General features: G+C 45.1%; 2 protein-coding genes across 3 annotated transcripts; both read left to right on the top strand.

Annotated features, from left to right (window-relative positions):
- The first annotated feature begins 497 nt into the window (after positions 1 to 497).
- Positions 498 to 4,200, top strand: LOC133044750 (protein PET117 homolog, mitochondrial). The gene is made up of 2 exons (XM_061126416.1): positions 498 to 676; positions 4,049 to 4,200. The coding sequence occupies exons 1-2, from the start codon at positions 581 to 583 to the stop codon at positions 4,196 to 4,198; spliced, it is 246 nt and encodes an 81-aa protein (XP_060982399.1). The 5' UTR covers positions 498 to 580; the 3' UTR covers positions 4,199 to 4,200.
- Positions 4,201 to 4,470: 270 nt separating this feature from the next.
- Positions 4,471 to 28,915, top strand: KAT14 (lysine acetyltransferase 14). 2 transcript variants are annotated; one of them, XM_061126413.1, is made up of 10 exons: positions 4,471 to 4,746; positions 7,058 to 7,176; positions 9,477 to 9,598; positions 13,922 to 14,103; positions 15,810 to 16,229; positions 16,343 to 16,911; positions 23,236 to 23,372; positions 24,241 to 24,416; positions 25,615 to 25,805; positions 27,820 to 28,915. In XM_061126413.1, exons 1-10 carry the CDS (start codon positions 4,488 to 4,490, stop codon positions 27,991 to 27,993), a joined length of 2,349 nt encoding a protein of 782 aa, XP_060982396.1. In that variant the 5' UTR covers positions 4,471 to 4,487; the 3' UTR covers positions 27,994 to 28,915. The 2 variants fall into 2 exon arrangements, with proteins under 2 accessions (XP_060982396.1, XP_060982397.1); XM_061126414.1 differs by having other exon boundaries at positions 15,813 to 16,229.
- Positions 28,916 to 71,339: the final 42,424 nt, after the last annotated feature.

The raw sequence follows: 71,339 nt of genomic DNA on the forward strand, positions 1-71,339 counted from the left end.
CTCGCTCTCCCACAGCGTCAATGTGGAAGCAGGGGGACGTCTGCCACGTCTCACCAGGAAAATTCCCTCTCCTGGTGCCCTCCCCCGCCAAGGGCAACGAGTGCTGAGTTTTGGGACGGTGGCGTGGCAGCGCCCAGCGCTCCGACGGGACATGCGCGGCTGAGGGTCCGCAAGGTACTCAAGCCGGGGATCCTGCTTCCCGACACTCCCGCCGCAGAGGACGGCGGATGAGAGGAAGGGGCTCAGGCCTCCAAACCCCGTCCCGGGTGGTGATGCCGGGGCCAGCTCTGGGCGGGGGCTCTTGGAAGTGGCCCCTTTCCAGCCCGCAGGGCAAGGAGACGATCTGGTCAGTCGGGTCCTCCCCAGGCCCCGCCAGAAGTCACGCTCTCTGGCGGAGTAAGGGCGGCGCTCGGCGCTCGACTCCCCGTGCCTGGCAGCGGCCGGGCTCTGCGCTCGAGGCATCGCGCCTGGCCCCGCCCCGGGCGGCGACGCGCACTCGGCGGCGGCGGCGGCGGCGGCGGCCCCGGGACTCAAGCGCTGCGAGCGGAGGCCGCGACCGACCGGCAGGCAGGCGCGGGGGATGTCGAGGCGCTCCAAGGTGGTGTTGGGCCTTTCGGTGCTGCTGACGGCGGCCACCGTGGCGGGCGTGCATCTGAAGCAGCGCCAGGACCAGCAGGTCGGTGTCCCGGGCCCGCGCGGTTCGGGCCTGGGGCCTGGCTCCGTGTGGCGCCTCTTTTCCTCTCCTTTCCTCCCTCCTCCGGGGCCGGGGACCCCCTCCCCCGCCCTTGGGAGGAACGGTCCTGGGGGTGAGGGGGTAGTCCCCGGGTACACTGGGCTCAGAGACGCCCCCCACCCCGGCCCCCGGGCCGCCGGGGTCGGAGCGCGGGAGGCGGACTGTTCGCGCTGTGTCTCTCAGCTCTCGCGTCTTCCTTTTCCCAATCGGTCAGCGTGACTCCCGGGAGCAAGCCTTGGCCGCGAGCTCGTAGGGAAGAAAGAAGAGGAAGCGCAGCTCTTCGTGGGCCTGAGGGTCGAGCGCCGGGAGGGGCGGGGGGCGGCGGAACCCGGGTCTCCGGGTGTGGGCGCAGGCAGCGGTGGGAGGGGGAGGTCGGTGCGTGTGCTGGTGGTGCGGAGATGCTGCCGGCGAGGCCTCTGTCCTGTTCCACGCTCTGGAAATCAGGAGACGAAGCCGACGGTGGTATTGGGATTTAGCGGAGGGAATGGAATGATTAACGATGATAGGACACCGAGGAGATGAGAGATTTGGGCTTAAAATAGGGCTCTAAGGGACTTCCCTGGTGGCTCGGAGGGTAAAGAATGTGTCTGCAATGCGGGAGTCGTGGGTTCCATCCCTGGGTGGGCAAGATCCCCTGGAGGAGGGCATGGCAACTCACTCCGGTATTCTGGCCTGGAGAATTTCCATGGACAGAGGAGCCTGGGGGGCTACAGTCCGTGGGGTCGCAGAGAGAGTCCTGCACGACTGAGCAACTAAGACAGCTAAGGGGTAGCTTTCCGAACATAGGCAGGAGGCTTCCTTCTCTAAGAAGGAAAAGGTGGTGATGGGAGGAAATTTGACAAGGGGGTAGAGGATGCTGTATTGAATGTAGCTCTGAGGTCAGGGAGCAGGGGTTTTTTCCGAGTATAGAGTAAGGCTGGGCGCAAGCTTGGTTCTGATCTCCAGCTACACGTGCCAATGTTCCTGGGAAATTTGTTGTTTTTTTTTTTAATACCGTGAAACCGCCTGGGTCCTGCTCCAGACCTGTCAAATCAGAATCTCTTGTGGGTGTGGATCGCGCTGAAGTATGTTTTAAAAGCGATTCAGGGGTTCTAACATGCAGCCAGGGTTGAGAACTGATGTTGGAATGTGAAAAGTGGAAGATTTAGCTATTTGGAAGTTAGAGGTGAAGGTTGACCAGAATAACTTGTGTTTGTTGTACCTCCAGTCATTCATGTGGCTTACTTCCTGGGAAACAGGACATGTGATTTGACATAGTTAGGTGTGTTGGAAGGTTCAGGGAAGCAAGAAATAAACCAGTGGTTGGCGTGGTCCCCCATTGTTTCCTGACTGTATACCACATACCAGGCGCTGTAGGGAGCACTCATCCTCACAGGAAGCCAGCAAAACTGGCAGTACTACCCGAGGAGTAAAAACTGCACCAGGAGCCAACTTCCAGCTGTAATTTATGGTAATGAAGAGGTCTGGGTGGTCAGCACAGTTGTCAACCGGAATTCCCAGGAAGGGTGTGCCAGGCAGTTGGCACAGATCTTGAAACTTGGGGGGAAAACTAGCAAATGATGGATGGAGAACAAGAACTCAAGCTACGTGCCAAAGTCTGAGAAAGGAAGGGAGGACCTCAGAGTAGGTATGGAAGGTGTGGGCTTCAGGAGTTGGGTGCGGTGTGTAAGTGTGTCCTGACGGAAGGCACACAGGACAGGAGCTGGGGAAGGAAGATAGAATGAGAGCTTCCGATTCTATCTGGAGATCTGGCCCAGAGCGCAGGGTTCAAGACAAGTGGGTTTCAGTTGTGTTATCAGTCCCAGGACTCTTAAATTTCCCAGCTCCCTGATAATGGGAACTGAGGCTCCAGGCCTGGAGGAGGGCCAGCACCAAGGTATCTGGTGAGTTGTTAAGGTAGACATAATAGTAAATTGAAAAACCAAAGACAAGCAGATCTGTAACTTGGTGCTTGTTGATGAATTGCAAGCTGGCCTTGCAGATGGAGATACTTCTCTGGTAGTTTATTTGAAAGAGGTCTGGTTTAAAATTAAAAAAACAAAAACAAAAAAACATACCCAGGTCCTGTGCCCTGCCCCTGTTATTCTGCCTCACAGGCCACTGTTATGAGAGTATTTAATGACCTGTAAACTATAAAATGTTAGTTATTAGTAATGACTGGATTGATGCTTTAGAAAGTCATCTTAGATGCCACATTCATATTCTGGAATCTTCTGTCATTAGTGTTTGTGAAAGTAACTGCCATTGCTGGCCCTTTGTTTTTCCTCTGGTGATAGCTTTCTTTTTTTCCCCTTCTCTGCCCATTAGGTAGTTGATGGTAATTCTGTGTAATTTTTACTTATTCTCTTTACGTAATAGAACAAGTCAGGTTCTTTACTTTCTCGCATCCTTACACTTTGTTCAAATATTAGTACTTTTTTTCTATGATATTTATTATTCAGCTAAGACAGTTGCTAACAGGAATGTAGTTCACAGTTACTTTAACTCTCATCAAGGTTTTTTTTGAGGGGGCGGGGGACATAGGTGGCCTCTGTGGGGTCTTTGTTCCCCAGCCAGTGGAAGTGCAGATTCTTAACTACTGGACCACCAGGGAATTCGCTCCTCAAATTTTTATTTAGCTCTCTTTCTTTTTTTCTCTTCTGTTTTTGTTTGTTTTTCACTTTTTTGTTTTATTTATTTTTTCCATTGCTCTCAAATTTTAAAGTGTCATATATCAACTAAACTGAAATTCAGTACAGTGGCAGTTTTTCTTTTTTTTTAAGGAGATTTAATTTTGGCTGTGCTGGGTCATTGTTGCTGTGCTCGGGCTTTCTCTGATTTCGGGGCATGGAGGCTACTCTTCATTACAGGTTGCAGTCCTCAGGCTTTTCACTGCGATGGAGTACAGACTCTAGGGCGTTGAGGCTCATCTGCTAAATAGTGGTACACAGGCTTAGTGTTGCCCTGAAGCATGGGGAATCTTCCCAGCAGAAGCAGGGATCAAATCTGTGTCCCCTGCATTGGCAGGAGGATTCTTACCCACTAGACCACCAACGGAAGCCCCAGTTTTTAATTTTTAATTGTTATTTACCATATTTGTATCAAACAATGTGGAATTTCCTAAAAGACCATAAGAAGTCTGTAATAATACTATGGCACTCTTCCAAGTTAATTTTATAGTTTCTTTATTACATTTATACAGTAAATTAAAATAGTAATTGGGTAGTTGGAATCTAAAAATTTTAAGTGTATCTAAACAGTGTTTTAGATTTGAATGATGCAGGGATGGGAACTGCCTGTTCCAGTTTTACTGAAATCTCTTTCTTACATTTTTAGAGGCTTCGTGATGGAGTGATCAGAGACATTGAAAGGCAAAATCGGAAAAAAGAAAATATTCGTCTTTTGGGAGAACAGATTCTTCTGACTGAGCAGCTTGAAGCAGAAAGAGAGAAAATGGTGTTGGCAAAGGGATCTCAAGAAACGTGACTTGAAGTGTGTGTGAAGTATTGATGAAAGAGACAGCATTCAATGTGTATGTTGATGGAGAACAGCTTAGTGAAAGCTTTTTTGCTTACTGACCTTTTAAACTTGGTCAGAAAAAGGACAATGGCTCATATATTCTAAGTACTGTCTTTAGAGCCCCTTGTGTCTGTGTAGGGGTGGGCAGACACCCTTGTGAGAGTTTCTGTTTGTGTGGTCAGCGAGGAGCCCTTCAAGCTTGGTGTCCAGGGATTGGGGTTGTACCTGAGAACCCTGACCCTGTGAGCCGGGAGGGATGGAGGGTAGCATCCACCTGAGCGGTTTGATCAGTCGGCACGACGATGAAGCCACGAGAACATCAACGTCGGAGGGGCTGGAGGAGGGGGAGGTGGAGGGGGAGACCCTGCTGATCGTGGAGTCGGAGGACCAGGCATCCGTGGACTTGTCTCACGACCAGAGCGGGGACTCCCTCAACAGTGATGAAGGGGACGTGTCGTGGATGGAGGAGCAGCTGTCCTACTTCTGCGACAAGTGCCAGAAGTGGATCCCGGCCAGTAAGGAGCTTCTCCTTTCCTTTGCTCTGTCAGTTCCTATGGGAAGATGTGTTTTCCTAACCTGTGAAAGAAGCAGGAATGTGAAGTAGATCTAAATAAAAAGATAACTCTTACATTTATTACTAGGTTAGTTGCTTAACTGAAGGTTTATATAAAACATACACACATTTGTCCTAATAAATATGACTGCTAACCTCTATCACGTTGTTAAATTAACGTTCTTGATTGCCACCCAATAAAAATTAGAAATTCTGTTTAAAGAATCAGCTGCATTTTTCTATCAGGGTCACATTACTGTGGATTTGCAGACAAATTCTAGGCCCAGCATAGAGCTGAAGTTCAGACTTATAACTCGGGTAATATTTAACTTACATGGAAAACAGCTGCGATAGTTTGCTGATATAAGGAATTAGCAGATTAGAAATGTGTTGCGCCTGTTTCTAGTGTTTTCTACTTGCTGGCCTCCTTGATCTGCTGGCAGTAGACACACACACACAGACACACACACACAGACACACACACACACACACTTGCTGGCCTCCTTGATCTGCTGGCAGTAGATACACACACACACACACACACACACACACACACACACACACACACACACACACACACCAGGAGGTCCTTTGCACACACACACACACACACACACACACACACACACACACACACACACACACACACACACACACACACACACACACACACACACACACCAGGAGGTCCTTTGCCAGGCATCAGGGCTGTTACCAAAGCAGGGCTTTTCCATTAGATGGAGACTGTAAAGACACATGTATTAGAGGAGTACTCTCTGTGTAATGGAACCTGTAACCAGGTCAGAGAAATTTAAATATGTGAGAAATTTAGATATGTGTGTGTATGTTTATTTTTTGCTGTGAACTGGGTTATTTTCTGGTATGTGGAGATGTTTTTAAGATGGATTCAGCTATTCAGATTCCTAATTACTATTTAATAAAGTGACACCATTTTCACAGAAAGCAAACCTAAAATTTACTACCTATAAGCTAGTTTTGGGGGCTTCCCAGGTGGCTCAGGAGTAAAGAATCCACCTGCCAGTGCAGGAGACATGGGTTCAATCCCTAGGTCAAGTAGATCCCCTGGAGTAGGAAATGGCAGCCCATTCTAGTTATCTTGCCTGGAAAATACCATGGACAGAGGAGCCTGATGGGCTACAGTCCGTGAAGTCACAAAGAGTCGGACACGACTGAGTACATACGAGCGCGCGTGAGCACACACACACACACGCACGCTTGCACGCACTAGCTAGTTTTTGCTCTTGAGCTGTCTCTGCTTATAGACCCAGGGTTCTGGATGGCTGGGTGCCCTGGGTGGCTCTCCCCTGTCCTCACAGCCTACACTGTAAACTGCCCTTCCTGCTGGGCACCTGCAAATGCTCCAGCCTCTCCTTCATGTTCCTCCTCTCCCCACAGATAATCCCTGCAGAGCTCTGTAGCCAGGGTGAGCTTTTCATTCTCCACAAGCGGGTCTTCTCCCTGGGACTTTGCACATATAAATTTCCTTTGTGGAACATGTGTCTTTGCAACCTCTATCCTCTTCACACCCCCAGCACCTTTTTTCACCTGCCAATTCTAACCATCCTTCAGTCCCCAGTGCCCCTACTTTTTCCAGCTTTCCTGTCTTCCTAATGTAGGTTGGCATTTCTTTTAAGTGCCCTCATGTTGCCCTACTGAGCCCATCACATTCCACTCCAGGGGTCTTCATGTCTCCCAGAGCTTCAGCATCCCCTGGGGAACTTCAGAAAATGCACTGCATCTAGAGGTTGATTAACTGTGTGGGACAAGTCCAGGCATGTTAAAACAAACAGCTTCTTGGGTGGTTCTGATACACAGGATGGAGAGCTGCTGTGATGCTATGTTACCTGCTTGCACCCCTGTGCCCCTCGCAGCAGCTGTAAGCCTCTGAGGGCGCTCAGCACGTCTGCCCTGGGCATCCTGTTCCCAGTTCCTAGCCCAGTGGCACAGTGGGAGCTCAGATATTTCTTGCAGGATATGTGAGGAGACCTCCTGTAGGAGTCAGGAATGTTAACAGTTGGAACAGCCAATGAGGACAACCCTACCTGTCTTCCCAGTGTCTTTCTTCTGAAAGTCAGGGAACCACGGATCTATCTTACTGGGCATGCACTTGATGTTAGAAGAATAACCTGCTGACTTGGGTTGGCTGAAAGAAAAATGGAAGACAGCCTGGGAAACTTGGGAAATGGTTGGTAAACTGATTAAACCTTTGGTTACCTCTGTTCTAGTGATGTACCTTTTTGTTTTCCTCCTAGGTCAGCTGAGGGAACAGCTCAGTTACCTTAAGGGCGATAATTTTTTTAGGTTTACCTGTTCCGATTGCTCAGAAGATGGCAAGGAGCAGTATGAGAGGCTGAAGCTGACATGGCAGCAAGTGAGTAAAAGCTCTTTTCCCTAGAGTTTGTGAGGTTGGTCTCCCCCAGATTTATTGGAGTTAGTGTCTAGAGAATGAGGACCTTATATATGAGCTTTTGAGTTGTTTTGAGGGTCACTTTATTTCACAATGAAAATCATACTGAATATGTGGAGAAAAGAGTTCTTAGTAAAATTACTCACTGCTGACTTAGCACACTGGGTTTGAGATTGTTGAAACTCTCACCCACACCATTTATATATTAATACCAAATTCTGATTTTAATTGAAGAGGTTCACATTTTTCTGGCAGCTGTTCTTAGAAAAATAAAACCATTCTAAAAAATGTGAAGATGGTGAATCACTACACTGTACACCTGAAAACAACACGATATTGTAAAGCAACTGTGCTTCAATTAAAAAAAAGTTGGCCAACCTAACCCTGCCCAGCTACAGCCTGAATAGTATCTTTTAACTGATCTCCAGGTTGCGTTAATTTTGGGGGGGTTGTTTTTATATTAATATGTTTATAGCAAGACACCAATGGTATATGCAGCCTTTTAAGTTCTAAAAAGAATGAGTTAGACATCACTTACTCATGGCTCAGCTGATAAAGAATCCGCCCGCAATGCGGGAGATCTGGATTTGATCCCTGGGTTGGGAAGATCCCCTGGAGGAGTGAAAGGCTACCTACTCCAGTATTCTGGCCTGGAGAATTCCATGGACGGTATAGTCTATGGGATTGCAAAGAGTCAGACAGGACAGAGTGACTTCCACTTTCACTCAGTTGTTACATTTATTCTTTTAACAAATACTGAGTGCGTACAATGCACCAGGCACTGTTCTAGGCCTGGAGAGCAGAGTTTAGTCAAGACCAGCTAATTCTCATCCAGCTCTTTCTTTTCTGTGGTGAATGAGACAGCCAAGAAGACCCCAGCCCCAGGCAGCTGACTTTCTGGACATTTGTTTTAGATGATAAGCAGACAAATACATAGGTTAATTATCCCTAGCACTTTTTACTATGAGGGGAAATAAACGGGATAATGAGAAGGTGATTTTATGTTATACCCTCTAAGTCACTTACGGTGGCCTTAAAGATTGTAGTTGTGTTTGTAGCTTGGGGCTGTCATCTTAATTATCATTGCTTTTATTAGGACATCTAATGAAATCTGTCAGTGGTGGTTTTAGGGAGGCTTTTTCGACTTGCCCGACAATATGTGAGTAGAAAATGAAGCTTGTACTGAGGATGTTTACAGTCTAATGAATATTCTAACTGGGATTTTTTTTTTTCAAAGCATACATGGACTACTTTGTCTTGGCAAGATCAGATTAATATTAGCATTATTCTGATGTGTGCACACATAGGCAGATTTGGAATTATGGAAGGATTCTCATCTTAGATTCTCTGTCCGCTTTTCAGTTTCATTGGCCCAAACTTAATCATTATTTTTATAAGGATGAAAACATGGTTTTGAATAGCATGTATAGCTTCTTGTCCATATATGACTATAAAACTTTCTTTAGATGAGAAGAGAAATGTCTGAAAGGACAGTCACTGAAAATGTTAAAAAGGATTATTTCTTCATGGTGGATTTAAAATTATTTTTATCTCTTTGTTCTTTTTTATGCAGTGTGTTATTTATATTTCTGGAACGTACTTTCCCATTTGGGGCTGTGAATGCAATACCTGTGAAATACACGGTTGGGCCTGATGTGGTGGAGCTGGGGGTGTCGTGCTTTCTGAGGATAAGCGGGGCAGCCAGGCCTGTCAGGTCTCTGCCCCTTGTCCATGCCAGTTTCATCTCAGGAGGAGTTGGCCATGGCTGAGAAAGGCTAAACCCAGAGTAGATGGTCCTTCACTTTGTCTTCAGCTCTGAAATTCTGATAGTCTCTTATTTCTGCCTCTGAAGGGCTTAGAAAGTATATGTGCAGGGGTGATGCTCAGAATATTTAGTAAAGGTCAGCATTATTCATCAGCAACGCCAGCTGGAGCAGGCCCTGGGGCCTCCTGATGCCTGTGGTTAACACGGTATTTAGTGCTGCCTTTGAGTGATGGAGAGGGTGGGGATGGGGGTGCTTAGGACAGTCCTTACCCGTCACCAGCTCAGCCACACAGCAGCCTCATTGTGGTGACATGTGAGGAGCAAGTGCACATGATTACAAGGCTCAGTGATGCTCATCTGTGGAAGGCAAACAGGAAGTAGAATTCTGTACTGAAGACGCTGCAGGGTATTATCCTTCCCCTCCCCTGATGCCCACTCAGACAGCAAACGTTCCTCCTGTTGGTGTTTTTTTCTCCCAACCTGTGCACTCATGTTCTAGGTGGTCGTGCTGGCGATGTACAACTTGTCCCTGGAAGGCAGCGGGAGGCAGGGCTATTTCCGGTGGAAGGAAGATATCTGCGCCTTTATCGAGAAACACTGGACTTTTCTACTAGGAAATAGGTAATGTGACTTTTAAAAGTCTTATCCTTGAATGAAGATGTAAAGAACAAAATACATGCAACTTAAGACAGTTTAATGCAAGCCTTTAGAGCTTTAGCGTATACACTTGCGGCAGTTCCTAAGAATTTTTCAATCCAGAGATGATTTCACTTTAAGTTAACAATCTCAGCAGAGGTGGGTATAATTACCAGCATAGATATAAGTGTAGGTTTCCATACTTCTTACCCTACATCCGGGGGAAACTGCTGGTTTCTACTGAGCAGAAAGATGTTTGAACAGATTCTTAGACTGTTGAAAAACAGAGTTTGATTAAATGAGGCTGTTTAATAGCTGGGTAGGTGACTAATTTGAGGACAGAGGACTATTATATCCTTTTAGAATCAGTGCCTTATAGGAGGTCAGAAGAAGAGTAATAATGTCTGTTATTGACTGGACTCATTGAAGTTGCTCTTGGTTAATTACTAGTGTTTGTCTTTATTACCTCTGGAAGGTAGAAACCATTGTGTCCTTTTTGGCATTCATAACACTTTGCCAGGTCTGGGAAGATTCACATGCATGTGGTTTATTCATTTGTTACTCTTTTTTTTTAAATTGTACTTATTTATTTATTATTTTTGGCTATGCTGGGTCTTTGTTGCTTCATAGACTTTCTCTAGTGAGAAGGTCCCCTTGCAGTGAGCAGGGGCTATTCTCTAGTTTCAATGCCTGGGCTTCTCATTGTGGTGGCTTCTCTTGCTGCAAAGCACAGGCTCTAGGGCACACAGGCTTCAGTAGTTGTGGTTCCTGGATTCTAGAGCATAGGCTCAGTAGTCCTGGCACATGAGTTTAGTTGCTTTGTTAGGGGGAACCTTCCTGGACCAGAGATGGAACCCGTACCTCCTGCATTGGCAGTTGGATTCCTCATCACTGAGCTATCAGGGAAGCTCCATATTGCTATTTTTAAAATGGATAAGTGATAAGGACCTACTGCTGTATAGCACAGGAAACTGCTCGATATTCTATAACAACCTAGTTGGGAAAATAATTTGAAAAAGAATAGATACATGTATATGCATAACTGAATCACTTACTGTATACCTGAAATTTATACAACATTGTTAATCAACTGTACTCAGATATAAAATAAAAAGTTAAAAAAATAGATTCAGACACTTTGGAAATCTGACTTAATATGAAGTATATTGCATTCCCTGCAAGATGGTACCTATATGTTCTAAGCAATATGTTTTGGATGCTCAGTTGCTCAGTCATGTCTGACTCTCTGTGACCCGATGGACTGTAGCCAGCCAGGCTCTGTCCATGGAATTTTCCAGGGGAGAATACTGGAGTGGATTTCCATTTCTTATTCCACATTCGTTACTTTTTCATCATGATGCTTTGAGTTTGCTTCTCCTCTGTGACCCGCTCCTTGGGTCATCAGATATAGGGATGCTGGGCCACAGACATCCAGACCAGACATTGAAGCTGAAGGTACATGTGCATCAAGCAAGATTTTCATTGCTATCGGGTTTAGCAAGTTGGCAGTTGCATTGGCGGATTGTTTGAGACTGTGATTGTTAGCTGCCTTCTGAAGTCCTGGGTGAGATGCATGAAACCTGCAGAATTGGACCTATATGGACACGATAAAAGGTGGGCACGGGGAGTTTGTGCCTGTCCTCGCCTGTGTCCTCAGGTGCTGAGAAGTCATAGCTATGCCATAGTTGCTGCAGAATCGGGGAGGGGTGACCGTCTGCAGGCTGCCATGAGGAGAAATAGATTCGGTGCCTTTTTACAAAAGGAGCTATTTTTGTTCTGGAGATATTTAGTGGCATAAGAAAAGAATTGACAGTTTAACTGGTTTTTTCTTAAGGAAAGGAAATCTGTTGTCTTAGTTTAATGATTTAGGTCTATTTATGGAACTTAATACACCCCATTTATAAGAGGCAAGGAAGGGGAAAAAACTGATAAAATTAGATCTTGGCAGGTTTTCATGGTCAGTGCTGTTCTACTTGGTGGATTATCCTCTGGAAGAAGCTGAACCATAAATTACAGTCCATTTGGTCAGTTTTAGCTCTGATTACGGTAGTGTCTAATGACCTCACACCCTTCAGCCCCATGACAGACACCCACACACACCTTCCGGGAGCAGCTTGGCACAGTGTGGGGTCTGGGTAGACACATAGGACCGTGTCCTCCAATCATATTTGTGCTCTGATCTCCGCTGCTGCTTCTGATCACAGAAGTGCTGACAAAGGGATAGGCAGCCTTTGTCATTGCACCTCCCCACACTGTTGCAGGCCCTGCCCCTCTGGCTGGATTGACTTTAAAGGAACTTAAGGGCTGGCACCTTCTTCCCCACCTTCACTTTCCTCTTTGTCCCTCTTTTGGAGCCAGACATTGAAGACTGCAGATGTTCGAAAGCAACCGCCTATACAGGGGCGATTAGTCTCCATGCATGCCCGGGGGAAGTCACAGGCTTAGACGTGAGCCAAGAGGACCTTGAGTTTTTGGTCCAGCTGATCCCTGGCACAGAGACAGCCTGCAGCCATCATGTCCAGTGAACCCTGGGGAAAGAGGAAAGACTGACATCCAAATGTCCCATGTTTGTTTTCAACAGACAAACCCCAAGGAATACAGAGAACCAGAAAGTATGACCCATTTGAAGGGAGAAAATAAACTAACCTGAAACTGTCCCTGAAGAAGGACCTAATAATGGATTTACTAGTCAAAGACTTTAGAACAGCTTAGAGATGCCCAGAGAGCTAAAGGAAGAGGTGGGAAACATCAGGCAGCAAGGTATGAATGAAACAGAAATATCATCAAAGAGATAGAAGACCTAAGTAAATAAAAAAGAAGTTCTGGAGCTGAGAAGTACAATAACTGAAATGGGAAATTCACTAGAGGGATTTGTAGCCAAATAGGACAATGGGAAGAAAAGTGAACAGAGCTCCAGAGACCTGTTGGAGTGGGTTCCCCTGGTCAGACCTCTGGGCTGAGGGGCCAGGGGTCTGGAAGATTCAAAACCAGGTGAGATGGTGGCAGAAGAGAGGTACTCTGGGGCCAGAGGCTGGGGGTCATTCTCCCATCTCAGGGCTTAGGCCCTTTACAGTCTTTTTGTTTTTTGTGAGGTTCTGGTTTGTATTTGTCTAGTATATCTCTGTTCTTAAGGATACCTTTCTCCTTTGCTTTTTCAGCAGTATTTTCCATCTGTTAGACTGGCCTTTGTATGAAAGACGATTCTCCAGGATTTCTGGTCATGGGTTTATGTTTTCGAGGTGGAGATAGAACACTTTCCTTAAATAATAGACCAGTTTTTTACAGGAACCTGAATAGTTGACATTTTGTGTGCTGTGCATGCTCAGTCATGTCCGATTCTATGTGACCCCACAGACTGTAGCCCACCAGGATTTCCCAGCAAGAATGCTGGGGTGGGTTGCCATTTCCTACTCCAGGGGGTGTTCCTGACCCAGGGATCCAGTCTGTGTCTGCTGCATTGGCAGGCAGATTCTTCTCCCATGCATGCATGCATGCTAAGTTGCCTCAGTCGTGTCTGACTCTCTGCGACGCCATGGACAGCAGCCCACCAGGTTCCTCTGTCCACGGAATGCTCCAGGCAAGAATACTGGAGTGGGTTGCCATTTCCCCCTGGTGGCTCAGAGGTTAAAGTGTCTGCCTGCAATGTGGGAGACCTGGGTTCAATTCCTGGGTCCAATCCCTGGGTCGGGAAGATCCCCTGGAGAAGGAAATAGCAACCCATTCCAATATTCTTGCCTGGAGAATCCCATGGACGGAGGAGCCTGGTGGGCTACAGTCCACGGGGTTGCAAAGAGTTGGACACGACTGAGCGACTTCACTTTCACTTTTCGCTTTCTCCCCATACATAAAAGCAGCTCAACTTAAATAAAATTAGCCTGTTGTTGTTGTCTAGTCGTTAAGTTGTGTGAGGCTCCATGGACTGTAGCCTGCCAGGATTTCCCAGGCAAGAATGCTGGAGTGGGTTGCCATTCCCTGCTCTAGGGGATCTTCCCAACTGGAACTCTGTAATCATGTGGATTCTGATAAGAAGTGTTTTATGAGCTCTGTTTTATGGCATTAATCCCCTCATCAGCCTTGCAAGTTTTATGATCCTGATTTTAAAGATGAGGAACCTGAGGCAGCTATTAATAGAAGGGGTGGTGGAGACGGGATTTGAAGCCATACAGCCCCCTGTGCCTCTCCCTTACCTGAGGAGCTCTGTTCCTTCGAAGAGGCAGGCTCCATAGCCCATCCCAGACCTGGAGGCAGAGACTCTGTAGTAAGGAGAGAGCTGTAAAACCAGTAATTTTTAAATCCCTGGGCTGTCAGGAAGAAGACCTCCACCTGGTGGAGCACGGTCGCCGGCTGCCTCAGCGTGGGGAGCCCCATGTACTTCCGCTCGGGAGCTCAGGAGTTCGGAGAACCAGGATGGTGGAAGCTCGTCCACAACAGGCCCCCGACCCTGAAACCCGAGGGAGAGAAGCTGTCCGCCTCCGCTCTGAAAGTGAAAGGTACTGTCGTAAGCCCGGAAATGCCAGTGTAGATGACCCACTTGTACCAGGCACGGCACCGTGGCCTCCCTGGAGCTGCTCTGATCCCCAGTTTTCTTGTAACACAGGTTTTTATGCCATAAATACTGTACAAAAATATTTTGTAACTTCCTAATAAGGAATCCCCTAAACAGGAGCCTGGTGCGGTATAGGCCGTGGAGTCGCAAAAGAGTCAGACATGACTTAGCAACTTTATAAATTTGCTTTGGTGTCTGAAAGGTTGTCTGTTTTCAGTCAGATTTTTATGTTTTTAACCTTTTTAGTATGTAAAATGTTAAATATATGGATGTGAAGAGAGTCATGTAGTGAATCCCTTCATACCTTTGTCTTCACTTTAGCTGTTAATCCTGGAAATCTACTTTTGTCTCATTTATCTGGGCCCTTGGGTGCTTCCTCCCAGCCCCCGACCCATCCACACCCTTGGATTATTTAGAAGGAACTTCCAGGTATCAGCAGTTCCTTCTTAAATATTTCATTATTAGCCATAAGGATTCTTTCCTGTAGCCTCACCATAATGGCATTTTCTCAGTTATAAAAAACTAATAGTAGCTCCTTACTATCACATATTGATCTTAGTGATCAATGAACTATGAATGATCAATGTGATCAATGAATCTATGAACTTAGATTTTTTTTAATCTAAAATTGTTTTAATAATGAACTTCTAACTTTTTAACAATATAACTGGGAATAAATCACATAGTATTGAAGCTATAAAGTCTGAAAGTCCCTCTCCCACCTCCCACAGCTTAACTTCAGCAGAGCCACTGTTGTCTCTTGTGAGTGCTTTTAGAAGTCTTCTTTGTATATTTAAGCATTTTCTTTAAAAAAACAAACAAACTGGTTCATACTGTATTACCTCTTCTCCATTTTTTCCACACTTACCAGTATATCTTGGCCATCTTTCCATAGCAGTACATGTAGGTCTATCCTGTTTCTTTTATTTCATTGCATTTCACTGAGTAGCTGCGTGATAACTTAACTAAACCGTTACCTTGTTGATGCACATTTTGGTTATTTCTATCGTTTTTGTTATTTAAACAATACTGTAATTATATACATTTGCCAATATTTTGTGATAAATTGCTAGAAATAGGTTGTTGTATCAAAAAGCATATATTTATTCAAAATTTTAGTCATATTACCAAATTACCCTCCAAAAAGATATGATAAACTTTTGCTCTACCAAAAGACATGAAAATACCCGTTTCCCCTTGTGCTGTCTGAGATTATCAAACTTTTAGTGTTAGTCACTCAGTCGTGTCCAACTCTTTGTGACCCCATGGACTGTAGCCTGCCAGGCTCCTCTGTCCATGGAATTCTCCAGGCAAGAATACTGGAGTGAGTTGCCATTCCCTTCTCCAGGGGATCTTCCCGACACAGGGATTGAACCCAGGGCTCTTGCATTGCAGATTCTTTATCATCCCTGAGCCACCCCAGTTTCTAAACTTTTAACTTTTACCAGTTCCAGTAAGTGAAAGACCGTGTGGAAGTGTTTGTATTTGCATTATAATTCCTTTTTCCTGGTTAAGAGAAATTTTAATCTTAGTTCAGGGCACTCATTGAACATTTCTCTTTCTATAGTAGTAGTAGATTCACAATAAGCTATTAAAAGTAGCTAACGCTGAATTGGTATTTAAAAATTTAGATCTTTTGTTCTTCACCAGCAGCCTCCAAACCAACTTTAGATCCCATCATCACTGTCGAGGGACTTAGAAAGCGAGCGAGTCGGAATCCTGTGGAATCTGCCATGGAACTGAAAGAGAAAAGGTCTCGGACTCAGGAAGCCAAGGACATCAGGAGAGCCCAGAAGGAGGCAGCTGGCTTTGCTGACCGGAGCAGCTCTTCCACGCCTGTAAAGTTCATCAGCCGAGGCCGCAGGCCGGATGTGATTCTGGAGAAGGGAGAAGTCATCGACTTTTCGTCCCTGAGCTCCTCGGACCGCACCCCGCTCACGAGCCCATCACCCTCGCCATCCCTGGACTTCTCTGCCCCAGGGACCCCGGCCTCTCACTCAGCCACGCCCAGCCTGCTTTCGGAAGCCGACCTCATTCCAGACGTGATGCCACCACAGGCCTTGTTTCACGGTGAGCCATTGTGCTGGGGCCTCAGGGCCTGTGTGGCCCTGGGCGGGAGTGGGTGTGCTCTCCCTGGGGGGCGGTGGGGCCACATTTCCTTACCTGCTTTCTGCTCCTCACAGATGACGATGAGATGGAAGGGGACGGTGTCATAGACCCTGGGATGGAGTATGTCCCGCCCCCTGTCAGCGCGGCTGCCTCAGGGACAGGGCTCGGGGGCAGAAAGAAGGTCAGGGCCCCTGAGCAGATCAAGCAGGAGGTGGAGAGTGAGGAAGAGAAGCCCGACAGGATGGACATCGACAGTGAGGACACAGACTCCAACACGTCTTTGCAGACAAGGGCGCGAGAGAAGAGGAAACCTGTGCTGGAGAAGGACCGGAAGCCCAAGGGGCCCAAGTTCACCCCCGTGAGCATCTATGAGGAGAAGCTGCTCCTCAGGCGGCTGGAGGCCTGTCCTGGGGCCGTGGCCATGACCCCCGAGGCCCGGCGGCTGAAGCGGAAGCTGATCGTCCGGCAGGCAAAGAGGGACCGGGGGCTGCCGCTCTTTGACCTGGACCAGGTCGTGAACGCTGCACTCCTGTTAGTGGACGGAATTTACGGGGCCAAAGACGGAGGAGTTTCCAGGCTTCCAGCTGGACAGGCCACATACAGGACGACCTGTCAGGACTTTAGAATCCTTGACCGGTACCAGGTGGGTGTTGTCTCGCTGTCCAACTCCTGGGACTGCGGCTCCCTGGTGCATTCAGGAGAGTGGAAGAACAGTGAGGGAAGAAGTGCAAAGACGGCTGGGCAGTGTTTAATTGTCCAACGTGAACATTCCTGAATACATCTGAGTTTGGGTTTCTGTTTTCCTTCTGGGTATTCCAGACAGAACCTAGACATTCTCTTCATGTCTCTTAAGTCTCCGAGGGCGGCTGCTCGTGGTCTGGGTTGTAGCTTTGATTGGCAGGTTTGTTGAGGATGTACAGTGTGCCAGTGTACCGGACACTGAGCTGAGCAGGAGTGAAGGCGTGGTTTTGTCAGTGTAGTTAGGAGACACCCTGTAGGAAGAGCAGCAGGTCAGCATGGTGTCCACGTGGCCGGAGGACACTGGTGTGTGAGCGCTCCAGGGACAGGTGATTCCACCACAAGTGCCGGACTCCGCCTTCCCACGGCAGGAGCCAGCCAGCCTCTCTCCCTGTGTCTTGCTGGCATTGCTGCTGACCATTCCTTAACTAGTTTTGCTATTCTGATGGCTATAAAATGAAGTCTTGTGTTTTTTTTGTTTGTTTTTTGGATGCATTTCTTTGATTACGAGAGAAGTTAGAACATTCTCCTGTTTCCTGGTTGGTTGTGCATTGTGTGTCTGGACTGTTTGGACTCTTTCCTGTCTTCTTCTGTGGTGGTCTGGCCTTTTACCTGTCTTCTCTGGACACTGGTGGGGTGTGGACTTCGCTGCTGGTATTCTGGTTACCCAGCACTGCACTGCATGTGGGGCTGTTCTTCCCAGTGCTAGGCCTTTGCCTATGGGCCTTTCTATTTGAAATGCTCTTTGTTGAGTTCTGGAATTTCCTGGCATCTATTTCTGTTTGTTTGGAGCACTCCTGTTATTTGGCTATTGAACCCTCTTGACCAGAGGTTTGCAAGCCTTTTCTGTGAAGGGTCAGAGAGTAAGTAGCTGTAGCTTCGCTAGCCAGCTCTGCTGTGTAGTATGAGGGCAGCATACATGACATGTGATGAAAGGGCGTCACTGTGTGCCAAAACAGTATGGACGAAAACAGGCTGGATTCGGTCTCTGGGTTCTGTGGTTTCCAAAGACCTTCACTCCAGCTCGATCCCTGTAATTCTTTTCCCTGTTTCTCCTTCCGGGAAGCCGTAACCTGCCTGCCTGCATCTTTGGAACCTTGTCGGGAGAGCCAGGGGCTGACCATACAGTTGTTAAACTTTCCCTGGGCCTCCCTGTTTTCTGGACAGAACTTCCACCCTTGGTTGCATCAGAATCTCTCATTGGAGCCTCCAGAGAGTCTGGTCTGCCCTGAAGGGAGAGGTTGTTTCTGTATGTGGATGGCAGAAGTGTCATTGGAGCTTTAATACCTCTTGACCCAAGAGACCCTCAGTCCATGGCCCCCTGCCCGCCCTCAGCTTCAGTTGGACCTGATGTCCCTGTTGCCTTGCTGACCTGAGGCACTGGGTCTGGCCTGTCCTCACGGCCACCTTAGGTTTGGGCTCTCCTGGTCTTAGTCAATTGCCACTTATTCATATGCTTTTGTTGCTGTCATCTGCTCACCTGTTCTTTGTTCCTTTTAATCCCTATACTTAACTGTTGAAATTATGAAAGGCATCATACCCATACAAGAACACATATGGGTATAGTTTAGAGGTTAATTAGATCAATAACTATGAATCTAGCTCCTGGGTTAAGAAAAAGGGCATTAAAACCACCTTAATTCTGCAGACTGCCTGCTCCCCCAGAGGAAGTGAGTCTCACTTTTAGTGTTAACCATTCCCTCTGCCTTTTTAAATTCTTTATCCATAAACAGTGTAGGAAGCATGGATGGAGCCATGTGAGGACATTGCTGCTGTTAGATGAAGGCTTCTGGAAGAAGACAGGCTTAATGGGTTTTGCGGGTCACTGATGCAGACTGAATTGTGTACCCAAAAGTGTGTATTGTCCTGACTCCTGGTGCCTGTGCATGTGACCTCACGTGGAAATAGGGCCTTTGCAGATATAAGTAGTTAAGCTGAGGTTGCATGGGGCAAAGTGGGCCCTTAGCCCAGCATGACTGGTGTCCTTCCAAGAACAGGAGAGACACACAGGAGAGACGCCCTGTGGCGGCCCAGGCAGCAGTTCGAGCAGTGTGTCTGCAGAGCTGAGGGGCACAGGCCTTGCAGCCACATCAGAAGCCGAGAGAAGGGCCTGGCATAGGTTGTCCCTTGGAGCCTCAGAGAGCACAGCCCTGCTGAGGGGTCTTACTGCTCTGCACACAGCTTTAACCTGCACCTTAGTTCTCTGCCTGCCTTATTCCTGGTTCCAGACGAAACTTGTGCTGCCACTTGCATTGTAAGAGGATTCTGCAGTACAGGTTGGGCTGGTTCTCACTTCACCCAAAGCCAGCTCCAGATTCTGGCTTGAAATCTCTTAATTTGTATCTGTTTGCTCCCCAATTATTGTGGTTTCTTTTGATCTTTTTGTTCTTGTGTGTTTGTCTTTTATTTATGTATTTTTAAAGTCTATTTCTATAGCTGTGGTGGAGTTTTGGGAAGAAGTAAAATTAAATGTTTGTGTATCATCCCCCATCCTAACCTGGAATATTAGTATCACTTTAATACGGTTACATAGGGGAGCAGCCGTAAATGTGTTTGTTCAGTCCACTTGCCTTCTCATCCTGTGATCAGTATATTCATAGCTGTAACTGTCCCTGTGATATTTTAGCCATTAGTCATGACTTTTGAAATGATGTGACTTTTTTTATAGTTCAGTATTTAGTGTTTTGCAATTTTTGTTAGCCTTTCCTCTTTAACCCGAGAGTTATTTAGTGCTAAATAACTTAGTTTTCAGATACGTGAGAATTTTTATACTAACTTTTAGTAATTGATTTAATTTCTGATCAGATTATATTGTAGTCGGAGAAAATAGTCTATGTGACGTTGATTCTTTTCTATAGAGAAAATCGTATGTTCCATTTTTATTCTTTTTATAGGTCCTAACTTAAGACGTGTATTTCTTTTTCTGTATTTTTTTTTTAGTATTACCATGTGATCCTCGCCCTGCAAACAAAAAGCTACCTCTGCCTGCTCTCATTTTTTTTTTTTTCCATTGTGTTGCTTATTTAGTTGACAGTAAACCTCACTAAACTTAAACTGTTCATTTAGCCTCACTTCCCATCATTTCTTCCAGGTTAATTTCTTGCTGAAGCATTTTTTGTAACAGTTCTTAAAATGTGGTCTTTTTGAGGTTCAGAACATCCTCACTCTCGCATTTCAATGATAGTATAGCTGGATATAAAATTGTCTTTTTTTTTTTTTCCTTTTGACATTTAGCATCACCATTTAGCATCATCATCTCACTATCAGCTTGTTCCTGGAGCTGCATTGTCATTCTTAATGCTTGCTTCTTTATAGGTGGTCTTCTCTTATTCTCCTATGCCCTGATAGCTTTCAGAGTTTTCTCTTTGTTTTTGATATTTATTTGTATTCACACACTGTAAGTGCTTTTGCTCACATTTATCTTGCCTGGCACTTCTGCCCTTTTGTTACAGGTGACTGATAGGCTTCTTAGCATTTATCCTCCTCATTCTGTGAGCCCCTTGGATCTGTGGTTTTGGTTTGGTGTCTGATTAACTTGGGGACATTCTCAGCTGTTACCATTTCAGGTATTTCTTGTGTCCTATGTGCTCCTCCTGCTATTCCCATTATGCATATATTACACTTTTAGTAGTTACGCCACAGTTTTTAGATATTCTGTTCCTTTTTGGGGGTGAGGGGGGGGAGGTTGGCCTTTTTTTTCCTCTCTGCTTTTCAGTTTTGGCAGTGAGTCTCAGCAGTGGGCTTAAAGTATTCAGAAAACCATGTTGAAAACAGATGTGCTGTCATCCAGGCTCTGTTGTTCCATTTACAGAGCACAGGCTGTGTAGACGGAGCATAAATCAGATGGTGAGTGAGCACTGGCTTCAGCTTACCACCACCAGCTGCAGTAGCCCCTCCTCATAAGAGAGTCAGCCTAAGAGAAAAAAAAAAAAAAGAGTCAGCCTGTCCTTTGAAGCTTTGAAGCCTGAAGCCAGGCACTGACTTCTCCTCTCTAGGTATTAAAGCCCTGGATGGCAGCTTCTTCCAGTGGATGGCTGTTCTATCTATACTGACAATCTGTTGTTTAGTGCAGCCACCTTCTGTCACTTAATCTCACCTAAGTATTCTGTGTGACTTGCCACAGCTTCTGCATCAGCGCTTGCACTTCTGTCGTGGAAACAGATGTCTTCTTGCCTTAAACCTCATGAACCTTAAACCTCCAGAAGCCTCAGACTTTTTTTCTGCAGCTTCCTCACCTCTCAGCCTTCATGGAATTGAAAGGAGTTAGGGCCTGGCTGTGGATTAGACAGTGACTTCAGACAGAGGATATCTCTGACACCAGGAGCAGGGAGATGACAGTACTCAACCAGCAGGGACGTTTCCTCCAAGTGAGTGCCATGGGGAGCGGGGGTGGGGGGTGGACTGCACCTTTTGTGGGAGTGATGCTCGAACCATGTCCTGATCCGCAGGAGGAGCCCATCCAGGAAGGTTCAGGGCAGGAAGGCCCCGAGGCAGGATTTCATTTGGCACGTGGGGTGGGAATGTCTTAATGGTGGTGGACCGTGGACCTGGTCGATGGGGTTGTGGATCCTGCAGGGCGTGGGACAGGAGTCTGCGTCGTATTCTGAATGCACAGCTGGAAGCCACTTAGGAGTTTCAGACCAGGAAGGTGACTTTTATTCGTTTTTAAAAGTAGGCTCTGGCCTTATGTGGAGATGGATGGGGTGGCGTGAGTGTGGTAGGGAGGAGCCTGGTAGGGGGCAGGGGTAGTTCATGGACCAGGCAGAAGCTAAGGATAGTTAAACTGGTGTGGAAGCTGGGGAGACAGACAGGGTGAGGACTGTGCATATCTGGGGGTCTCACAGACCTCACCTCCACATGCTGACTTGATGCTGTTCATAGGCTTGGTGGCTGGTGTTACCTGTTCTCACGTTGCACATCACCCCAAAACTTAGTAGCTTAAAACAATAACTAATTCTTCTGAGTCTGTGGGTTGACTGGGTTCAGTTGGGTATTTCTTCTGCTTCATGAGCTGAAGGAAGGGGTATCTTGTGGCTCCACTTAGCTGGAGCTTGGTCCGCTAGAGCCTGTTTACATGTGGCCACCAGCCCTTCAGTGTCCCACCTGGGCACCGCAGCAGCTGGACTCAAGGAGGAAGGAATCAGAAGCCACCAGCTCCCTTACAGCCTGGGCTCAGAGGTCCCAGAATGTTATTACTTCTGCCATGTTCTGACCAGTCAGGCTTACCTCAGGCCTGCCAGGTTCCAGAGGAGGGGACATTGACTTCGCCTTTTGATACAGGAGATGAGTATGCCTTCAGGCTCAGGAGGAAACATGGGCTATACTTGGAAACTGTGTACCCCAAGTTTGAATTTCACTTGAAAACTCAAAGTCCTGGCAGAATTTCAGAGTTGGTTGGCCTCTGAAAGTTTTGGTGTCCAGTTTGGGAAAGTAATCAAAACAAAATTATTAAGGAGGGAATTCATGCTCTTCTCCCAACAAAGTTATTTTCTAGGCCAAGAGCAAGCTGATTCTACAAAAACAACTCAGGTTTCTAAACTTCATCCAACCCCTGGCAGACCGCTTTGTAAATGCACTTTTTAATCTTCTGTCTGAGCTCTTTGCTGTGAAACCTAATTGTCCGTGTTCTGTTACGACGTGACTGAGGGCCCTTAAGCAGCCCTATGTGGAGAGCAGGCGTCTGCAGGCCTGTGGGGAGCAGGGACCATGTCCCCTGGATCCTATGGTCAGTCCTCTCCACTCGCACTGTGTTGTAGGGATAATAATCTATGTCAGTCCTACTTTTGTGAGATTTACTCAGTAGAGACATACTGTAATAAATCCATATACACATGCAGCAGTGATTTCTGCCGTGGTAACAGAGATCCTTCATGAGACAGGAGCCTCTGTGTGTGTGTGTGTGTGACCCACTTGATTCTTGGGCTGACTGATATTTGATGAATGGATTCAAGGTGCCTTATAGACAACATGAAACTTGGAGAAGCTATATGTAACTTAATATTTTTAATTATTTTGCCTTTAAACTATTAAACTGGAATTAGGTTTTCATATCCAGTTTTATGCAAAGGTACCTATGAAGTTTTTATGAACCTTAAATTTTCCAGTTAAGTCCTATGGAAAGACCTACTTTCTGACACATAAAAATGTCCTAAGTACTACTCATCTGTAGAAATGAAACCAGCCCTTTGAGTAATTTTATTTTGGTATAACTGGCCTGTCTTTCTCATAGACTGCCTTGCCATCCAGGAAAGGATTCCGGCACCAGAGCACAAAGTTTCTGTACCGTTTGGTGGGATCAGAAGATATGGCTGTGGACCAGAGCATCGTCAGCCCGTACACGTCTCGGATCCTGAAACCCTACATCAGGTACACAGAGGAGAAATGTGACACTGGGTGTGGCACGAGCAGTGATGCTTGTGGGTTCTGAGCCAGCCCCATCCCCCCCAGATCTGTGAACTGGCATCGGCAAGGACCAGGCCTCTGCTCTGTGTCTAGTCTCCTTCTGAAACAATATACAGCTTGTTTCAACTGTACATTATTGCAGAAAAGTTGGTCCCTTTGAAAGAAATATACAAGGCAAGGATAAGTCAACTCTGTGAGATTTCATTCTGATTATCATACTCATTGTTTTATGTTAAATTTCAAATTGTACATAGTTGTCTGCAAAAGGAAACAGTGGGACAGTGGGACCTTTCCGTGGACTGATGATGAATTTCACATGTAGGCAGCACCTGGACAGCGAGCTGGCCAGAGAGTTCCCACCCCCACCCGCACTGGGCTGTGCATGACTGACAGTTATCTCTGCCACCTGTCACGTGTCCTCCTGGCCCAGCCCCCTATCGTCCCCCCGGGCAGACCCATGCGTCAGCATACGAGCCTGCTCCTTGCCCCGGGGCCCCCAGCTGTCCAGGCGTGGTTGGGCCTTCCTCCCCAGGCTCTGTCCTGGGTCAGAGGGTGGAATTAGGAAGCCATTTCTGTTTCCGCAGTCCATACTAAGGCTCACCGGCACTAGTGGACTTCCTGGCAGGTTCCAACAGGTCTGGTCTGACGAATGTTAGTAGAGATCATTTTAAGTGTCATACCAGAAGAATGCTGTAGCTCTTAAGTTGGCTGACTTAGAAAGTAGTGAGAATTAATTTAAAATTTTGAGCAGATCAAGGAGCTTTGTGAATCAGATGACTGGGAGTAATGGGTATTTTCCTTGTCTTCCATGTTTCTTTTCTGGATTCTGGAGGCGTGATTACGAAACAAAGCCACCCAAACTGCAGCTGCTCTCCCAGATCCGCTCCCACCGACACAGTGGGGACCCGCACTGGACGCCGGAGCCAGATGCCCCTCTCGATTACTGCTATGTCCGGCCAAATCACATCCCAACCATAAACTCCATGTGTCAGGAGTTCTTCTGGCCTGGTATGTTCTCCCTATCCAAGCTCAGCAGATCCACCTTCCGTATTGTTCACTTCAGCAGTTTTTAAAACTAGTGTGTGTCATGTGACCCCAAAACCTTTACTCATATGGTTTCACTCAGTTTGTCTCTGCTTATATAGACAGTTTAAAATATGAACATCTCTTTCTTTCCTAAGATCGGGAAGAAGCAAGCAGTTAAAGCAATAAACAGTGCTGTTTGTTTCTCTTCCCTGTTTGTCTCTGGTTTCAGAAGAAACGGTTTACCCTGTTTTCTCCCGCATGTGTCAAGATCCCAGGTTATACCCATTAGCACCACGGGCTGGTGGCTTGGGTGTGTCTGGACACTTTTGATGTTTGCTTAATAATTTCTGTGCTTTGTTTACTTAACTGGTCCCTAGTGTTAGTACAGCCAAAAGTTGTTTTTAAAAAGCCAAAAACCCCAATCACAGACTTTGAAAATAATAGACCCAGTGAGATTTGTCATTTTATCAGCCTTACCATATTATATATAGTCTCTGAATTCACTGATTAAAGGAACACTCCCTCATTGCTAAATATAAGTATGTTCTTTGTGGCTGTGCTTTGAAATGTAAAGGAAACAATACGTCTTCTAGGGGATAAAATTTTGTTAGGATGTCAGTGCATTTGGTGGGGGGTGGGATGGGGCTGAAAGGAACATTCTGGGAGTGTCTGCTTCTTCCTGCCCCTGTGCGAGGTGGCTTCCAAACAATAAGCATGGAATTATATGATATTTAACTCCTTTATTGTAAAAAGTGGCATTTGTACCAAAGAGCTTGTCAGTGGTCTGTATATGAGGTAAAGACCACAACGATTTGGGCGGTCTTGGATCTTCCCTTCAGGTCTGGGTATCTCTCATCTCACCTGAGGCAGATTCCCAGGTCAGGGTGTTGGGGTAAGTGCCAGCTGGCGCACATGGCCCAGAGGCCAAGCGCAAAGCCAGGTGTGTCCAGTTCCAGCCTGCGTGCTCTCTCCTACCCACCCTGTCCTGCTTCCCTTCTTTTAACATATGTACACAGACCACACAGTGCTAATTTTGGTATTTATGTGTGGCATCTGCAGTGGTGTCTCTGTCTGCAGCCTGGGTCTTTTTAGCAGGCAGGTGCAGCTGAAGCACAGACTGAACAGCCTGCCGCTCACTCATCCCAGAGCCTGCGCTGACTCTGATCGCCTCTCTCTGTAGGCGTCGACCTGTCCGAGTGCCTGCAGTACCCTGACTTCAGCGTCGTCGTCCTCTATAAGAAAGTCATCATAGCCTTCGGCTTCATGGTCCCCGACGTGAAGTACAACGAAGCTTATATTTCGTTTCTGTTTGTCCATCCTGACTGGAGAAGAGCGGGGATCGCGACTTTCATGATTTATCATCTGATTCAGGTATGTTGTCTCTGCTTACTGTCTGCCCACCTGCCTTGAGCTGCCCTGAAAGGCTTGGAGTGGGGACAGGGCCAGAGCCAGGCAATACCAGGTGAAGGGGAGCCGGCTCTGTTGTCTACAAGGTTATTTACGCCCAGACAGAAGCCTCACCCCCAAAGAGGTCACTCCTTAAACCCAAGTTTCAAAGAAATCAGTTTGTGGACATGTGTAATAAATAAAATGAGACAAGTACAGAGGTGAGAGCCTGCAACACTCAGACTATCTTTTTTTTAAATTAGTTTTTATTTGGCTACACCAGTTGTTACTTGCAGCACGTGGGATCTTTGATCTTCATTGCAGCAAACTTTTAGTTGCAGCACATGGGAATCAAATTCCTGGTCATTCCCTGACCAGGAATCGAACCCGGGCCCCCTGCATTGGTTGCATGCAGTCTTAGCCACTGGACCACCCGGGAAGTCCCGGACCATCCATCTTGTAACTGCTTCTGGTCTTGGGAGTCACCACTGTGGTGACTCTGAGAAGTGGGGGTGAACCTGTAATTTTTAGTTCTTAGGTATTGTTAAACATTTTAACAAAACCATTTATCAGTGACTTCCCTGGTAGTCTAGTGATTAAGATTGCACTCCCAATGCAGGGGGTGCAGGTTCCATCCCTGGTGGGAGAACTAGATCCCGTATGCCACCTAGCATGACCAAAACAAAAAAAAAAAACTCATGCTATCAGTAGTAGGTACATTCTGTTATTGTTGCTTGTTTTTAGTTTTACTGTCACTGTGTAAGCTGCTGTGAACCATCTAAGTAATCCATCCTTTGATGTATCTGTATCACCTTTGAGGAAGATAGACCATATGTATATATATATATATATATACATATATATATATATACACTAACACCAGAAACACAGGCAAGGTTTTTTTTTACCCCAGAGTTCATCTGGTGACTTACTTAGAAGCCATTCAGTATGGAGCATTGTGTGTCATGTGGGCAAGATTCTTTTTAAATAGGAGATGGTGATTGAATGTTTTTTTCCCAGTTTTTAATGAAACTTGCTCAATAACTCCCACATGTTGGTGTCTGTCCACCTTTGATGAGTCTTCTTAGTATAGGAAGCCTGGAGGACCCTGGGGTTGTAAAACCTCCAGCATTCATGAAGTCCACAATCTTAGCATCTCCTCACTAAAGAGCCAATTCTGAGTTTATGAAACTTCCGGTGCTATCTTCTGTGTGGCTAATTAGAGTCTGAGAATCTGCCTAGCTGCAGTAGAACAGACACCCCTCTTCTTCCCCACGGGATAAGGCTGGTGCTGCATGAAGAAACCTCAGTTCTGAGAAGTCTGGGAGTGCTGAGGGGGTCTTTGGGATTCAGAATGTCCCTAGGGGGTACCCAGCTTGTATAATTAAACAGGAGTCTTGAGGTTTCATACCCGGTCACATAACTTGACATCTTTCCTAGTAGGTCCAGGCAGGGAGCATTTATGACTGTCTTGCAGGATGACATCTAGTTTTTAAAAACAGAACGTCTGGTCTCGTCCCTTGTTTCTTCAAGATTGTCATAGTGTCTGGTATTGTTACGCTGGATATACTTAAATGTAACTGAATTATAAAACAGTTGGCAATGGAATATCCCCGGTGGCTGTTTGCTCCAGAGAGAAAAAACTGGAGGTTTTACAACCCCAGGGTCCTTAAAGCTTCCTAAACTAAGAGGCCTCATCAAAGGTGGACAGACACCAACATGTGGGAATTACTGAGCAAGTTTCATTAAAAACTGGAAAAAAACATTCAATCAGCTTACCGTCCACCTCCTCAGTCTGGAACGTTTCAGCGAGGGTTTTGGCCACGGCCGAGCGGGCCTGGGTCCCCGCACTGGCGCTGGCTGGTGGTTGCGCGCCCCAGCCTCAGGCCAGACTCCTCCAACCTCCGTACCTGACTGCCTGCACGTCAGGGACTCTCTCCATCCACTCCTTTTCCCCGAGGCCCTCTCATTCTCACTGTGTGCTTCTCCATTCTTGCAGACGTGCATGGGCAAGGACGTGACCCTGCATGTCTCCGCCAGCAACCCTGCCATGCTGCTCTACCAGAAGTTCGGGTTCAAGACGGAAGAGTACGTCTTAGACTTTTATGACAAGTATTACCCCCTGGACAGCACGGAGTGTAAGCACGCGTTCTTTCTGCGTCTACGACGCTGACGTGAGCGCGGCTCCTCATAGCGCACACGCTTGAAGGAGAGGGCTGACGTGAGTGCGGCTCCTCACGGGGTGCATGTACTTGGAGGAGAGGGCTGACTGGGCTGACGTGAGTACTGCTCCTCACGGCTCACGCGCTTGGAGGAGAGGGCTGACGTGAGCGCGGCTCTTCACGGTACAGGCGCTTGGAGGAAAGGGCCAACAGGAGGCCCGGCGGCAGGTGCTCACCCACTGCAGGTTCTGAGCTCCGCGGAGCTGAGGGGCTTGGGTGGCGGCGTAAGTGGTGAGCACCTTTTCAACACAGTCACTGGACAGGCTTTCGCCCGCACCTTGGACTCCCAAGGTCTGCCAAGACTGACAGGTGTGCAGATCTTCAGCCGACAGCCCATTGAGCCAGAAAGGCCTGAGCTGATGTTCCTGAGGAGAGAAGTTCTATCCCATTTAAAGTGAGCAGGGTGATTGTGGTCCAGGGTCCCTGCTGTGTCCGCGAGGCCCTGTGCTGTCCTGGTGACGACCACACGCTGGCCCAGCCGGTCCCAACCTGGCTGTGCTGTCCCCAGAGCAGGGCACGCGCTGACTTTGGTCACAGTGTCGGTGTGTGACTTCGCCTCACCTTTCTCCTGTGAGCATGTCCGGCTGAGGCCCCGGCCTGGGAGGTGGGAGCTGTTCCCTTGTCCTGTGAAGTGAGGTCAGTTTGGGGCTGGAGGAGCTGGGCAGCCTGCTGTTTGATTGTGCCCCCGACAGAGGTGTGCGGTGGTGGGAGGGGTCAGCCGTGGACAGACACACTTCGCATCTGCCAGCCGAGGCTGTTGGTGGGCTTGTGGGGAGTGGAAGTGGACCATCAGTCGGGTGCTTTTGGATTTAGTAGAAATGCTTCCCATAGTATCAAATGTTCTCAAATAAAATATTTTCTTGTGACAACCTATGGCCAGTCTAACCAGTTTGCTTTCCAACTCTCTTAAGAGCTAGTTCTTATTTTGGGGGGTGGTGGGACACAAATCCCTTTGAGAATGCAAAGAAAGCTCTGCACGTGTAAAATTTTGCATCTGTGATCCTTGTACACCAGGACCTCTGTTCTCGAATCTGTGCTTAGAGGGAACTGGAATCCCTTCATTCAAGGGAAATGTGTGTGTCTTCCCCAAGTGGAAATCTGAGGCTGTCCTGTTGCTTGTTTCTGATAAGTGGGATGGGCTCAGGGCTCCCAGGGAGCCAGTCCCTTTCCCCTCCCCCCACGAGACACAGGCTGGACACATGGGGTCACTCAGGTACCAGGTTTCCCAGGGCAACAATGATCAGCCTTCAAGAAGGGGGTCTTCTGGAAGGAGGTTCAAGAGGGAGGGGACATATGTATACCTGTGGCTGATTCATGTTGAGGTTTGACAGAAAACAACAAAATTCTGTAGAGCAATTACCCTTCAATTAAAAAAATAAAAAAGGGGTCTTCTGGGCTGTTTTCACCCTCTTCCCTTTCAGAGAGTCAGCACCAGCATTTCCCCAGCCTGGTCTTCCAGGGACCCCCAGCAGACTGGGAGGGGCCAGCTGTCATCTGCTGTACACTTGGCCTTAAGGTTTAGGTTTTTAACATTACAGGTGTGTCATATCCTGCTCTCTGAGTGTATCTGTTTTAACGCTTAAGTGACCCCCTCAGTCAGTCTCTCCCATTAGGAATCTTGCATAAATGTATTATCTTTATCCATCAGAGGGCAGACAGAATGAAAACCACAATCACAGAAAACTAATCAAACTGATCACATGGACTGCAGCCTTGTCTAACTCAATGAAATTATGAGCCATGCTGTGTAGGGTCACCCAAGACAGACAGGTCATGATGTAGAATTCTGACAAAACATAGTCCACTGGAAAAGGGAATGGCAAACCACTTCAATATTCTTGCCTTGAGAACTCCATGAACAGCATGAAAAGGCACAAAGATAGAACACTGAAAGATGAACTCCCCAAGTTGGTAGGTGCCCAGTATGCTACTGGAGTTCGGTGGAGAACTAACTCCAGAAAGGATGAAAAGACAGAGCCAAAGCAAAAATAACACCCAGTTGTGGATGTGACTGGTGATGGAAGTAAAGTCTGATGCTGTAAAGAGCAATATTGCATAGGAACCTGGAATGTTAGGTCCTTGAATCAAGGTAAATTAGTAGTGGTCAAGCAGAAGATGGCAAGACTGAACATCAATATTTTAGGAATCAGTGAACTAAAATGGACTGGAATGGGCGAATTTAACTCAGATGACCATTATATATACCACTGTGGGAGGAGAAGGGCACAACTGAGGATTAGATGGTTGGATGACATCACTGACTCTATGGACATGAGTTTGAGGAAGCTCCGGGAGTTGGTGGTGGACAGGAAGCCTGGCATGCTGCAGCCCATGGGGTCACAAAGAGTTGAACACGACTGAACTGAACTGAACTAATGGGTTTTTCCAACCCAGCTCTTCAACCCGGCTCTTCAAGGGAGAGCCGACAGCTGTACATACAAGCCCTGGGTGTGTGTGTGTCCCCACGGGTGGACCTGTTGTCTCATTCCTCTGCAATGAAATGTCAGGGATTCCAGACAGACTGATCTGCGCTCTGAGTGACACCTGCTAATTCGTGTCATCTTGAGTTTTGAGTTGAGGATAAGTGGTGGCTGAAAAGCAAATATACTGCTTGTATCTTTGTGTATGTGTGTGTGTCTGTGTGCACATGCATGCTCAGTCGTGTCTGACTCTTTGCGATCCCATGGACTGTAGCCCACCAGGTTCCTCTCTCCATGAAATTTTCTAGGCAAGACTACTGGAGTGGGTAGCCATTCCCTTCTCCAAGGGATCTTTCCAGCCCAGGGATCACTCATATGTTTACATTTCACCAAAATGTCAAGCCTTGGTCAGGAACCGGCACATTCTCACTCGGCCCCCTTTCCTTCAGCTCAAGCAAATCATGCTTCCCATCCTCGGTTCAGTTAGAGCGGGGGAGATAAATTGTGCTCACGCCAGTTGGTCTTACAGTAGTGTCAAATCACATGCAAAGGACATGAAGAATTATACGAGTGTAATCGGTGGATTAGGTCAAAGATTGTATTCATACTGTTAAATTCATACTGTTCTCTCATTTCTCTCATGATTTCTTCTTTGACTCCTGGATTATTTAGAAGCAAGTTTTTTAGTTTCCATATCTTGGGGGAATGTTTTCATCTGTCTTTCTGTTACTGATTTCTAGTTTAATTCTCATGATCAGAGAACATACTTTGTATCAGTGTTTAATTCCTTAAGCCAAAGGCTGTGCTGTGGTGATGTAATAGAACCTCTTTGTTCTTAGGAAATACATTCTGGAGTCTAGGGGTGAATGACCATGATGTATGTAACTAACCCTCACATGGATCAGCAAAAAAAAAAAATGTGTATGTGTGTGTGTGTGTGTAGAAATTGCAAGTAAGTGAAGGGTGGGCAGGAAACATGTATAAATCATAAAGCTAAAGGATAAAATGTTAACAGCAGATGAATCTTGACAATAGATATGTAAGGGTTCTTTGTACCACTTTTAATTTTGGCAACTTTTCTGTAAATTTGAAATCTCCAAATAAAAAAAAATGAAGAGAAAGGAAAAGCTAATAATCTCTCCCTACTCCTTCAGTTGTGTATCCTTCCATACCCCTTCCACCCCTGCACAAACATATGTGAATGTTTATACACTTAGATGGGCTTTTATCCTTTTATTAAAATGGGATTATTCTCAGTGCATTAAACACTGTGCAACTTGATTTTCTCTCTTAACAAGACATTGTAAAACTCCTTCTAGGTCAAAAGACACAGGTTTAATTTATTTTTAAACAGAGGTGTGTATCAGTTTCTTCAACCATGCCCCTAATATTAGACATTCTGGTGGTTTCCAGTTTTTTTGGTCACTACAAACAAGGCAGCATGACTCACTTCTGAAATTAGAAATTTCAGTCAGATCAGCTCGTACAACACATAACTTCACAATCCACTGTGTTTGAGGCTTTTGGGCTGTGGGAGTGAGGCCTGTCTCCAGAGGCCATCTGCTCATAACCTCGTGTCCAGTTGCACACAAGCCCAGCATTTTCAGAGGTGGCTGGAACAGCCCTCCCATGTTTCTCTTTGGACACAAGAGACTGTTAGAACCCGTCTTGCTGTCTGCAGCGGGGCCTCATATTGATATTGTAGGGAGTTCAGCCTCTCCATGTGTTAGCCAGACTTGGAACATCCCTCTTCAGCTAGTTCACACATCTGTTCATTATATAACTTTATCAAGGTTTTGATTGACATTTCAGGCAGAGCCCAGGCTTCCAGAGGTGGGGCCACAGATGGCACCTGAACAGCTGGTTGGATGCTCTAGTGGAGACGTCTGGCACAGTCGATCTGGCTGAGGTCATAGCCGTGACCTTCACGTGGGACAGCCCCTCTCCAAGGATGGCAGTTAACATCCATGCAGTGTTGCCTCTTGCCTGGCAGTGGGCTGAGCACTTCTACACAGAGCATCTTGTTTGACTCCTCCGTGACTCTGAGGTCATATAATCCTATTACATCACGTGCCTATGGCATGGCCACAGTTCTGCCTAAAACCAGTGCCAGGGCGTGGGCAGGTCATTTCCCAAGTCTCTGTGCAAGGCACCAGATTCCCAAGAGGATTCCTGTCTGCAAGGAGTTGACAGTCTGAGCCCACCCCACAGGGCCCTGAGTAAGGTCAGGGACACAGTCCTGGCTGATGGCCAAAAGAGGCCCTCTCCCTCTCTGTGGGGCCCCTGGGTGAGTGTGTTGTGGATCCTACATCTGTACCCAGGCTTCATGGCAAGTATCACAGTCCATCCCAAAGGGGTCTGTGGGAAAGGCCTTGACTCCGGTCTGGAAGCAGCTCCCAGCCGTCTGCCTGCTGAGGAGGGAGGTCAGTGTTGCCCCCAGAGGCACTCATTCAGAGTTCATGTCACTGTCCATGACTCCATCTCCTCTGGGAGATGACCTCCACTGGGGCCAAAGGACCCTCCAGTACCTGGCTGAGACCTTGGAGAGCAACAGCTTGGACAGCTGCCTCACCACCTGCCAGCTTCCACCCAACACCCCCAGGTCTGTTTCCTTTCAAATGTGTGTAATTTACTGGGTCAGCTTGACAATTTTTTAACCCAAATATATGGGATGCCTAGTTGAAGACGCCCCTTCCAGCACTGCAGAATGTCTCTGTGTCCTCCATTGTCCTTTTTAAGGCCACCAGTTTTCTGACCTTTATCCCTGAAGGTGAGTTTTGCAACTTTGCTTTCTTAGAAGTAGAGTCATCCTGCATCTTAAGCTTTTCCTTGTTGATCTGCACAGTTCCCACAGAGTTCCTTGAGGGTAGGAATGTTACAGAACTCAGGTCCAGCTGCTCACTGCTCCAGAGCTAATACCTGAGAGGCAGGTGTTGGTGGAAAGGAAAGTTTGCTTTATTCCAGAGACCAGCAACCAGGGGAGAAGGCAGACTCCTATCCAAAGGCCAGCTCCCCCCACCGTCAGTGGGCAAAAGCTCTTATGGGAGGGGCTACATACAGAAGCGGCACAGTCAGCTCTGACAGTCATCTTGAAATTGGTCGTTGGTGGTCTGACCAGCATCATCTTGATGGTTATAGGTATGGTTAATCTTCAGTTCCAAGGTCAATTTGTTCCCATTTCTTTGAAGCCAATTCCTGGAATTGTGGCAGCTTATGTCATGGCTACAGTCTGGTCATCAAGTAGTTAACTTCTTGCATCTGGTGGGGGTTTCAGTATCTACAAGACAGCTCACAGGATATGGCTCAATATTATCTGCAGCTTTTGAGAAGGAACTAAAGACAGTTTATGAGAGTTTGCTTCGTGACAAAACTATTATTATTTGGTCTTGGACTGCTTTCCTTTGTTTCTATATTTTCTCATCTCTCTGATGAAATTTATTCTTTGGCTAAATATTTTGTACAGACAAGAGGGAGGTGGAAGACTTCAGAAGTCGGGGGTAGTCTGTCCTGAGAAGGCCCCATAAGGATCCTGCCCATCTCAGAACTGGGTCTTCATCACCTCAGTCCCTGTCCCCTCCCTCTAGGCCAACACAGACCAGGGTGCCCAGTGTGTTCCTTCCATGAATGCCAGCCTGCCTCTGCACAGCACAGGATGATGGGAAAGAACACAGGCTGCTTGCATTCAAACCCTGATGCTCCCATTTACTGCTGTGTGTCTTGGGCAAGTTACCTAACCTCTCTGTACCAAACCAGGGAGAATAATAGTAAATACTTGCCTAATATTAATAGGATCATTGTGATAATTAAGTGCATCGATATTTATAAAGTTCTTCCCAATGTCTGGGCCTCCCTTGTGGCTCAGCTGGTAAAGAATCCACCTGCAGTGCAGGAGACCTGGGTTCGATCCCTGGGTTGAGAAAATCCCCTGGAGAAGGGAAATGGCCTGGAGAATTCCATGGACTATACCGTCCATGGTGTCGCAAAGAGTCGGACCGGCCGAGCAACTTTCACTTTTCACTTTCCAAACGTCTGTGGCCTAATGTGGCTGTTTAAGTGTTTGTTAAATGAAGACATGAAAAAAAAAAAAAAAGAAATTTTCCATCTGAACAGCTGAGGGCAAGGCCCAGCCCTGTTTTTTGACCACCATCTCCTGAGTCAGGAGTCAGCAAATTACAGCCTCCCCACCACCAGGTCTTGTAGGTAAAGTGAAGCACAGCCACGCCCCTGGTTTGTGTGTTGTCTAGGGCTCCTTCCACACTGTAGGGGCAGAGTTGAGTGGTGACCATACAGACGATTTACTCTCTGGCCTTTCCTGGGTCCTTATGGACCCTACCCTGAGTTTTCTAAACTCACCATCCACAAGGGTCTGCCACAGCTGCCAAGCAGACCGCTCTGACCTGGCAAAAAGTGGCTTCTGTGGATGTCACCCATTTAACTGCCTCAGCTGTCCTCTCTGCGAAAACACCTTGCCTCCCAGGGGTTTCCTTGGCCTTCTTCATGGTCCTGGAGAGCTCTGGGAGAGGTCAGGCCAGGCAGGTTGAAACAAGACTGTCTCACTGAGCCGTGGAACAGTCTGGGCCTACAGGGTCTGTTCCTTCCTCCATCTGATCATTCATCACAAGTTTTCTGAGAGGCGACCATAGGCAGGGCCAACATGCAGCAGTAAAGTGGAAACACAAACAAAAGCATGAACACAAAGGAAACATTAATTAATTGGACTTTATTAAGAGGCTATTTCATGTAACTTGATGATTTTCCAACTTTGCTGGTGGGGCACAGGGATTCTGAGTTATTTCAGAAGACAAAGAGGAATTCCTTGGTGGTCCAGTGGTTGGGACTCAGTACTTTCACTGCCAAGGGCATGGGTTCTATCCCAAGTTGGGAAACTAAGATCCTGCAAGCTGTACATGCGTGCTAAGTCACTTCAGTCATGTCTGACTCTTTGTGACCCTATGGAGTGTAGCCCGCCAGACTCCTCTGTCCATGGAGATTCTCCAGGCAAGAGTACTGGAGTGGGTTGCCATGCCCTCCTCCAGGGGATCTTAACAGCCCAGGGGTTGAACCCAAGTCTCCTGCATTGGCAGGAGAGGGTTCTTTACCACTAGCACCACCTGGGAAGCTGTGCTTGCAGCCAAAAAAAAGGAAAATGAAGAAACAGAGATGGGGACTTCCCTGGTGGTTCAGTGGCTAAGACTCTCTGCTTCCAATGCAGGGGGCCCGGGTTCAAACCCTGCTCAGGGAACAAGATCCCATGTGCTGTAACTAATTCTCTGTAACTAAGACCTCATGCAGTCAAATAAATAAATAAATATATATTTAAAAAAAAAAAAAAAAGAAACAGAGAGAGCCCGCTTGAGAAAAATTAACAAGGACATCCTGGTAAAACCCTGGTTCTGTTACTTACTGGTCCTTTACTGCCATGTGCCGCTGGAGAATTATCTCACTGGGCACACAGGGGCAATTGGACACAGAGGGCAGGAAGGGGTGCCAAGCAGCCATGTGAGCACAGCCCTATGTGCCATCTGTTCACTTCCGCCAGCAGAAGACTTGATGGACTCCACCACCCAGAGGCAGAGACAACCATCCGAAAATGCAGGGAGTCAAACGATGCAACCTGCAAATGCTTTACTCAAAGCACAAGCCATGCCAAATAGGAATGTTAATTCAAAGGAACAAAAAGAAAAGCTTAACCTTTATGTACTTATTTAGACCCTTCTAGCAATATAGGTCTGCTGTCTACTGGAGAGACAATTGGAGGTTTTTTTTTAAATGTTTATTTATTTTATTTTTATTTATTTTTAATTTTTATTTATTTTATTTTAATGTTTATGTGTCAGGCCTTTATTTTTTAATTTCAATGTTTATGCATCAGGTCTTATTTGCAGCATAACAAGATCTTTGTTGCATCATGTGGGATCTTTTGCTGCAGCACAGGGACCCTCTTGTGGCTCACGGGCTCCAGAGTGGGCTCAGTAGTTGTGGTCCATGGGCTTAGTTGCTCCTTGGCATGTAGGATCTTAATTCCCTGGCCAGAGATCGAACCTGTATCCCTCGCATTGCAAGGCAGATTCTTAACCCCTGGACCACCAGGGAAGTCCCCGACAATTGAAGTTTAATCAGTCTGTGTGGCTGGATGTCCTCACCTGGGAAAGAAAAACCTATGGTGGCTGGGTCTTGGCAACTGAAGACCAAGTTGTCAAGATGGAGCAGGTTTGTCTAGAAGTAGCAGGATTCAAGGCAAGGGACAAAGCTCTTAATAGTCAAAGACTGGTGGCCATTAAAAAAAAAAAAACTGCCATGAAAGGTAAAACTACCTATTGTATGGGCTGGTGGTTGGGACTGGAGTTGAACATCCTTCAGATATTAGGCATGTGAATGTGTGGTCACTAGTATGATTATTACCGCTGTTACGAAGTGAATGATTTGAATGTCCCATCTAGTCAGTTCTTTTAGCTCTGATAGTCAGAACTTCAGTATCATGTAGCTTTTAAACCTGGGGCTTCTGGTCAACTCTAAGCCTGGCCTGATCCTAGGAATTCCTATTGTTGCTACAGGACTTGCTATCAGTCAATAGGACCCCCCCAAAAAAAATCATTTTCAAGAACCTAGAAAGTAGGTGGTATCTTTGCATCAGCCTGGTTTTATTCCCTCTCTGAGCCCAAGGCTGACTGATGGGGGGGAGGTTCTTGAACCTCAATCTTCTGTTTTTTAATTCACTTTGCTTTTTCTTAAACACCACCCGGCTTTTCTGCTGGATCCCACGGAAAGAGTGCCCAGCGGTACCCTGTATCATGCTTGGGACAAGCTGACGTGTAAGACAGAGCCACCAGCCAAGGGGCCTCGGGACTGGGATTAAACCAGACTCACTTCTTTACCACTGCCTGCAAAATAAGAAAACCTCTGAGCTGAAGGGTGGCAGGTCCCAGTTGGAGGGTGGCGATTCTTGGATCATCTATGTTTTTCTTGGCTGGAGGCCAGAGCCAACATACCCAGGCAACATTTGCAGAGAAAAGTCCTTATGTTTGCTTACTTTGCTTTCTTGCCCTTTCTCCTCAAGATTTAAACAGTGCCAAGCCTGAGAATGAGCAGATTTAGGGAAAAACAACAATAACAACCTGGAAACTGAGCTGGGGAGCCCTGTTGACTGGGGACTGACAGGCTCAGAGGCCCTCTGGAGGTGGTGACTTTTACTTTGAATTGAATCCCTGCTGTGTCCCTCTTTTCCCTTACCTTTTCCATCCTGGGCTCTGGAATTAAGGGCCAGAATTGAGGGCTGTTCTGAGCATGAGGTGAACAGAGATGTGATGTACCCATTTTCTCCAATGTCCTAAGGAAGAGAAACCTGAATTTAGCCAAGAGGATAATTTTTCTGAGGCTAAGAAAGAAAAATGCCTGTGTGGAACACGCATTCTCAGAGATGTTATCTTATGACCAGCTATGTGTCCTGTGGGCTTCCCCTGTGGCTCAGATGGCAAAGAATCCGCCTGCAATGTGAGAGACCCAGATTCAATCCCTGGGTTGGGAAGACCCCCTGGAGGAGGGCACGGCAACCCACTCCAGTATTCTTGCCTGGAGAATCCCATGGACAGAAGAGCCTGGTGGGGTATGTATGGTCCATGGGGTCACAGAGAGTCGGACACAACTTAGCGACTGAGCATGCAGCATACATGTGTCCTGCACTGTTCTAGAAAGTACCTAAAATGAATGAAACCATGGTACTTAAGCTAGTTGCAGAGGCTCTGAATGGAGGTGATATGGAGGTCTAGGGTATTATTTTAATCCTATCACACCACTGTCAATAAATATATTTACTTTTATTCATGATTAATTAGATAGCAATATTGCTTGTGCTTCTTTTCTTGCAGCGAGATGGGGAAAATACAAGGTGAGCCAGAAGCATAAATTTTTTTCAAACTGGGGTATACTTGATTTACAATATTTTGTAAGTTTCAGGTATACAACATAGTGATTCACAATTTTTAAAGGTTATACTCCATTTACAGTTATTATAAAATGTTGGCTGTAATCTCTGTGCTGTACAATGTATCCCTATACCTATTTATTTAATATATAGTAGTTTGTATCTTTTAATCCCTTATCCCTATTTTGCTGCTTCCTCCTTCCTTCCCTCCCCGCTCCCAGTAACCACTAATTTATTCTCTATGTCTGTGAGTCTGTTTCTTTTTTGTTATATTCACTAGCTTGTTTTATTTTTTAGATTCCACATTTTAAAAGTATTTATTTGGCTGTACCAGATCTTTATTTATTTGGCTGCACACAGTTGTGGTGTGTGAGACCTTTTAATTGAGGCCTTTGAACTCTTAGTTGTGGGCATGTTTAGTTCTTCAACCAGGGATCAAACCCTGGGCTCCCTGCATTGGAAACACAGGAGTCTTAGCCACTGGACCACCAGTGAAGTCCCCTAGATTCAACATTTAAGTGAATCATGTAGTATTTCCTTCTCTTATTTCACTAAGCATAATACCCTGAAAGTTCAACCATATTGCTGCAAATGGCAAAATGTCACTCTTTTTTAAGGCAGAGTAATATTCCATTGTATATATGTGCCACATCTTCTTTATCCACTCCTCTGCTCATGGTCACTTAGGTGGCTTCTGGATCTTGGCTGTCGAAATAGTGCTGCTATGAAGAGCCTGAAGCATCTTGTCGGACCAGTAAGGAAGGAAGTACTTGAAAAGAACGGGGATGTGGCAGATGGTTCAGGAACAACGTGACAGAACTTCTCATGGCTAAAGTTGGAGCAATGGAAACAATAAAATAAATAACAATGTTGAACTATAACCCATAGAATAAAATAAATATTCATAAGCACATATTGATATAAGTAAATGAAGTTTTCAAAATTAACAAGTAAATAAGGGAGAAATGCCAGCTCTTCCATATAAAAGATTTCTAATTAGTAAATGTAGAAAGAAAGAGGGGAACAGAAAATCTCCTGGAGAAAACCAATCTAATAGTTCTCGGATCCACAAATGAATGTTCAAGTTGTCAGCAAAAGTTTGTGGGCAAACAAGATATTTACAGTCTCAAGTGTCCCCACCCACAAGATATTTATTACTTACAAAGAGGAAAACAGTAATCTTATGGTCAGGAGATAGCACCATAACCAAGTGATCAAAGACAATACCACTGTAAAAAGATGTCAACATGCTGCTCCCCTGATAGGATACATGAAGTGAGACAAACCCAAATGGAGGACCTCCTGCTAAATAAGCGGCCAGTGCTTTTCATAATGCCCACGTCATGAAAGACAAGGGAAGACAGGGAAAGTCGCAGATCTAAGGAGATTAAGGATATATGACAGCCAAATGCAGATGTGGGAAAACTGTTCAAGTCCAAATAAAGTCTGCAGATGGGTTAATAATACTGTACCCATGACTACTTCTTAACTTTTAAATGATTATGCTAGATAGTAACATTAGGGGGATCTGGGTAAAGTGTAAGTAATCAACTTTTCTCTAAGTTGAAAAATATTTTTAAAGGACAGAATACATTTGAAAGTAGGTCTTTTTTATGTTTAATAGGAAGAGAGTTACCTTTAGGTTCAGAACAGTCTGGTTTTACAAAGCACCTGCTTATCATGGTCTTAGGGTCATCGAGATTCACAAACATGTGTATCTAAGGAGAAAGGGCCAAAACCAGCAGTCAGTGTAGCTGAGACCTTCCTTCTTGCTTGGCCACTTCAGTTCAGTTCAGTTCAGTTCAGTCACTCAGTCATGTCCGACTCTTTGCGACCCCATGAACTGTGGCACACCAGGCCTCCCTGTCCATCACCAACTCCCGGAGTCCACCCAAACTCATGTCCATTGAGTCGGTGATGCCATCCAACTATCTCATCCTATCGTCCCCTTCTCCTCCTGCCCTCAATCTTTCCCAGCATCAGGGTCTTTTCCAATGAGTCAGCTCTTTGCATCAGGTGGCCAAAGTATTGGAGTTTCAGCTTCAACATCAGACCTTCCAATGAACACCCAGGACTGATCTCCTTTAGGATGGACTAGTTGGATCTCCTTGCAGTCCAAGGGACTCTCAAGAGTCTTCTTCAACACCACAGTTCAAAAGCATCAATTCTTTGGCACTCAGCTTTCTTTATAGTCCAACTCTCACATCCATACATGACCACTGGAAAACCATAGCCTTGACCAAATGGACCTTTGTTGGCAATGTCTCTGCTTTTTAATATGCTGTCTAGGTTGGTCATAACTTTCCTTCCAAGGAGTAAGTGTCTTTTAATTTCATGGCTGCTGACTCAGTATTTCCAGGTCATTTTCATTTTCCAGATTTGTAATGAATCTGTGGTGCATAAGTATGACAAATAATCACAGTTCTTTGCATGGGGTCATAAGGCTTGTACCAAACATTCTTCTTAAAAAAAAAAAAGGCAATACAGAAACCACTTGGTGTGCATTTTGTTTATCTGAAATCAGACATCACACTGACCCTATAACTTCTGGCCTCACAGTGGTGCATCAAAGTCCTCAGACCACATCCAGATAGACCACATCACTCAACACAGCTGGTTATAGGGATCCAACTGATAGAAATAAAAATAAAGAACAAGAGAGTTTTCCCTAGTAACTAAACAATTAGGACTTTCTGAGAGAAAAATTAAAATTTCAAGTAACCAGAAAGTTTCACACATCACGTGGTTATGAATATGACTGTAATCAACAATTAACAGAAAATCTGGATGGTGCTTTTTGTACTGTATCAACTGAAAAGAGTGGACTACTCCCCTTATCTTTTGTAAGCTTTTCAAAGAAACTTTTTTTTTAAGGAAATTGTATTTTTAACAAAGGTGCTATGTATTCTTTCTTGGTCTATGAAAAATAACATTGGTCAAGTAGGGAAAAATTGGCCCCAGGCAGAAACACCATGAACAGCTGTACATGTTGCACACTGCAAAAATGGCACCCCAATGAAGGGCTAGTGGGCCTGAAACCCGTCCTTCTTTCTGCCCTCCAGGCTGCATGACTGAGAGTCATATCCACCCAGAGGAGTGGTTGCCTTATTCTAACTACACAAAGGTGCTGAGTAGGCTGATGTTGACTTTAGCAGTAGGTGTGGTGTGACTAGTGTGGGAAGTGGATTGGGAATTATAAGTTTGGTGTGGCAGAAGGGATTTTGATGATCTATGACTGTTGAAAACAGTTTACTATTTTATGGCAAATATTTCTTTCTAAATCCAGAGTTTTTATTGAAAGAGTAAGGCTCTCTGTTGGGCTTCTTTAGTGACTCAGTGGTAAAGAACCTGCCTGCCAATGCAGGAGACGCAGGTTCATTCCCTGGGTCAGGAAGATTCCCCTGGAGAAGAAAATGGCAACTCACTCCAGTATTCTTGCCTGGGAAATACCATGGATGGAAGTGCCTGGTGGGCTACAGTCCATAGGATCGCAAGAGAGTTGCTGACATGACTTAGTGACTAAACAACAAGGCTCTCTGCCATCCCAGAAACCCACCATATTTCTCACATGTCATTCAGAAATTTCCTATATACACATATATATGCACATAAATTTGTATAATTGGCAGCTTATTATTACATCCTTTGCTTTCTAAAAATGTTAAATAATATTCTTTTATTAATCTGATAAAATATATATAATATAAAACTTGCCATTTTAACCATTTTTAAGTGTACAATTCAATGACCTTAAGTATATTCATGTTATTGTACAGCCATAACTACTTTTTATGTTCCGAATTCTTTCATCACCCCAAACTGAAATCTTTTCCCAGTAAACAATAACTCCCTATACCCACCTGCCCCCAGCCCATGGTGATTGCCATTCTACTTTCTGTCTCTACAAATTTGACTGTTTCAGGTACCTCATGTAAGTGAATTTTCATACAATATTTGTCCTTTTGTGTCTTTCTTATTTCACTTCAAATAATGTCTTCAAGTTCCATTCAAATAATGTCATCTATGTGGTAGTGTATACTAGAATGTCATTTCTTTTTCAGGCTGAATAATATTTCAGTGTGTGTGTGTGTGTGTGTGTGTGTGTGTATGAGTGTATCTCATATCTTGTTTATCCATTCATCTATCAATGGATACTTGGGTTGCTTCAGCCTTTTTGGCTACTATGGATAATACTACTACAAACATGGGTGTACAGATCTCTCTTCAAGAAACCCTGCTTTTTTATAGATCCTGTATATAAACCCAAAAGTGGAATTGTTGGATCACATAGTAATTTTATTTTTTAGTTTTCAAGGAATAACCAAGCTGTTTTCCAGAACAGTTGCAACATTTTACATTCCCACCAACAGTGAATAGGTGTTCCAATCTCTCCACATCCTTGCCAACACTTGTTCTTTTCTGGGTTTTTGATAAAAGCCATCCTTATTGCTGTAAGCTTGTAGATCACTGTAGTTTTGATTTACATTTCCTTAATGATGAGTGACGTTTGAGCATTGTTTCATGTGTTTATTGGCCATCTGTGTAGAGTTGAATGTTTTCCCTGCACCATTTGTTGAAAAGATTGTCCTTTCCTCATCAATAGTGTTAGTACCCTCGCCAATAATCATTTGGCCCTGTATGTGAGGTTTATTTCCAAGCTCTGTATTCTGTTCCAGTGGTCTGTATGTCTGTCTTTATGCCAGTACCATACTGAAAGTATGAGTTCTCCAACTCTGTTTTTTTTAAAGATTGCTTTAGCTATTTGCAGTCTCTTGAGAGTCTATATGAATTTAAGAATGAAATTTTCTATTTCTGCAAAAATATCTTTGAGGTTTTGATAGGGATTATATTTGACTCTATAGATCAGTTTGGGTAATAGTAACATCTTGATGATATTAAGTCTTCCAATCCATGAACACAAAATGCCTTTCATTTATTTGTGTCTTTAGTTTCTTTTAGCAATGTTTTATACTTTTCAGTATGTAAGTCTTTCACCTCCTTGGTTAAATTAATTCCTAAGTATTTCATTCTTTTTGTGCTACTGTAAATGAGATTATTTTCTTAATTTCCTTTTTGCACTGTTCATTGTTAGTGTATAGAAACACAACTGATATTTGTGTGTTGATTGCATATCTTGCAGTCCATGGGGATGCAAGGAGTCAGACACAACCAAGCAACTTAACTGAACTGACTACCTCTTCCTTTTTAAAACGTATGTCTTGGGGCTTTTTCACACAATAAATATTTGGACATGCCTTGTCATACTCTGGATAGCATTTCATTGTGCAGATATCCTAGACCTGAGACCAGAGACATCTGTTTTCATATTTGACTGAGAATAGTTTTAAAGAAGTGCCTACATAATAAACTCTGTGCTGCTTCTTCGCCCCAGAAGCCTAAAATACTATGTGACCCTTTAAGAAACAGCTTGTCAGTCCCAATTCTAGAGCACACTTGGCCAGGCCTTACTGAAAGGCCATTTGAATTGTTTCCAGTTTAGTGCTATTATAAACAATTTTCAGTTATGGAATTCTGCCCTCAGAATCTGTAGAGGAAGAAGTGCCGGATGCAGAGGTACACGCGTCCAGTTTTTGACACTGAACCAATGAGCCCTGGAGAACACAGAATCTTTGGCCTCTCACCAGCACCGCCTATGGTGGTGTCCAATGTGGTTTATCCGTCGTTTCAATTTTTATTGTCTGGTTGGAATTTCCATTTTGCTTTTATTGTGAATTAGGTTGAGCACCTTTTCATATATAAACTACCTGCTCTTGTCTTTTGTTCACTTTTCCTTTGGATGTTGGATTACGGATATTAACCAGCTCTTTCTGTTTTTTAAATAACAGTTCTTTCAGTATTAAGGCAGTTAGACCTTTGTTGTTTTAGTAGCAAATGTTTTTTTCCAAGTCTGTCGTTTCAAAAAACTTTTAGAAATAACTATTTTTCCCTAAATAAACTTTTTTCCTTAGAAAATTAATCTACTGTAAAAAAGTATAGTTGATGTACAGTATTATATAAATTACAGGTATACAATATAGTGAATCACAATTTTTAAAGGTTATACTCCATTTATAGGCATTATAAAATATTGGCTGTAGTCTGCATACTGTATAATATATTCTTATAGCTTATTTTATACATAATAGTTTGTACCTCTTAATCGTCTATAAAACCTTTATGGGTATGTAAACGTAGCAGCCTTTTCCTTTATGGCTTCTGGGTTTTATGTCTTATTTAGAAAAATCTTCCCTATTTGGAGATGATTTTTTAAAAAAACAAAACAACCCTCAAGCTTCTTTCCGTGCTTTTATGTTTTTAAAGTACTTTTCTCCATCTGGAATTTTCTTCAGTGTAAGGAGCAAGCCATGGCTCCAGCTGGCACTCAGCTGTCCTGGAGTCATTTATTGAATAATCTTTTTTTCATTGCTTTGAAATGTCATCTTTCCATATGTGTTGGGGTCTATTTCTTGGCTCTCTTATTTGTCCCATTGATCTCACTGTACATTCATATGCTGTTTCAAGCACCTTTAAGTTAGTACAGTTTTATGCGTGCTTAGTCACTCAGTCATGTCCAACTCTTTGCGACCCCATGGACTGTAGCCCGCCAGGCTCCTCTATCCATGGGATTCTCCAGGCAAGAATACTGGGGTGGTTTGCCATGTTCTCCTCCAGGTGATCTTCCCAAGCCAGGGATCAAACCCAAGTCTCCCGCATTGCAGGTGGATTCTTTACCAACTGAGCCACCAGGGAAGCCTAAGAATACTGAAATGAGTAGCCTATCCCTTCTCCGGGGGATCTTCTGACCCAGGAATCAAACTGGGGCCTCCTGCATTGCAGGCAGATTCCTTACCAGCTTAGCTACCAGGGAAGCCCTAGTTATTATTATTTAGAAGGGCAGTCTCACCTATTAGCTTTCTTTTATAGCATTTTCTTGGCTAGTTTTGCATGATATGAACTTTATTTTTTTAATGTCTAAATTTTTTCATAGATTCTTTGTGTAAATCTTATACTTCTACTTATTTATTTTTGGCTGCACTGGGTCTTCTTTGCATTGTGCAAGCTTTCTCCAATTTCAATGAGTGGGGGCTGCTCTAGTTGCAGTGTGCTGGCTATTCATCGAGGTGGCTTCTTTTGTTGCAGAGCACAGGTTTTATGCACACAGGCTTCAGTAGTTGCGGCATATGGGCTTAGGTGCTCCACAGCATGTGGGATCTTCCTGGACCTGGGACTGAACTCATGTCCCCTGCACAGGCAGGTGGATTTTTAACAACTCTACCACCAGGAAAGTCCTCATATGAACTTTAGAATCAGCTTGTCTAATTAAGAAATAGATATTTTTAATTGAGATTGCATTAAATTTTTAGATAAGCATGGCAACCCACTCCGGGATTCTTACCGGGAGAATCCCATGGACAGAGGAGCCTTGCAGGCTATAGTCCATAAGGTCACAAAGAGTTGGACATGACTGAAGTGACTGAGCATAGGGAGGAAAAAGCATAATGTCAGTTCTTGTTATTAATAAATAGGGTGTATCTTGCTATTTGTTCAATATTTTTTAAGTTTTACTGGAGCTATAAAGTTTTGGTTCCTTTAAATTCATCTTAATTGAGTTTATTCCTAGATATTCTGTCGTTTGTGGGCATTGCAAGTGAATTTTCCTTCCGTTATATTTTCTAACAGGTTCCTTGCACATCAGAAAGCCATTGCTTATTGAATGTTAAATTTGTAATTAGTCACATTACTGAATTTTCTTATTATTTCTATTCATCTTTCAGTTAAATCTCCCAGATACACAATCATATCACCCACAAGTAGCTATTCTTTCACCTAAAATTTAACTTATACATTTACTTTTACTGTAAGATTTCATTACAGGGCCATGCAAGGATTTTCCGATTTGTTATCTTCTAAGGCTGAGTCTATAGCTGGGACAGGCAGGATCCAGGTACTCTGCTTTCCACCTTGGAAGCCCGTGGAGGATTCCCCTGAGCATAAAACTTAACAGAGAGGAGCTCTAAGCAGAGGGTCATACCTGGAGGTGAGAAAACCACTGGGAATCTCCCAAAATGACCTTCCTTTCTGTATCCTTGAGCAATATTTTCCATATTTCTGTTGAAATGAAGATGGTTCAGATCACTCAAGTCATACCAGGCCTCAACTGAGTGGTTCAAATATTGAAATTATTTTAATATTTGAAGGCATGTTCCCAGCTCTTAAAGCTACTAATCCCAGGCAGGAATAAATTGGCACAATCACCTTGGAAACCTGTTTGGCATCATTTCCTAAGTCTTAACTCACCTCTAGTCTCTGATCCAGCAATTTCACTCCTAAATTTTTATGCTCAAGAGAAATGAAATGCTCACACCTAGAGTCAATTACTCTATGACAAAGGAGGAAAGGATATACAATAGAGAAAATACAGTCTGTTCAGCAAAGCTGGGAAAGCTGGACAGCCTCATGTAAGTCAGTGACGTTAGAACCCACTCACACCATATACAAAAATAAACTCAAAGTGACTTAAAGACTTAAACGTAAGACATGATACCATAAAACCCCCAGAAGAGATCATAGGCAAAATGTTCTCTGACATAAATCGCACCAGTGTCATCTTAGGTCAATCTCCCAAGGCAACACTAATAAAAACAAAAATAAAACAAACGGGACCTAATCAGACTTACAAGCTTCTGCACAGCAAAGGAAATAATAAACAAAAGGAAAAGACAACCTACAGAATGGGAGAAAACATTTGCAAACAATGTGACCAACAAGGACTTAATCTCCAAAATATACAAACAGCTCATATAACCCAGCAAAAAAAAAAAGCAAATAACCCAATCGAAAAATGGGCAGAAGACCTATTCTCCAAAGAAGAAATACAGAAAGTCAACAAGCAAGTGAAAAGATGCTCAGCATCACTAATTATTAGAGAAATGCAAATCAAAACCACAATGAGGTATCACCTCACACTGGTCAGAATGGCCATCATTAAAAATTCTACAAATAATTAATACTGGAGAGGGTATGGAGAAAAGGGAACCCTCCTACACTGATGGTGGAAATGTAAATTCGTGCAGCCACTATGGAGGACAGTATAGAGGTTGCTCAGAAAACTAAAAATAGAACTACCTTATGACCCAGCAATCCCACTCCTGAGCATATATCCAGAGAAAACTGTAATTCAAAATATAAACATGCGCCCCGATGTTCATAGCAGCACTATTCGGAATAGGCAAGACATGGAAACAATGTGAATGTCCATTGACAGATGAATGGATAAAGATGTGGTACATATATACAGTGGAATACTACTCAGCCATAAATAATGAGATGCCATTTAAAATAAAATGGAAGGACTTAGCGATTATCATGGAGAAGGCCATGGCAACCCACTCCAGTACTCTTGCCTGGAAAATCCCATGGACAGAGGAGCCTGATAGGCTGCAGTCCATGGGGTCTCGAAGAGTCGGACATGACCGAGTGATTTCACTTTCACTTTTCACTTTCATGTATTGGAGAAGGAAATGGCAACCCACTCCAGTGTTCTTGCCTGGAGAATCTCAGGGACGGGGGAGTCTGGTGGGCTGCCGTCTGTGGGGTCACACAGAGTCGGACACGACTGAAGCAACTTAGCAGCAGCAATTATCATACCGAGTAAAGTAAGTCAGAGAAAGACAAATACAATCACTTATATGTGAAATCTAAAATATGACACAAATGAACATATCTATGAAATACAAACAGACTCACTGACATAGAGAACAGACTTGTGGTTGCCAAGGGGAGGTATGGTGGGGGACAGATGGGTTGGGAGTTTGGGATTAGCAGATACAAACTATTATATACAGAATGGATAAACAATAAGGTCCTACTGTATAGCACATAGAAATATATTCAATATCCTGTGACAAACCATAATGGAAAAGAATATTAAAAAGAATGCACATATGCATGTAACTGAATCACTTTGCTGTACAGTAGAAATTAACCCAATTATAAATCAACTATACTTAAATAAAAAGTAAGAAGAGCAAGAAGTGAGCGTACAGAGTCTCCAGTGTCACAGGCAGGACCATTTTCAGTATTTCTGCTGGCTCCATCTTCCAATCAAAACCAACTCAAATGTCCATCAGCAGAAGGACAGATAAACTGTGATCTATTCACTCAACATAATCTTTCGTAGCAGTGCAAATACCTGGCAGAGACATTCACCATGATAATGACCATATTCCTGCTACACTCACAGCGTGATTGGTTCCATAGATGTGATGTGAGCCCAGAGGCCAGACCTGGCAGAGGGTACACTGCGGGTTTCTAGTATGAACTACTTTTGAGTATCTTCAAAATTCTCCATAATAAAGTTTTTTTTCAAGCTGCCCTGAAAGAAAAATGTAAAGAAACATGTAAAGCCACTTAGAAAATTTTCCATCAAAATTGCTAAAATTAAGTCTGACAGTAGAAGAAGAAAAAATGCAAGGAAAAGAGTAAATTTTACAAAAACATTAACACAAAATATTATTTAAGAAGTTTTTGCTGTATGGAGGAGTGGGGTGGCGTCATCTGTGACCTGAATCGGACAGCCTGGAAGAACTGGCCATGCTTATTCACTCACTGTGCGTGGACCACAGGGACCCAAGCTCTAGGGCAGAGGGACAGTGTGCCCTGTGTCTGCCACTCACCTGTGCCCACACTGCTCACCTCTCCTGGTTCTAGACCAGCACCCACTTCAGCGTGTCGTGAGGAATGAGAATCACGGATACAGATGCTCTCACTTCTTGCAGGAAACCAAAAGCCATGGAGTGTAGGGGGGCAGATTGCTTTTGGAATGATGCTCTGAGTAGGCAGGGCAAGCAGATGGCAGTTCATTTAGAGAAGCACACAGAGCCCTGCGGTCGGAGTGGTTGGAAGATTAGTTCCGCAGGATGACTGGCAGCACAGCCCCTGGAGCCAAAGCCTGGAGATTTGTCTGTGCCTCGATTCCCTGAATTCAGTATGACCTCGAAGACCAAGGGGACAGAGTATGTGGGAAGGTTTAGCAGCCTACTTGGCCTGAAGGATGTTTAATGCTGGTGCTCAATGAACCTACTCTCTGTTATTACAATCATAACAGAGCTGCCCCTTTGTTCTGACACAGGCTTCCCTGGTGGCTCAGCTGGTAAAGAATCTGCCTGCAATGCGGGAGACCTGGGTTTGATCCCTGGGTTGGGAAGATCCCTGGAGAAAGGAAAGGCTACCCACTCCAGTGTTCTGGCCTGGAGAATTCCATGGACATATAGTCCATGGGGTTGCAAAGAGTCAGACATGACTGAGCGACTTTCACTTTCACTTTTGTTCTGATGCGTCATGGGCCCCTTAAGGATTTCTGGGGCCAGCCTACATTTGCAGAATGACCAGACTTCACTATGGGTAGCTTGAGCATCTTTTTGCTAAAGCTTTCATTGATTCAGGCTGCACCTAATCAACTTAGGTAGGCATTCGGAGTTTTTAAATAGCCAAATAGACCTTTAATAACACTTTTATAGATCACATCAAGGGTCACGTGCCACTGTGATGCAAACCTCCATTTGCTCTTCTGTGAAATGGGTACACATCCTCCAGGTGCTAGGAAGGAGAAGCCTGTGGTTAATAGGAATAGATCCTTGCATAAGAGTAAGACTTAGAGGTCCCAGGAAGATGGCCCCAGGTGATTCCTCTCCTCTCTGGATTTGCCCCAGACTCTCCTGCTCCTGACTTCCTCTCCACGAGATGCTGGGCGATTCACCAGGTTCAGTCCGGGAGCAGGCATGAAGGGTCCTGCCCATCTTCTCAGACCCACAAGATCACAGGTTTTCTTCTCTAGGTCTTGGTGTTTCTGCCACATATCCTGGGTACAGGCTGTAGACCGTGGGAGAGTGGATTCCCACCATCCCCGCCTTCTCCCCACAGGGCATAGGGCGCGCATTCGTCACCAAGAACACCCTCTGCGCATTTGCTTAGTAGGTGTAGCAGTAGACACGTTTCGCCCCAGCAACTTCTTTAGTATTGTCACTATCATCTCAAGAAAGCCTCATCAAGCTGTTCCATTTACTCCAAAGCAGCGAAACGAAATGCCGCTGTGACCAGGGCTCAGCCTGCTCTTGATTTCAAAAGGCCTCAGGCGGCCCCTCCCGAGATCGTCTGGGCTCAGGATGTCCCTCCCTGGTCATGCCCAGATTCTTGGTGGATTTATTAAGTTTCATGGGAGAAAACTTTTCTCTGATTGTTTAGCAAATCCTCCTGTTGGGAGATGATTGTAAGAAGCACACAGAGAAGAAATTCAGTCACATGTGGCCTCCAGAGCTGATCCCCAGTATTCCAGAGGCCCCAGGGGCCAGGTGGGGAAAACATGGGACTGGTCTGGGGTGAGACGTTTGCCTAAAGGTCTGGACTCATTGAGAGCAACGCTGGCCACCCCTCAGGGAGTCTCAGACACCCATGCCCCCGGGTCAGGCAGCAGGGAGGGAGTAGTGGTGGGGACCAGGGTGAGCAGGAGAGCCTTGACCCTTCCAGAGGGAGCCCCCACCCCACCCCTGGCCCACTTGCCTTGTAGGAACAAAGCTTTTGATTTGTCAAAAGAGGCCAGGAATTTGGAGTTGTGAAGTTTCCAGATTGTTCATGTTGGAAACTTTCTTTTTTAATTGAAAACATGTTCAGCATCAGTCATCATTAGGGAAATGAAAATCAAACAACAGTGAGATACCACCTCATCCCCATTAGGACAGGTTATTATTTAAAAGATAATAAAACAAAGAAACAAAAAGTCTTGGTGAAAATGTAGGCAGGCTGGAACCCTTGTACACTGCTGATGGGAATGCCACCAGGTACAGCTGCTGGGGAAAACAGGATGGCTATTCATAAAAAAATTAAGGATAGAATTACCCTATGATACAGCAATTCCATTTCTGGATGTATGATTTGAAACAGGGTCTCAAAGAGGTGTTTGTACACTCATGTTCATAGCAGAATTATTCACAATAGCTAAAATGTGGAAGTACCCACCCTGTCCATTGATGGATGAATGAATGAATAAAGTGTGGTATATTCACATGATGGAAATCTATTCAACCTTGAAAAGGTAGAATATTCTGACACATACTACAACATGAACCTAACATAGAACATCACTGACATTATGATACAGGAAATAAGCCAGTCACAACCAGACAAATAGTATTGTTGTTGTTCAGTCGCCAAGTCATATCCGACTCTTTTGTGACCCTGTGGATTGTCGCCCGCCAGTTTCCTCTGTCCATGGGATTTCTCAGGCAAGAATACTGGAGTGGGTTGCCATTTCCTCCTCCAGGGGATCTTCCCAACCCAGGGATCCAACCCGCGTTTCCTGCATTGGCAGGTGGATTCTTTACCACTGAGTCACCAAGGAAGCCCACAAATCATTCCATTTAGACAAGGTATTTAAAATCATAAAATTCATAGAAATTCAGTAGAAAGTAGAACTGTGGTTGCCAGAGGCTGGGGGAGTGGGGAATGGGGAGTTAGTGTTTAATGGGGACAGGGTTTTGTAAGAGGAAAAGAGTTTGGGAGACAGATAGTGGAGATGGCTGCACAACAATGTGAGTGTACTTAATGCCATTGAACTGTGCACTTAAAAGTAGTTAAGAAGGTAAATTTTATTTATTTTCCCACAATAAAAAGCAAATTGGAAATAAACTTTAAGTATAGCACACACCAAGGAAGACTTGTCTTTGGACCACTGGAGCCCGAGGCTGCTGGCTTGTTCCCTCTGCTGTGGGCGACGAGCTCCCACGGCAGCCCGAGCACCAAGTCCACTCTCCTGGCCCAGCTCTGTGCCGTCTCTGGAACTGGTCGCACCTGGGTTTGAATCCTGGCTCTGCTCCTCACAGTCGTGAGATGCTGGAGACTTCTACGCAGGGGCCATGATTACAGAAGCAGCTTTGTCTCTGTGTTGGTCTCCTACCTGAAGGTGCCTGGAGGTTCTGACCCCACGTGCCGCAGCCCAGGAAACCTGGGTGATGGCAGAGGTGAGTTCGGCTCCTGCCCATGTGAACTGGTACCCGCACGCTGACCTCAAATGATGTTTTAGAATCCCAGGCTCTCTTGGAATCTGTGCTTAACAGTTTAAGGGGAGGGCAGGTGTGCACGTGGGCCGAGCTCAACCCTGTGAAGAAAGCGGGGAGGGTGTATCAGCAGAACGATTTTTACATAATTTCCCCTCACAGTTTTCCTGGAGAATTTGGAAGTTTTATTATTGCCTGTTTTCTTTAAGGAATTCCAGTGGACTTGTCTTTCCTGACAGCGTAAAATTTAATAAATTAGAACGTTTTTGATAAAAGTAAATGTATGAGTTATATTCTTAAAATATGCCATCTTTCCTTGGACATTTACCAAGGATTTGAAAACAAGTAAGTTGTGCAGGGCCCTGTCCTCAAGGAGCTTACATTCCAGAGGAGAGACAGAAAATTAAAGTACTTCGGTAGCTTCTGGGCAAGGGGTTACTAGGGGTCGGTGAGTGACTGGCTGGAGGGGAGAGGTCAGGGGACATGTCCTGGTGGATGGGAAGCCCGAGCTGACAGTCCCGGGGACCAGGACTGGGCCAGAGAGTCAGGGGGAGGGAAATGGAGAAACACAGAGACAGAGTTCTCAGGCCTGTGATGGAAAACCTCAGATTAGGGCCCGGTATTAAGTGCACATACAGTGAAGCCCACAGAGCCTCAAATGCCTGGGCCACAGCCTCTCCCACCCATCCTGCTCCCCAGGAGGAAGTCCCTCACCCAAACAATCCTCCTTGTCAAGAGGGACCAGCACGGATCCTGCTTATTTCTGAGAAGCGGGTGTCAGCCTGTGGCATCGTTCAGACAAACCAGACACATCCTCCCGCATGAGCCCAAGGTCACCCCGCCCCTCGATACCACCAAGCCCACCTCCACGAGCAATAGGCTGTTCAGGCCTCCCTGGTGACTCAGTGGTGAAGAATCCGCCTTCCAGTGCAGGAGACATGGGTTCAGTCCCTGATCCGGGACGATCTCACATGCCGTGGAGCAACTCAGCCCATGCACCACAACCGCTGAGCCTGTGCTCTAGAGCCTGGGAGCCACAACTTCCAAGCCCACTTGCCACCACTACCGAAGTCCGTATGCCCAGGAACCTGTGCTCCGTAACAAGAGAAGCCTCCGCAATGAGAAGCTCGTGCACCACAACTGGAGAGTAGCCCCTTCTCTCAGCAACAAAGACTCAGTGCAGCCATAAATAAATAAAACATTGAAACAGGCTGTTCGCTCTGCCTCCAGTGCAGTCCTCCTGGGGTCCTCCCCCAGCTGTGAGCACAGGTGAGGGTCTCACCTGTCCATCGAGTGTCAGTGTCCTCGGCCATCCCCATAATCTAGGATGGGAATCCCTTCCTCACCAGCAGGATGAAGAGGAGACAGTTAAGCAATGCCCAGAACGATGTGTATGGAGGGCTGTAGATGACGTTTGTTGGGGGATTCCATGAAGCAGGAGCAGTGGATAGCTGCTCCAGAAGTGGACAGAGGCCAGCTTATGACCATTCTGGTGCCTTTAACCAGGCCGTGCAGACATTAGTGGCAGTTGCCACTGGAGCTTGCCCAGCAGAGAGGAGGACTGACCTTAACTGAGTGGTAAACAGATGACTCTGGGCAGCGTGTGGACTGGGTTTGGAGGGGCTGAGGCTCAAGGTCAAGCAACTCTGATTAGGGAGCCACTCTGGACATCCAAGTAAGAGAATGAGGACCTCCACCAGGACTGGGGTGTGAGGGGGAGAGGGGGCCTTGGGAAGGGTTTATGATGTAGGAAACGTAGTCAGTTTGCCTCACCTGATCCAAAGGCAGCAGGTGTGTGTCGAATCCACTAGTGAGTGGGTGTTAAAGGAGCTTTGACTGGAGCCCAGCAGGACCACAGAGTAAGGCTGTGCAGGTTAGCTCTTCCCCAGGGTGGCTGGCTTGAGGATGTGCGGGAGCCAGGGGCCCACCTTGCCCTCCCCTGGCCCAGCGAAGCAGGGAAATTTGTAGGAGGTCACCAGGAGAGCTGAGATGAAGATACGGCCCCCAGGTGATGGTTTTGAACATAACCCCAAAAGACGACGTGATCTTGTGCTCAAGCGCTGACTCAGGCTGGGCGTGCAGAATTCTGAAAAGGCAAACACCATGTCTCTCTCCATTTTCCCATGTGAGATAGGGGTTGGAAGAAAAAAAACTCTCATTTCTTCCCTGTGGGTATGATTAACCTTTAGCATGTTGACTTAAGTATGAATTAATCAACAGATCCAAATTTAGGTGTTTTTTTTTTTTTCCCCCTGAGTTAGGGAGTGTTTCCAGGGTTCTTTGGATTATGACTTCAATAGAAAACACAGAAAGATGAGAAACTCAGTGAATGAAATACTCAAGAGCTGGATGGTTGTGGTTCTCAACCCTGGCTGCATGGTAGAAATATCTGGGGAGACTTCTAAAAATAGTTAAATGCAGGCCCTCACCCAGAGGTTGTGATACAGTTAGAGGGACAGAGCCCTGGCATCTGTATTTATGTTAATACCACCAGAAAGATTTGTAGAAGGGGTGCCATTCAGGTTGTTAGCCCAGGAACTGGTGAAAGAGAAAATACCATCATGAGTCCAGTAGGCAACATGTTATATTAAAGGACTTCCACAATCACTAGTTTTCACGACCTCGTTTCACTCGCATATCACACTAAACCCTTACTCATTAAATGGTTCTCAGACCAAGCATTTAAGATTTAAGCATGTGAGGGACTTCCCTCGAGGTCCAGTGGTTGAGACTTTGCCTTCCAATGCAGGGGGTGCAGGTTCAATCAGGTTGGGGAGCTGACATCCACGTGACTCGCGGCCAAAAAATCACAACATAAAACAGGAATGATATTGTAACAGATTCAATAAAGACTTTTTAAATGGTCCACATCAGAAAAATCTTTTAAAAATTATAAAATACTGTTTTAAGAAAAGATTTAAGTATGTGAAATTTTCAAGTTGGCAAAAGAAAACATTCAAGAAGTTTCCACCTTATTGATTCAAGCTTAAGCACATTATGAAGCACTTTGGAGGGCTGGTTATTATCCAATATGTTAGCCGGGTTTGGTGAACCACTAGAGAATTAAACAAACTAGAAGCAGTACCCAGAAGTGAAGGTTAGGTGGATGTCTTATATTCTGATGACGATTTTCGTTTCACCTTCTCCCTGCCCCAGGGTAAACCAGAAGTCAAGGTTTACAAGGACTCAGAGGATTTTTTTTTCCCTAATAAGTACACCAAAAGGTGTGGTGGACTCTGGAGAAACCTGCTTTTCATGTGCTCCTGGGTTCAGCTACTGATTCTCCCTGTGGCTCTGAGCAGTTTCTTCTCAGTTTTCCCATCAGTGTAACTATTGAGAGGCACCACACCCCACACACGACACTCACAGCAACATGAAACTCTGCCAAAGACTTTCAAAAACATAGAAAAGTCTCCTTCCCCTCCACATACATGCTTAAATTCCAGAACAACACATTCATTCACATGGTGGTACAGTGAGCAGAGAAAATTACAGACTCTCAAGGAAATCTGACTAAAGGCATATGTATGTGTGTATGGCAGTTTTTCAGTTTTTGTCTTTTGGTTTAGAATACTTAATTCATTCACACTTAAGGCAATTACTGATATGTCTGCTGGGTTTACAGCTGCCGGTTTGCTTTTTGTTCTCTATGTGTGTACCATCTCCTTTTCATTCCTATCTTCCTCCATTAGCACTTATTTTGTGTTGAACAAATATTTAGGATGTCATTTTAACTGCTTTTGTTGCTTTTATAATTTTTTGAAAGTTTTCCCCCACTGGTTACTGGAGGTATTTTAATCAACATTTTTAACTTATCAATAATTACTCATTTCAAGTTAATTAATACTGACAATTCTGATAAAATATGTCAATTTTACCCCAATATGGATCCATTTCCTCTCATTCCTTATGATATTGCCCTAAGTATTACACTCTATGTCTTATGTTGCCTCACATACCACACAATCTTTATTATTTATGAATTACTCTTTTTATGCAATTCTTCACAGGTTTTTTTATTCCACCCTGTTGCTGAAGCTTTCAGGTGGACTCCTGAACTCTCCTAAAGCTGTTTTCATTCCTAGCTAGCTGTCTAATTGTTGATCTCTGTCAGAGAATGGAGGTTGGGATCCCTTCAGTTCAGTTCAGTCGCTCAGTCATGTCTGACTCTTTGCGACCCCATGAACTGTGGCTTGCCAGGCTCCCCTGTCCATGGGATTCTCCAGGCAAGAACACTGGAGTGGGTTGCCATTTCCTCCTTCAGGGGATCTTCCCAACCCAGGGATCGAGCCTGGGTCTCCTGCATTGCAGGCAGAGTCTTTACAGTCTGAGCCACCAGGGAAGCCCTTATACTTTTAAAGAACACATCTAACTACTGATTTTTTTCACTTAATAAATTGCAAAAGCAGGGATTTAACTTCAGATAAAAATTTTCATTCTATGTATATTGACATACTTATTATATATTATTACAGACAAGTAGAATAGAGAAAAAGAGATGATGCAAGCCACAAAAAGTCTAAATCCTCACGCAAGTTTGGTCCTTGACCTGCTGTGAATTAGGAAAAATGACTTTGCTGTGCTGTGTTAGTACTTTTAGTGCCTATTTTAAAGTGTCTATAAAAGGCTTAATTAAAAACATTAAAGTAATTATGTTACTTATCCCTTAGTTCCTCTTTCTGTATAATCACCATTTAGGCAGAATATCTTCCTCAGGGCATGATAAAAGATAAACAAAAGATAGACAAAACTGCAAGATATACAATACTCAAACAATTAGGTTTCAAACTTCAGATTTAAGATTTCATTCTCATCTTGGCCTTTTCTTGGGGGAAGCAAAAGGATGCAGTTACAAGAGTGGCTTTTACACAGAGACTGGTGTTTGAATCCAAGCTCAGTTCCTGAGACTAAGCCGGCACCCTCGGCTTTTTCAGTCCTCTGATGTAAAGGATTCTGTGGCCGGGCTGGGTTTCCTCTGCTGCTGTGCATGAAAGCCGGCTTCCTGTGAATGGCTGGAAGGAGTGCTGCCTGCGAGTTTTCACTTAAGTCCAGGGCTCCCTGTGTGTGTTAGTCGCTCAGTCGTGTCCGACTCTTTGTTTCCCCATGGACTAGCCCACCAGGTTCCTCTATCCATGGGATTTTCCAGGCAAGAATACTGAAGTGGGTTGCCATTCCCTTCTCCAGGGGATCTTCCCAACCCAGGGACTGAACCCAGGTCTCCCACATTGCAGGCAGATTCTTTACTGTCTGGGCCACCAGGGAAGTCCTTTGCTCCAGAGGGTACAGTCTACAATGCTCTTAAGTGAAGTGACTTCTGCCCCCAAGCAGGAGGAGTCTCAGCTTTCCCTGGACAGTACCTTGATTTTTTGAGAGAAGTTTGCAGTCAGCCCTCCGTGTCCCTGGGTTCCACATCTGAGGATGCAACCAACAGTGGGTCAAAAATATCTATCTCCCTCCAAGTTCCAGAAAGTTCCAAAAAGCAAAACTCGAATTTTCTGGGTACTGGCAATTATTTACATAGATTTTATGGTTGTATTCACACAGCATTTACATTGTCCTGGGGGGCTTCCCTGACAGCTGATGCTGGCTGAGGGCGGAGAAATGATGCCTGTTCCTTTAAACCACCAAGGCTTGGTGTGATTGGTTCCACGGGAATAGGTGACAGTCTAACCAGTTTGTTGGGACAAGTTGAGCATCTTAAAGCAAAGCCACAATCAGACCTGCCTACTGATGCTTAGACACAGGCTGCAGGTATGTAACCATCACCCGTGTGCTTCCAAAGGCCCTCAGGGGTCTGGACCAGAAGAGCATGTTTCAGACTGAGGAGGTAAAGCAGAGATTCCCAGGAGGGTACCATTCCCCAAAGGTGTTTTAGAAGTTGGTAGAAGTGTGGTTGGGGTGTAGGCAGGCGGTCTAGACTTACAGCAGAGTGCACCACAGCCCCGCAAACTCAAGAAGCAGTTCACATCCCACAGGGCTTCCAAACATGCTTTGCCCCCGGCTTCTGCTGGATCTGGCAAAGGAAGCCCCGAGAGCACTGTGGAGGGTGGAGGAGAGGTGAAGGTACTCGCTTTTGGTATATTCCTGCCCAGCAATGGGTCAGTTGTGGCCAAGTTCTCCTGCCCGAGGCTCCAAGACTCACTGCGTTCAGTCGACTGCTGCTTCTTCTCTAAAACTCCTTCGCTCACCCCTCCAGAGCCTCGGCTGTCCCCGATGGCTGCCAGAGCCTGCCTTTACCTTCCTGGACTTTCTTTATTTCCTCCTCCAAGCATGCCGTCTCTTTCTTGCTGAGGCACCTGCTGATATCTTGTGCGCCCTCTGTTTCCCCTCTTTAGAAGTGTTATCCCTGCTTATGGTAAGATGGTTTCCCTGTTTCTCTGATGATCCTCAAGTGAGTCTGGTCTGTCTTCTTTGAACACTAGTTTTTATTCTACCCCCTACCCTTAACTCTTCTATTTTTCTGTAACTTCTCATCTGGAATGTAATTCTGAGCTTCTCACTTACTTTAAGAAAATGCATTTTTTAATTTTGGCTGCACTGGGTCTTCGTTGCCACATGTGGGCTTTCTCTAGTTACGGCGAGTGGGAGCTACTCTCTAGTTGTGGTGCTTGGGCTTCTCATTGCAGTGGTTTCTCTTGTTGCAGCACAGATTCCAGGCCCACAGGCTTCAGTAGTTGTGGCACATGGGCTTAGCTGCCCTGTGGCATATGGGATCTTCCTGGATCAGGGATGGAACCTGTGACCCTGCATTGGCAGGTGGATTCTTAAACACTGCACCACCAGGGAAGTCCTCACTTACCTTTAAATCTAAACTTATTAATTATAATTAACTTCTACAGCGAGGTGTGAATATTTGCTCTTTTATTACATTTTCTACTGTAGTCATGCTGGAGCACCTACATTTTGGAATATGTATTACAAATTATTTCTTCATAAAAGAATTTTCTTCTAGTTATTTATATTATGATTTGGAATATACATTATATATACAATCAAATAAAACATACATATTTACTATACACATGGTATATAATATATATGTAATATTTAATTATATATGCTTATTAACCATGAATTTCATTTCCAGACAGTGAAAGGAATATTCTTAATATTAATTGTTTCAAACTCAAATCAAGCTGACCGTAATTCTGCTTTCTTACTACTAAGGCCATCTGATTTTAAACCCTGGAGGGCAGAGATCATGTTGGTTGTGTTATATTTCTATCTTGAGCACATGATAACTTGCTTGGCATTCAATGTGTATGTGTGAGTTGAAAGAATAAATGAATATCTCTCCTTAAAAAAAAATTAAGTGTCACAGAGAGTCATCTGACCATAGAGTCCCACAGTGTTAAGAAGGTTTTATCAAGTGTGAAACAGATCGCCAGTCCAGGTTGGATGTATGAGACAAGTGCTCGGGGCTGGTGCAATGGGATGACCCAGAGGGATGGGATGGGGAGGGAAGTGGGAGAGGGGTTCAGGATGGGGAATACATGTAAATTCATGGCTGATTCATGTCAATGTATGGCAAAAACCACTACAATATTGTAAAGTAATTAGCCTCCAACTAATAAAAATAATTGGGGGGGGGGGAGAAGGTTTTAACAAAGTCTTCTCCATGACATTGACCTTGACTCCCCCACAGACCCTTTGAGCAACTGGTAAGATTTTATGGGCTTCCAGAGAATAGCAATCTGTCAGTCACAAAAAGGACTTTCAAGGGCAGGAAGCTTTCATCTGAGACCTTCCCCATCGCATGGTCCAGAAGCCTGGTGGGAATTCCCACCTCGCCAATGCAGACTCAGAAGGTCAATCTCCTGGGGCAGGAATGGCAGCCTGGCCTCTTTGGCCCATGATTACTTATTCTGTCTGAGCCTCCCAAGATGTTGGAAATATGCCCAGACAAGGTGGTAAAGACTCCCTGAAGTAGATGCTGAGTCCAGAATAATGACAGTGGGACATGCCAGTGCCTCCTGAAGAGTGAAGAAAGAAAGTGCAAGTGTTAGTCTCTCAGTCGTGTCCGACTCTCTGTGACCCCATGGACTGTAACCTGCCAGGCTCCTCTGTTCATGGGATTCTCCAGGCAAGAATACCGGAGTGGGTTGCCATTCCCTTCTCCAGGGGATATTCCCTGACTCAGGGAAGCGTACTCTTGAAGAGTACCAGGTATTAAAGACAGTGGCAAGGAACATGTAGCGTTTAATACACCCTCCTACATGTTGACTGGCATTCCTAATTTCCTTATCCTTCTGTGTCTTCATTGTACACCTTGCTGTGACCTGTTGAGAAAGTTGCTGGCTATAATGAAGCCAAACAAGTACGTTAGAGCTGGTCTCACTAAAAACGATTTGACTCTTGGCTGCTGTCATCACCTTGGTTCTGTAAAACCGCCTCTTCTGAGGAGTTGAGAATCTTTTGCAGACATGACTTCATGTATCTATATGACAAACTTATTCATAGGTGGGTATCATCATCCCAATTATGCCTTAGGCAGTTAGGACTGTCTCAACACCACCCGGAAAATTGCCCGTAAAGATGAGACTGGAAACTCTGTCCTGCAATTTTCACTTTCGCTCTGGACCTGTCAGAGCTTGTTGCCACTGGCTGCAAGGCTTGAAAGACACTTGGGAAAATGCATAAGCATCTTGCTATCCAGAGTGCAAACAGCAATATCAAACATTCGGTGTTTGGAACACTCTCCAAAACAGGAAACCAACAAGATTCCAACAGGTCACCAATAGACACTGTAGAACATCTCTGGCTAACAACATATGCCAAAAGTACTTGGGTCTTCCAAGTATCACACCATGAAATAAAAGGAAAAAAAGAAAAGAAATACAAATAAAGGATAAAGAGATGGAATCAAGAAATATTCCCTTTTAATTTCAATTTTTTTCTTTTTCTTTTTTAGCCACCCCATGTGGCTTGGGGAATCTAGTTCCCCAACAAGGGATCGAACCCATGCCACCTGCATTGGGCATGCGAAGTCCCAACCACTGGATCACCAGGGAAGTCACAAGAAACATTCCTTTAACAAAACAGTGCAAATAAAGGAGAAAGAGTTTCCTCCTAGAAAGCCTGTTGCAAAACTCACACGTGAGAGGGAATCAAAGAGAAGGGAAGAACTACACTGACATAATTTGCTGTTTGAAGACATCTAATTCTGCCCCGAAGTCACGGTTGTCTTCTCCCAGCTGGTGTATCGCTCAGTGACAACCAAGAATCTGAAGGGTCTTGGGGTCCCAGTTGATGCCCGTGTCCCCCCAACACGGGCTGTACTCATGACCCACATGGTTGACATAAAAGTCTACCCTTGAGTTGAAAGTGTCCCAGCTTATGGTTAATGGGAAGCTTATTTCCTAACTCAGAAAAGTTACTTAACTAGAGACTTCCCTGCTGATCCAGGGGTTAAGAATCCATCCTGCAAGGCAATGGGTTTGATCTCTGGTCGATGAACCAAGATCCCACATGCTGCGGGGCAACTGAGCTCAAGAGCCACAGCCACTGAGTGTTCTTGCCTAGAAAATCCCATGGACAGAGGAGCCTGGTGGTCGCAAAAGAGTCGGACACAACCAAGTGACTAAACAACAAAATAATTGTTTCAGATACTGTTTAAGCCCTCTGTGTGAATAAGCTAACTTAACAGATGAATAATGAAAATTATTACCAAAAATATTACTCAACTAAAACTATAATAGAACATGGTGTTTAAAATGCTGAAATCACCTCTCTAGTGCACTGAGTTTAGAGCTTCGCTTCTACCTGGTGCAGGGACACCAAGCATTCCCAGCACACCTGCCAGACTCAGAGCCGCTGTGAAGTGGGATGAGGTGCTGGGCTTGGCTCAGAGACCTGGCACTGTGCGGTGACCTTGCCCAGACCAGGGTCCGATGCCTGGGACCTCCCCTGTGAAGGAACAGGCCCAAACCTGAAGACTTCAGAAGCCTGTCTCTTGAGCTCCTACCTGCTTACACGTGAATCTGCCTGACTAGACTGTGCGCTTTTCTGACTGCAGTTGTAGTCAGCTCATGTTGCCCTTTGATGTGGATCCCAGCATCGCCAGAGGACTATCTGATGGAACAAGGTGTTAAAGACCTTTCTACACCCACTGCAGGGACATATTTCTTGACTTTATCATCTCCCTGGTGAGACTGTGAGTGTCCTGGGTGCAGGAGAAGGACCCCCTCACTTTGAATCACAGTAGCCCAGTAAGGACCCAATGCGTGGTTTTAGCCGTGTGTGTTATAGCATATTATCAAACCAATAGAGACATAAACTTGTATTTCAAACTAATATAGATAGACACATTTGTGGGAGATATGTATTTGTTTTTTAAATGAATCTACTTCAATATTTATAATCTAACATGACCTTTTAGTTTCTTAAGAAAAAGAATTCTGAAAAAGTCTGTTTTCAGGTGAAAAGAAAATCAGTGAATTTAGCAGGCAGGATAATGAGACCCATTCATATTTTCTCAGTGGAATCTTGAACTCTAAGGAATTCAAAGTGCATAAGCAAGACTGATTTTGCTTTTGCGAATTGGAATTCCAGCAGTGAGTGAGAAGACAAAAAAGATCACTGCTTAATGTCTGACCCCCTGTCTACTCCCTGTCTGACTACCTTGCTGGAGCCCATAAATCAGTTCTAAAACTCTGAATTTGCAATTCACTGATACTGTGATTTTTTTTCTTCTTCTTGTATTTGTCTTTCTAAAGATGATCACTCTATATTCAACGGCAAAAATGATCTTATTTCATTTTGTAAAGCCCCAGTCCCATTGAACCCCAGAATTCAAGTGGACAGGAGAACATTCTGGGAAGCTCTGATTTTACACAACCTGAATTTTCTCAATGTCTGAACAACAGTGGCCCCGCCAAGGCCACAGCAGCCACCTCACTTCCACCCTGGAAGCTTTTCAGAAGTTTCTCAGGGACTTCCCTGGTGGTCTGGAGGTTAGGATCCCACAGTCTCACTGCTGAGGGCCTGGGTTCAATCTCCAGCTGGCAACTAAGATCCCACAAGCCTTGCAGTGCCGTCAAAAAAAAGAAAAAGAAAAAAAAGATTTGTTCAGTTCCACGGAGTCACCCTGTTGATCTTGTCTTTCCATTTCAAGGGTTCAGCCAACCCTTGAGTACTTTCTGGAGTGCCAACTCTGAAAGCGACAGGCAGTAAAATAAGACCCAGCACCTGCCTTGTGGGGAGCTCATTCCTGATGAGAAACATGTTGCAACAGACTGTGATAAAAAAATAAGGCAGAAGTTTCTAAAACGCACTACAAAAGTCAAATCAGGACAGGGTAAGGAAATCTGGAGAAGAGGCAACACTTGAGCTGGGCTTTGAAGGATGAATAAGAGTTTGTTGGAAGAAGGAGGCATGACATTCAGTTCACAGGGTACTAGAAGATGGGGACTTTGAAGCTCAATGTTTTGAGAAAATTCCAAACTGTTTGAAGTGGCCGGGAATGCCTGCAGTGTGGAGGGGAAGCAGAGAGTAGGACACTAAAGGTTAACAGTAGGGTTGAATCCAGGTAAGACTGGAACAGAGTTGAGATTTTATCCTGTAGGCAGCCAGGCGCCCCTGGAGGTTTCTGAGCAGTTCGGGTAAATGGTTAGAGCTCCATTTAGATAACAGAAGAGAAGATTAAAAGGCGGCAAGGAGCTTTCCGAATGCCAGGACACTGCCTGAGCAGCTGATGTGTTTCTCCCAGAAAGAGGACAAAGGGCCCGAGGCTACACCCAAGGCTGCAGCCAAACAACACAGAGAACTGGTAGATTTAAGAATCCTGAGCCGGCAAGGGCTGCTTGGTAAGTGATGTGATGGGGGATGCAGAAATGGAGATGTTGGGAAAGACTCTAGGAAGGTGGGTGACCATTGGAATCGAGAGCAGGGGATGGAGGTCTTGAGACTGAGGAAGAGAAAGAAGATGGATTGGGAAGGACAAGCACGGGCTAGCTGGGGTGCCTGACACCCACTGGCATTGAAGGCTCAGTCAGAGCTCAAAAAAACTCCCCTGGGATGGATCTTGCATTCTTCTACATACACAGATAAAGCTTGGCTTTGATTCAAGAGCTCATGGACCACTGTGATTCCAAAACAGTGGAGCAACACACATTCAGAGGATGCGAGAAAAGCATGAACATTAAACTGCCTCCCCCACCCCACTCCATGCCAGACCAGACTGAGATGTCTTCTGGGTTTTTTTTTTTTTTTAATTTGTTTTGTTTTGTTTGAGGGGGTGCATGTAGTTTTATTTGCTTGCTTGCTATGGTCATCTAGAGATTAGCTGAGTGTCTTCTCCTGAGAATGTAATGAATTGTTAAGACTTCTGAATCACCGGCCTGAGATTTTATGTTTGCCTCCAGGTGAGAAAAGCAGGTGACAAGAGAACAAGTAGAAAGAAAACAGTTGCAAAATAGGTTATAAATAAGCTGCTCTTCTGCTTCTGTGTTGGTTGGACCTGTCAGAAGAGCAGTTTGAGGTTGCTGTGCGGGGTGTGCGCCGAACAAAACTAAGGAGTGCAATTCACATCTGAGACCTTGTAGAAATGAATGTCTATCAGGAAAAATTTCAAGAAAAACAAAATGCCTTAAGGAAGAGGACATCTTTTTCTAATTTGCACAAGAATGCTATCAAGACTAGCAGAAGCTGTCTTTTCCTGCTGAAGGTGGTTCACTGGTGAGACAAGTAAGAACAGTACATATTAACATATTCCTTTCACTAAGATAGCAGAAGGCTTAAAGGAAACACAATCCATTCATTTTCTAGTTGCTGGAATCCTACTACAGATATCAACCTGGAATTCTGTCTTTAGCCAGAACAAACACAATTTAAGGCATAATCAGGCTTAAAATCTTGTTACAGTCAAATGCAATGTTCTTTTACTAGAAGAGAACCCATAGCCTCTCCACTTCTGCCCACATCTTCTGGAAGTGGAGAACGAAGCCGGCAGCTCCCAGACTTGTGTTCTTTGCTAGGATTCTTGTATCGGTTCCTTAACTGCAAGGTGTTTTCTTACATGAGCACATGCCTTGGTCCCTTCATATTGCCAAGACAAAATTATCGCATGGCTTAAACAAATTATTTCTGACAGTTCCATAGGCTGCAAAGAGCAAGATCAAGGCCCTGGCAGATATGGTGTCTTGTGAGAACCTGCTTCAGGTTCGGCTGTCTCATGGACAGCAAACTTTTCTGTGGTGGAAGGACTGAGGGAAATCTTTGGGGTCTTTGTTTTAAGGGCACTAATCCCATTCATAAGGTTCTGTCCTCATGACTGAATCAGCTCCCAAAGGACCCACCTCCAAATACTGCCACATTGGAGCTGAGGTTTCAACATATGAATACTGTAGGGACACACTTTCAGTCCATAGCAACGTAACATCAAGAGCACCACAAATAATATTTCAGTGTTGCTAAAATTAATTCCAAAGAAATTATACCTTCATTTATTTGTTTACTTTTTAAAGTATTTATTGCCTGGCATCTTCCTAGAAATTGTAAGCTCCTGAGAAGACAGACGCTCTGTCTTGTTTATTGTCAAAGCCTTAGTGCCTAGAATAATGCCAGGCACATGCTGTGCTTTGCTTAGTCGCTCAGGCATGTCTGACTCTTTGTGACCTCATGGACTGTAGCCCTCCAGGCTCCTCTGTCCATGGGGATTCTCCAGGCAAGAATCCTGGAGTGCGTTGCCACTTTCTTCTCCAGGGGATCTTACCCACCCAGGGATCAAACCCTGGTCTCCTGCACTGCAGGCAGATTCTTTACCTCTGAGCCACCAGGGAAGCCTGATTACAAGAATATGCATCATGATTTCCATTATCTTCAATGGTATCCATGCTTAAAATACAATTAAATATTTCAATCTCACAAAAATTTGAAAAGATACAAGATGGGTGGTTTCCTCTGAGGCCCTTGTTTTGGGGAAGGGCTGGCTCTCGACAGCTGAGCCCTGACTTCTGAGTGGCTGGCCTGTGCCCAGTCTCCACCTGGATGGCCAGCGGCCTATGGGGAGGGGAGGGCTCCCTGTGTAGAGGCTGCCCCCTGCTGTTCAGTGACACTGAAGCCACATGGAGAGCAGAGGGGAGGCTTCCAGGGGAGGAGGGTCTCAGGTCAAAAGTCAGAGCACTCTGGACTTCGCTGGAAAGGACCTTCAAGGTGATCAGTTCAAACCCATGTATTTCAGATAGAGAAACTGAGGCCCAAAGAGGTCAAATGTCTTGTCCGTGGTCACAGTTAGTTAAAGCTGGCTTTCCTGACCCCTGCCTTGCATCAAGGAGACACGAAAGTCGCAACTTGAGTGTCTTCCGCCTTGTTAAAAAAAAGAACAATTCATCACAAGTTTACTTTCAGCTTTCTATAATGTGAACTATTCACATTTTCAAGACATGATTTAAAACAATCGAGTGATTTTAAAAGTCATTTATTATACTTGGACCCCAGAAGCTCCCCATGAAAGGATTTCCTTAAGAACCAGTGGAAGAGGGGCCTGCCTCTTACTAGCCCAGCCATTTCTTTCACTATCTTTCTCCAGAGGCCTCATGTTTTGAAGGTTTTTAAAAATCTACCAAACAAGGCGCATATTTAGAGGAAACATGTTCACTTTTAGATGCACAGGCTATAGTTCTAACTGATATCATCAAATGAAATTGGGTATGTGAAGCACTCTATCACATGACAGTGACACTGTGGGCTTTCTGGAAATATTAGCTACAGACTGTATCTTTAACAGCCAAAGCCAAGGGGGAAAGGGATTTTTTTGTTAGTCTCTGGGGCCCTGTGGAAGGTTAGTATCTCTTCTATCTGGTGTTTTGAAATACTAAAAAGAATCTTAAAGTTCAAAGGAAGCTGGTATCTTTGATAGTGGTATGGACACACATATCTGAGGATGTCCAAAGGCCCAGAAGCCCCAGGCTGGGGCTGACTCTGTTAGTCACTGACTCTCCCGCCCTGGGGACCACTCTGTTCTCACATGGGACTGGGATGTGCCTTGATCAACAGATCTAGTCTGTTGATGCATCTACCGTGGTATGAGGACTTGTCGGTACAACCCTCCAAACCTGACCACTCAACTAAAGTAAATGTTTCCTGAAACTAAATTTTTTTTTTGGCTTGCCGGGATCTTAGTTCCCCGACCAGGGATGGAACCTATGACCCTGCAGTGAAAGCGTGGAGTCCTAACCACTGGACAGTCAGGGAAGTCCCTAAACTAATCCTTTTACAGATATAAATGTATCTAGAGACTAGTAAAGTTGTGTTGAACATATGCAACTGTTTGCTAAAGCCACAGTCTTCTCAAAAAAAAGAGAAAAAGCTAATTCCATTTATATGAAGTTCTAGGATGAGAATCACTAATCTAGCAATTGCCCTTAAGGCCACAAGGATGAGGATGTAGCCGGAAGGGGCTGGAAGGGGCCCAAGGGAACTTCCTGGAGTGATGGGAACGTTCTGTAACTGGAGAAGGATTGGGGTCTTATGGGAGTCTGCATCTGTCACACTTCATTAAATGGTACTTGTTAATTTCACACACTTCACTGTAAGCACATTTTACTTTCAAAATGAGCTGTAAACAAATACTGAACTTAAGCTAATGACTTGCATGCTGAAGTGCTTAGGGGTGAACTGATGTCTGTGACCTTGCAGTGCATCCCCAAATTAGATGAACTAATGGATGGGCAGAAAGAGAGGTGTGTGACATATATATATATGTATATGATAAAATATTAACTGTGATGGGCTTCTGGACATTCTGATTTCCCAATTTTTTGTGTCAAAAAATTTTCATAATAAAATGGGAGGAAAAGAATTAAGATTCAATCATTTACTACCTTAAACATAATGTTACTATAGCTTAGTCAACTTTAAAGATTCTAATTTAGAAAAGGACATTTATACAGTTCTAACCGAAGAAGTCTTCAGAGTGGAAAGCTGGTACCTCAGTGGTATTTGTAACATGGCTGGCTGGTTATTACTTGCAGACATATCCTTCTTTCCCATAGTCTGTGCTGCTGGAGGACATGGCGTGTAACACATTCACCTAACAAGCACTGTGAGTGATATGTGGTGGAGACTTAATGCATGTGTGGTAAGAGCAGGGCTGGGGGCTCAGATGTGGATTCTGCAGCCTACTGGCTGCTGCCAGCTCTGAGCTTCTGTGTCCTCATCTACAAAAGGGGATGATCTCCATTTGGCTGTTTTGAGGGTTCAAGGTGATGTAGGTAAAACAAGAGTATCTGGCTCCTGAGTGGTAGTAGTAGTGTTAGTCGCTCAGACATGTCCAACTCTTTGCAACCTGATGGACTGTAGCGCGCCAGGCTTGTGGGGCCACGGAATTCCCCAGGCAAGAATACTGCAGTGGGTTGCCATTCCCTTCTCCAAGGGATCTTCCCGACCTAGGGATTGAACCTGGGTCTCCTGCATTGCAGGCAGATTCTTTACCATCTGAGCCACCAGGGAAGCTCCTGGCTCCTGAGAAGAACTTTAAAAATAGAAAAATGGGTATAAGGTCCTAAAGTGTCTACCCAGCATGGTCTTCGGTACAAGGCAGAAACTGAGCAGCACTGAATGTGATGCTTCATGAAGGACACAATCCCACTCCAGTTAGTGCTCGGACCAGGACCTCAAAACCTGGGTCCAACCGTACAGGAGCCCTAGGCAGACCATGGTTTCCAAAAAAGAAGCCCCGACTCTTCAAAAATGCTGTTGTCATAAAAGACAAAAACACAACTGTGGAATATTCCAGATTAGAGGAAATTACGGACACCCCGCAATTAAAACTCAAATCCTAGACTGGATCCTGTGCTGGGGAGGGGTACATATTATAAAACACGCTCGGGTCAGTTGTCAAACTGGAATGTGGGTGGTAGGCTAATGTAAAATATTGCTCTAGTGTTAAATTTGGAAGGACTGATGCTAAAGCTGAAGCTTTAAAACTCTGGCCACCTGATGCAAAGCACTGACTCATTGGAAAAGACCCTGATGCTGGGAAAGATTGAAGGAGGAAGGAGAAGGGGACGACAGAGGATGAGATGGTTGGATGGCATCACCGACTCAATGGGCATTAGTTTGAGCAAGTTCCGGGAGTTGCTGATGGACAGGGAAGCCTGGCATGTTGTAGTCTATGGGGTTGCAAAGAGTCAGACACGACTGAGCCACTGAACTGAACCGAGTGTTAAATTTACTGAACCCAGTTAACTACTGTGGTCACGTAAGAGAATGTCTTTGTTAGGAAATGTGTTAGGAAACACATGCCAACATAGCTAAGGGTCTACAGTGTGCACGTGGTTCAAAGGAGAGAAAGGAGAAGAGCTTGCTCATTTGGACACATAAGCGAGACCCTGGAGCAAAACACTAATTATCAGTGAGTCTGACAAATACAGTATTGATGTTGTACACTTAAAAAATATGTACAACCTAAACCGACTTCAGTATTCTTGCCTGAGAAACTCCATGGACACACGAGCCTGGCACGCTACAGTCCATGGCGTTGCAAAGAGTTGGACATGACTTAGCAACTAAACAACAACAACTGTGGTTCTAGCCAATAGAGAGAACAAAAAGTTGTAAGGAACTGGAGATTGGGGCTGAAACAAAAAGCCTACTGTTTACAGATGTGATAAATTGTGAGAATTGTGTTTTAGTTGGTGGGCATACTGAGGATTTAAACCCGAGAGACAGCCTCTCAGATGGCTCTGAGGCACTGTTCAAAAGAGGTAAGGGAGGAGCCAAGAGATAAAGGGGTTTTTGAAAGGAAAAAAAAAAAAACCAACCCAGGTAGTCAAAACATCAAAATATTACTGTTATTTAAAGAAAAACCAGGGGACTTCCTGGGTGGCTCAGCAATAAATAATCTGCCAGTAAAGCAGGAACTGCAGGAGACTCAAGTTCAATTCCTGGGTCCAGAGGATCCCCTGGAGGAGGGCATGGCAACCCACTCCGGTATTCTTGCCTGGAAAATCCCATGTACAGAGGAGCCTGGAGTGCTACAGTTGACAGGGTCACAAAGAGTCTGACACAACTGAAACGACTGAGCACACATCTAAAGAAAAACTAGACATCTCAAGTTAATGAACTTAGCACTTTTCCAGGTATGGGAAAATCCAAGAGTCTACGTTCTTTGAAATCATTCCTTTGATACACACCCAATGCTTAGTTGGTAAAGAATCCACCTGCAATGCAGGAGACCCCAGTACGATTCCTGGGTCAGGAAGATCTGCTGGAGAAGGGATAGGCTACCCACTCCAGTATTCTTGGCCTTCCCTTGTGGCTCAGCTGGTAAAGAATCTGCCTGCAACGTGGGAGACCTAGGTTTGATCCCTAGGTTGGGAAGATCCTCTGGAGAAGGGAAAGGCTACCCACTCCAGTATTTGGGCCTGGAGAATTCCATGGATTGTATGGTCCATGGGAGGGCAAAGAGTCAGACACAACAGAACCTTCATTTTCAACTATCTAGGACCAGCACTCTTTTTTTTCTCTATCTTGAATCCCCTCAGGGTGCATAGTTGGGGGTGACTGTAGTAGCCACAGCATCCTTTGTTTACTGATTTGGTAGGTGACATTCTTGACTTTCTTTGTTCATTGCTGGTGAGGACTAAGAATGGTTACACAAAGGATGTTGTGGGCCATTAAGCCATCACATTACAGGCCCCCACCCCACGGTGAGCCCTGAACTCAATCTCAAGCCATCAGCCCCATCCCCGTGTACTTCAGGGGACTAGGATGGGAAAGAACAGGATGCTGGCCCTAGATAGCTAAGGTACTTGTCAAAAGAATGCTTTCAGTGTACCCAGACTTTGGCATCTTCTCCTTCATAGAAAAGCACTAAATTCATTAACTTGATGTCTGGTTTTCTTTAATTAATAGTAATTTTTTTTGATGTTCTGAGTATGTTTTATAAAACTCCAATATATCCT

This window comes from Dama dama, chromosome 23 (assembly GCF_033118175.1).
Source record: "Dama dama isolate Ldn47 chromosome 23, ASM3311817v1, whole genome shotgun sequence".
NCBI lineage: Eukaryota > Metazoa > Chordata > Mammalia > Artiodactyla > Cervidae > Dama > Dama dama.

What these genes read in the sequence shown, in the direction of transcription:
- LOC133044750 (XM_061126416.1), top strand. Translation starts at nt 581, where the DNA reads ATGTCGAGGCGCTCCAAGGTGGTGTTGGGCCTTTCGGTGCTGCTGACG. An exon ending in AGCAGCGCCAGGACCAGCAG is followed by an intron (nt 677 to 4,048) that starts GTCGGTGTCCCG and finishes TTACATTTTTAG; the next exon opens with AGGCTTCGTGATGGAGTGAT.
- KAT14 (XM_061126413.1), top strand. Translation starts at nt 4,488, where the DNA reads ATGGAGGGTAGCATCCACCTGAGCGGTTTGATCAGTCGGCACGACGAT. An exon ending in TGAAGCTGACATGGCAGCAA is followed by an intron (nt 7,177 to 9,476) that starts GTGAGTAAAAGC and finishes CTCATGTTCTAG; the next exon opens with GTGGTCGTGCTGGCGATGTA. An exon ending in TGATTTATCATCTGATTCAG is followed by an intron (nt 25,806 to 27,819) that starts GTATGTTGTCTC and finishes CCATTCTTGCAG; the next exon opens with ACGTGCATGGGCAAGGACGT.